This window comes from Perca fluviatilis, chromosome 14 (assembly GCF_010015445.1).
Source record: "Perca fluviatilis chromosome 14, GENO_Pfluv_1.0, whole genome shotgun sequence".
Taxonomy (NCBI): domain Eukaryota; kingdom Metazoa; phylum Chordata; class Actinopteri; order Perciformes; family Percidae; genus Perca; species Perca fluviatilis.
In genome coordinates, this window is record NC_053125.1 from 36,805,699 (window position 1) to 36,877,787 (window position 72,089).

The window sequence follows — 72,089 nt, forward strand, 5'->3', positions numbered from 1 at the left end:
TAGTTACTTTAGTTACTCCACTACATTTATTCTTTACATCTTTAGTTACTAGTTACTTTAGTTACTCCACTACATTTATTCTTTACATCTTTAGTTACTAGTTACTTTAGTTACTCCACTACATTTATTCTTTACATCTTTAGTTACTAGTTACTTTAGTTACTCCACTACATTTATCTGACAGCTTTAGTACTAGTATTTAGTTACTCCACTACATGTATCTGACAGCTTTAGTTACTAGTTACTTTAGTTACTCCACTACATTTATCTGACAGCTTTAGTTACTAGTTACTTTAGTTACTCCACTACATTTATCTGACAGCTTTAGTTACTAGTTACTTTAGTTACTCCACTACATTTATCTGACAGCTTTAGTTACTAGTTACTTTAGTTACTCCACTACATTTATCTGACAGCTTTAGTTACTAGTTACTTTAGTTACTCCACTACATTTATCTGTTACAGCTTTAGTTACTAGTTACTTTAGTTACTCCACTACATTTATCTGACAGCTTTAGTTACTAGTTACTTTAGTTACTCCACTACATTTATCTGACAGCTTTAGTTACTAGTTACTTTAGTTACTCCACTACATTTATCTGACAGCTTTAGTTACTAGTTACTTTAGTTACTCCACTACATTTATCTGTTACAGCTTTAGTTACTAGTTACTTTAGTTACTCCACTACATTTATCTGTTACAGCTTTAGTTACTAGTTACTTTAGTTACTCCACTACATTTATCTGACAGCTTTAGTTACTAGTTACTGTTCTAGATTATAAAAGGTTTTATTACATCAAGTGTTCAGCATCATCCAATCTACTGCAGTGCTCTGAGAGGCCCCAAACCCAGATGCATTCTGGGACATGGGGTATATCTGGACTGTTTTCTGGTGAGACATGAGGTATATCTGGACAGTTTTCTGGTGAGACATGAGGTATATCTGGACAGTTTTCTAGTGAGACATGAGGTATATCTGGACTGTTTTCTGGTGAGACATGAGGTATATCTGGACTGTTTTCTGGTGAGACATGAGGTATATCTGGACTGTTTTCTGGTGAGACATGAGGTATATCTGGACAGTTTTCTAGTGAGACATGAGGTATATCTGGACTGTTTTCTGGTGAGACATGAGGTATATCTGGATTTCTGTTTAGTGAGGTATATCTGGACTGTTTTCTTGAGACATGAGGTATATCTGGACGTTTTCTAGTGAGACATGAGGTATATCTGGGCTGTTTTCTGGTGAGACATGAGGTATATCTAGGGCTGTTTTCTAGTGAGACATGAGGTATATCTGGACTGTTTTCTGGTGAGACATGAGGTATATCTGGACTGTTTTCTGGTGAGACATGAGGTATATCTGGACTGTTTTCTGGTGAGACATGAGGTATATACTGGACGGTTTTCTAGTGAGACATGAGGTATATCTGAACTGTTTTCTGGTGAGACATGAGGTATATATGGACTGTTTTCTGGTGAGACATGAGGTATATCTGGACTGTTTTCTGGTGAGACATGAGGTATATCTGGACTGTTTTCTGGTGAGACATGAGGTATACTGGACTGTTTTCTGGTGAGACATGAGGTATATCTGGACTGTTTTCTGTGTGAGACATGAGGTATATCTGGACTGTTTCTAGTGAGACATGAGGTATATCTGGACTGTTTTCTGGTGAGACAGGGTATATCTGGACTGTTTGTGGACATGGTTGGTGAGACATGAGGTATATATGGACTGTTTTCTGGTGAGACATGAGGTATATCTGGACTGTTTTCTGGTGAGACATGAGGTATATATGGACTGTTTTCTGGTGAGACATGAGGTATATATGGACTGTTTTCTGGTGAGACATGAGGTATATCTGGACTGGTTTTCTGGTGAGACATGAGGTTATTGGACTGTTTTCTGGTGAGACATGAGGGTATATCTGGACTGTTTTCTGGTGAGACATGAGGTATATATGGACTGTTTTCTAGTGAGACATGAGGTATATCTGGACTGTTTTCTGGTGAGACATGAGGTATATATGGACTGTTTTCTAGTGAGACATGAGGTATATCTGAACTGTTTTCTGGTGAGACATGAGGTATATCTGGGCTGTTTTCTAGTGAGACATGAGGTATATCTGGACTGTTTTCTGGTGAGACATGAGGTATATCTGGACTGTTTTCTGGTGAGACATGAGGTATATCTGGGCTGTTTTCTAGTGAGACATGAGGTATATCTGGACTGTTTTCTGGTGAGACATGAGGTATATCTGGGCTGTTTTCTGGTGAGACATGAGGTATATCTGGACTGTTTTCTGGTGAGACATGAGGTATATCTGGACTGTTTTCTGGTGAGACATGAGGTATATCTGGACTGTTTTCTGGTGAGACATGAGGTATATCTGGGCTGTTTTCTGGTGAGACATGAGGTATATCTGGACTGTTTTCTGGTGAGACATGAGGTATATCTGGACTGTTTTCTGGTGAGACATGAGGTATATCTGGACTGTTTTCTGGTGAGACATGAGGTATATCTGGACTGTTTTCTAGTGAGACATGAGGTATATCTGGACTGTTTTCTGGTGAGACATGAGGTATATCTGGACTGTTTTCTGGTGAGACATGAGGTATATCTGGACTGTTTTCTGGTGAGACATGAGGTATATCTGGGCTGTTTTCTGGTGAGACATGAGGTATATCTGGACTGTTTTCTGGTGAGACATGAGGTATATCTGGGCTGTTTTCTGGTGAGACATGAGGTATATCTGGGCTGTTTTCTAGTGAGACATGAGGTATATCTGGACTGTTTTCTGGTGAGACATGAGGTATATCTGAACTGTTTTCTAGTGAGACATGAGGTATATATGGACTGTTTTCTAGTGAGACATGAGGTATATCTGGACTGTTTTCTAGTGAGACATGAGGTATATCTGGACTGTTTTCTGGTGAGACATGAGGTATATATGGACTGTTTTCTAGTGAGACATGAGGTATATATGGACTGTTTTCTAGTGAGACATGAGGTATATCTGGACTGTTTTCTAGTGAGACATGAGGTATATCTGGGCTGTTTTCTAGTGAGACATGAGGTATATCTGGACTGTTTTCTAGTGAGACATGAGGTATATCTGGGCTGTTTTCTGGTGAGACATGAGGTATATCTGGGCTGTTTTCTAGTGAGACATGAGGTATATCTGGGCTGTTTTCTAGTGAGACATGAGGTATATCTGGGCTGTTTTCTAGTGAGACATGAGGTATATCTGGACTGTTTTCTGGTGAGACATGAGGTATATCTGAACTGTTTTCTAGTGAGACATGAGGTATATATGGACTGTTTTCTAGTGAGACATGAGGTATATCTGGACTGTTTTCTAGTGAGACATGAGGTATATCTGGACTGTTTTCTGGTGAGACATGAGGTATATATGGACTGTTTTCTAGTGAGACATGAGGTATATATGGACTGTTTTCTAGTGAGACATGAGGTATATCTGGACTGTTTTCTAGTGAGACATGAGGTATATCTGGACTGTTTTCTGGTGAGACATGAGGTATATATGGACTGTTTTCTAGTGAGACATGAGGTATATATGGACTGTTTTCTAGTGAGACATGAGGTATATCTGGACTGTTTTCTAGTGAGACATGAGGTATATATGGACTGTTTTCTGGTGAGACATGAGGTATATCTGGACTGTTTTCTGGTGAGACATGAGGTATATCTGGACTGTTTTCTAGTGAGACATGAGGTATATCTGGACTGTTTTCTGGTGAGACATGAGGTATATCTGGACTGTTTTCTGGTGAGACATGAGGTATATCTGGACTGTTTTCTGGTGAGACATGAGGTATATCTGGGCTGTTTTCTGGTGAGACATGAGGTATATCTGGACTGTTTTCTGGTGAGACATTAGGTATATCTGGGCTGTTTTCTGGTGAGACATAGAGGTATATCTGGGCTGTTTTCTAGTGAGACATGAGGTTTATCTGGACTGTTTTCTGGTGAGACATGAGGTATATCTGAACTGTTTTCTAGTGAGACATGAGGTATATATGGACTGTTTTCTAGTGAGACAATAGGTATATCTGGACTGTTTTCTAGTGAACATGAGGTATATCTGGACTGTTTTCTGGTGAGACATGAGGTATATATGGACTGTTTTCTAGTGAGTACATATGTGGACTGTTTTCTAGTGAGACATGAGGGTATATCTGGACTGTTTTCTAGTGAGACATGAGGTATATCTGGGCTGTTTTCTAGTGAGACATGAGGTATATCTGGACTGTTTTCTAGTGAGACATGAGGTATATCTTGGGGTTTTTGGTGAGCACATGAGGTATATCTGGGCTGTTTTCTAGTGAGACATGTAGGTATATCTGGACTGTTTTCTAGTGAGACATGAGGTATATGGGGCTGTTTTCTAGTGAGAAGAGGTATATCTATGTTTTTGAATGAGTATATTTTAGAACATGAGGTATATATGGACTGTTTTCTAGTGAGACAGAGGTATATTGGACTGTTTTCTAGTGAGACATGAGGTATATCTGGACTGTTTTCTGGTGAGACATGGATATATGACTGTTTTCTAGTGAGACATGAGGTATATATGGACTGTTTTCGATATGAGGCATATAAGTGAAATGAGGTATATCTGGACTGTTTTCTGGTAGACATGAGGTATATGTGGACTGTTTTCGGTGAGACATGAGGTATATATGTGGACTGTTTTCTAGTGAGACATGAGGTATATGTGGACTGTTTTCTATGAGACATGAGGTATATGGACTGTTTTGTAGAGACATGAGGTATATTGGACTGTTTTCTAGTGAGAGATGAGGTAGGTATATTGGACTGTTTTCTAGTGAGACATAATATGTGGTGTTTTCTGGTGAGACATGAGGTATATGTGGCTGTTTTCTGGTGAGACATGAGGTATATGTGGACGTTTTCTAGTGAGACATAGGACATGTGGGCTGTTTTCTGGTGAGACATGAGGTATATGTGGGTCTGTTTTCTGTGTGAGACATGAGGTATATGTGGGCTGTTTTCTGGTGAGACATGAGGTATATGCGGACTGTTTTCTGGTGAGACGAGGTATATATGTGGGCTGTTTTGTGAACATGGGTATATGTGGTGTTTCTAGTGAGACATGAGGTATATTGGCTGTTTCCAGACATGAGGTATATGTGGGCTGTTTTTCTAGTGAGACATGAGGTATATATTGGTTTTTCTAGTGAGACATGAGGTATATGTGGGCTGTTTTCTGGTTGAGACATGAGGTATATGTGGGCTGTTTTCTAGTGAGACATGAGGTATATGTGGGCTGTTTTCTAGTGAGACAAGGAGGTATATGTGGACTGTTTTCTGGTGAGACAGAGGCATGGGTGGGCTGTTTTCTAGTGAGACATGAGGTATATGTGGGCTGTTTTCTGGTGAGACATGAGGTATATCTGGGCTGTTTTCTAGTGAGACATGAGGTATATGTGGGCTGTTTTCTAGTGAGACATGAGGTATATGTGGGCTGTTTTCTGGTGAGACATGAGGTATATGTGGGCTGTTTTCTAGTGAGACATGAGGTATATCTGGACTGTTTTCTAGTGAGACATGAGGTATATGTGGGCTGTTTTCTAGTGAGACATGAGGTATATGTGGGCTGTTTTCTGGTGAGACATGAGGTATATGTGGGCTGTTTTCTGGTGAGACATGAGGTATATATGGACTGTTTTCTAGTGAGACATGAGGTATATCTGGACTGTTTTCTGGTGAGACATGAGGTATATCTGGGCTGTTTTCTGGTGAGACATGAGGTATATCTGGGCTGTTTTCTGGTGAGACATGAGGTATATCTGGACTGTTTTCTAGTGAGACATGAGGTATATCTGGACTGTTTTCTGGTGAGACATGAGGTATATCTGGACTGTTTTCTGGTGAGACATGAGGTATATCTGGATTGTTTTCTGGTGAGACATGAGGTATATCTGGACTGTTTTCTGGTGAGACATGAGGTATATCTGGGCTGTTTGTAACATAAACCATTTTCCTGTGGGGTGCTATGTGCTTCCTGGGGCCTCTGTGGAATGTGGCCCTCTGACCTGATGCCTCAGCTAAGTGGAACCATGTGTATTAGAACAAAGACTTAACGTCAAAGCTATATGGCTTTTCACATACTACATGTGTGTGTTTGTGTTTGTGTCTGTGTCTGTGCGTGTGTGTGTAAATTCTATTTGTACTTTTTGAAAATATTAAATATATATTCATTCAAAATAAAGCCGACAATTCAGTTTAGGCTTTTACAGAAACCTTCATACAATATTATTATTGTTCATCTTTTAAAAGACATTCTTATTAATTAGAATCTTTTCCACTTTTGCACATTTTTCAACAACTTGACACATTGAAGCATGTAGTTCAGCTTCTCAGAAAACCCTCAAATATTCCACTTGTGTATCATACATTTTTGGTGTAATTTAACATTTTAATACATTTTAAACCAATTTAACCTTCCTGTTGTCCTCTGGTCAAATTTGACCCATTTTCAAAAAGTTTCTATATCATAAATTTGGTTTTCAACCACATTGTCCAAAAAAAACAAATACCGTGGATGGTTCCATACAACCATTACTCTTCACAGGCAAAATAAATGATCAGTTTACTAATTTCATTGAATTTTGGGTGTTTTATTCAATTATATAGCATGTAATAAAAGAACCGATACAAGAACGTTTGTTTCTTCAGAACCGAAGAAACAAAGAATAGCAAGTGAGTGCAGGAGATTTCAGACACAGTGGGAAAATTAATATTTCTTCAGTGAAGTCAAGGTGAAGTGTGCCTGTTTGATTTGTAATGAAACAGTTGCAGTGATGAAAGACTATCATGTAGGACCACACTATGAAACCAAGCATCCAGACTACCACTGGTGCTGAGAGAGAACAGAAAGTTAAGCAAATGGCAGCGAGCTTTGTTTTTGGGAACCAGAATGACCGACAGCTATCTCTGATGTCCTTCTCTTCTCAAACACCAAACTGACTCCTGACTTGCCAGCCATCCTTCAGTCCAAAGCTCAGCATCACTGCTCCCACTGAGTGCAATGCTGCTCCCATTATAGGTAAGTTACAAATATAATACACAGTAATCATGTGTTAATAGGCACAATTACTTCATTAATTCACTCAATTAAAGTTGATAATATATTTTAACAAACTATAGTTGGTGTGTTAACAAGCCTAATAACTTATTTGCATAGCAAGCCTAAAATATACCGATCCCCTTATGTTGCCCCCTTTATACAGGGCTGTGAAGGGGATCACCACCCTGACTGAAGAATCAATCTGAGGCTGTTTTGAGAATCTCCCCCCTACTGAGTGGCCCAGCCCTTCCTATATTTTTCTGTATGTGGCCATTGGTGAAAAAAGTTTGGACATCCCTGCTTTAATAGATTTTTCTAAAAGAAACCTCACAGTCCCTGTTTACAACAGCTCTGGTGATCTGAGTCTGTCTGTAATTTGACACAATGTTCCAACATTCAGCAATTTCAGTTGCTTACATTTCAATTTGGGTTATAATCTAATAAAGATAAAATGACCACCTTCTTCTCTGGGGACTACCAACCTTAAACTACCCAACAGTCTCCTGCTCTCCCTCTAACAGATCAGATAGAGACTCAGCCAAAGGCGGGAGTCTGACACCATAACCTCCTCTGATTGGCCAACACTATGTTTCTTGAGCCCCCCTAAAAAGGGTCTAAAATTGCCAATGGTCTAGAAATACATTACCGTTCATACCCACAGGCAGGGCTCATATTGGGAAAACAGTCAGGACCAGTAGAACCCTAACCCTTGTAGTTAGTCACCCATATATTTTAATAAACAGATATAATTCATGCATTCCCACGTAGTCACATTTCACAAACGACCCATTGGGAAACCACGGACCACGGGAGATTTCAAGTGACAGTTCAGCTCCCGCTGCACGGCGTTCACCGTTCGACTGGTCTTGACTGTTTTTCCAAGATGGCGCCTGCCTGTATACATGAACGGTAATGTCTTTCTATACTATCTTTTTAATAAACTGTCTGTGCACTTACAAAGATCTCAATGCTGGGGTTAACATGTAGGGAACCTCATTATGCTACCATGGTGATATTTTGAGCCTTGTTAGTGGTGAAGAAATAGAGATTTCTGTTTACTTTACCCTCTACTACCCTCACTACATATGTGTTATTATCCCTTAGGTTCATTTTGTGCCGTATTTGTCCTTTAAAGCAACACTATGTAACTTCTTCTCTTTGGTCCCCCTACAGGTTGGAAGAGGAATCGTCCCATTATGATTATGTCTCATTGGAACTACAGATCAGCTACCCAATCTGGCAGACTTGCATAGTGCGGTTGTCGTGGAAGTTTCCTTTGCAGCAGGGGGGGAAATTTCAAAGTTTAGTAAATTGAAACAAATAAGACAGACTGAGACTAAAAACCAAGTTGGGTTTTTGTATTTTATTAAAAAAGATATATTTGCAAATATAGGAGCAACATGATTACACAAAAGGCCGCAGCCCAGTGTGGAGTCAGTTTCTCAAATGAGTGAACAGAACACCAGGCTTATATGCATCTTCAGAGTGACAGCACACACGCACTTGGATTATTATGACGCTACAATTTTGACAGGCAATCTGATACACATGAAGACAATCAGAGAAATACAAGAGACATCTTGGAGTCATCTCACCTCCTCCTCCCTGTACGACTTTCACCCCCCAGTTACATCTTAACTGGCATGGGAAAAGATGAGATAGTTTTAGGGTGACCTCGTCCCTTTATCTGTTCAGACAAACAGCTCACATTATGTTCCAGACCGGACACCTCAGCAATTTAAGCAGAAATTAAAGTAGAAATAATACATAAAAATACAAGGAATTATGCTTAAAGGTAATTTTTGCAATTACACGGTTATAGCCGGTAGAGAGCAGCAAAGCAAGGGCAGAAGTGCCGTTCACCCTGTTACGAGTTGATGAACCACTGAAACGATTTTGGAAACATTATTTTAAGTCCCAAGATGGTGGTGGCACAAACGCAGTTTAAACACATTAACTGTTCAAGTTATTTTTAAAGCAGCAGACATGTTCTGATTAAAGCTTCCCAGTTATGAAGATTTGCTTCTTTTCTTTGTCTTAAGGGACAATAGACTAAATATTTCAGCAACATGACATTACCTTAGTAAACAGTGTTGGGATTGTTCTAATTAAGAACAAATACTCCGTTGCATTAGTTAAATAGTGCTAGCCATTGAACCCTGAACTCAACATATTTTATTACAGGAATGAAAGCTAATTTTGAGTGGAATAAAGCCATTCAAAGGGAGGGAGTGTAATATGTAATGGTAGCCAGAATAACATCCATGCTGTTCAGAAGATAAAGTTACTGCTGGTCAGCCTTCAATGTGGAGAGAAAAACAGAATATAACAACTCCGCTATCAGGGCATGAGGAGGAGGCAGGAGGAAACAGCTTGGCTCTGAAACATGTTCACTACGAGGCAGTGTGAAGGCGCTGGGGTTTTTTAAGGCTATTACTATGAGAAAACATTTTACCACATTGATCACAGCTGTACGGCTTCTCTCCAGTGTGAATGCGCTGGTGAGAGTAAAGGCTACCACTACGAGCAAAAGTTTTACCACATTGATCACACCGGCGGCTTCTCTCCGGTGTGAATACGTCGGTGGATTTCTACTTCACTACTCCTAGAAAAGGTTTTACCACATTGATCACAGCTGTAAGGTTTATCTCCAGTGTGAATGCGTTGATGGTTTTTTAGGGTACTCTGTTGTATGAAAACTGCCCCACATTGATCACAGCTGTAAGGTTTATCTCCAGTGTGAATGCGTTGATGGTTTTTTAGGGTACTCTGTTGTATGAAAACTGCCCCACATTGATCACAGCTGTAAGGTTTATCTCCAGTGTGAATGCGTTGATGTCTGTTTAGGGTATTCTGTCGTGTGAAAGCTGCCCCACATAGATCACATCTGTAAGGCTTCTCTCCAGTGTGAATGCATTGATGGCTTTTTAGTGTACTCTGTTGTATGAAAGCTGCCCCACATTGATCACAGCTGTAAGGTTTATCTCCAGCGTGAATGCGCTGATGTGTTTTTAGGTTACTCTGTTGTGTGAAAGCTGCCCCACATTGGTCACAGCTGTACGGCTTGTCTCCAGTGTGAACTCTCTGATGAATCTTTAAATATTCAGATGTTTTGAAGGATTTGTCACAGTGTTGACAGTGGTGACGTTTGGGTCCCTTTCCTCCTCTCCGTTTCTATAGCAACAGACAAACAGAGAGAGTTAGTGAGCAACCTTTAAACCCTAGACTTGCTCTCACAATTTTAATTCTTCATACAATAATTTATGAAAAAAAGGAAGGAATATATCTGCCAGATGCAGACATGTTAAAGGGGTGATAGAATGCAGAAACCGATTTTACCTTGTCATAGTTGAATAGTGACAGTTTAGTGGGTAACTAGGACATACATAGAACCTCTAAATCCCATTGACACCTCTTTTCTCTGCAAATCTCACAATTTTAAACTGCCTCTGAAAACGGGAAAATCTCAACAAGCCTCCACCTCATTTGGATCTAGTCTCTCTCTTTGTCACGCCCCAACATTTGCATAGGCTACACAACTGACCTGAGATCAGTTAGTCTTCTGAATCTAGGTCGTGCAGATCTCAGAAATTGTGTACATTGTTCATCTGCTATTTTACCATTCAATTCACTTCTGAGACTTTTTTATGTGAGAAATCAACAATGTAGAGGTCAAATATGGGCCATTTTACAAAAATATATGTCGAAAGTTCAGCCACCGGTGCTGCCTGCGTTGCTGCCTCGCCGCCCGGCCTGCCTTCCTTCACAGACCCCGGCCTGCTGTGAGCTCGATTGAGCTCCGTCACGGCTGGCAGCCCACGGAACTTCATACCCGCGCAAAGTCACTGTTTTGTGGGTGAATGACTACTAAACGCCGCTGCCCTGACAGAGCTCCAGGGCCTGCAGTTCCCCTCTTCCTAATGCCAGGTGTGTGTGAGTGAGAGCGCGGTCAGAGAGCTTGTTACGCCAGCAATCTCTTACCACAGGTTCCAGTTACTCTTTTAATGTGTATAATTATAATGTTAGTTTATAATTAAGTTATTTAAACAAACGATTGGGGAAATAAACGCCGCTTGTCCGCGAGTCTCATTGATAGAGCCTGCGGCTGGATGGAGCTAGCTAGCCTCCTCTTAGACTTCCTCTGGAATTCACAAAAATTCATTAACTTAAAATCGGACACCGTTGTTAGCTTTATAAGACCTTTAGGTAGATGTTGTATACGTGGCGTGGCGAAATTCAAACTGTAAATATACTCGAATTACGACCAAAAATGAAGCTAACTATCCGTGATTTGTAGCTACACATAGTTAGGATTGAAGGGACAGTCGCAGCTAACGAAACACCTAGTCTTCACAAATATTCATTAACTTGAAATTGGACACCGTTGTTAGCTTTATAAGACATTTAGTTAGATGTTGTATAAGTTGCGTGACATGTGTGTAACATGTGGTTAGAGATTGCTGGTGTAACAAGCTCGCTGACCGCGCTCTCACTCTCACACAACGGGCCATTTAGCTAGCAGGAAGAGGGGAGCTGCAGGCCCTGGAGCTCTGTCAGGGCAGCGGTGTTGGTAGTCCCTGCTGTGGGCTGCCAGCCGTGACGGAGCTCCGAACACCCACAAGGGGGGTCTGTGCGGAGAAGGCAGGCCGGGCGGGCGGAGGGCAGCACCAGAGGGGGGCGAGGCGCGCCCCAGCGGGGCGGCGAGGCAGCACCGGCCGGCTGAACTCCGACAAACAGTCTTACCAAATTTGCAATTAGCCACCAATGTTCGTAAAACGGCCCATATTTGAGGTTTATATAGTTGATTTCGCGGGCTCCGAAAAAGTCTCAGAAAGGAATTATAAAAACGAAATAGCCCGACAAACAATGTATAACTTTGCAGTGTCTGAAATATGAGACCTGCTGTCGAGTCTCCCATGTGATTCTATGTAGTTTGCTCAAACCAATCAGTGCGTAGCTCATTCTAAATATTCATGAGCATACCATATTTGGAAGAAAAGCTCTTGTTCCAAATAGAGCCATATTCACAGGGTAGTTAAGGGCCTAATAAAATAGCATTCGGGCAATTTTCAGCCCAACCAATGTTACATACCATTAGGAGACCTTTAGGAACAGTGTAAAATACCCTATATAATCATTCTATCACCCCTTTAACAGTGTTCACAAACTGTTCCAAACATCTCTATTGTAGTACAGCCTTTACTTTAGAGACAAATGTGTGTCACTTTGTAACACACAAAAGTTATTGCCAAGCTGTTAGCGTGGCAATTCTTCTGACTGGCTAGTAGTCCTTACCTAGGTACTGTCAGTAGTACCTAGGTACTACTAACAGTCAAGTCAACTGTCAAATTTTTCTTTTAATAACTTTTCATCTTTTTTTAAGTTGATCGGAGTTTGTTAAAGTACGACATGTAGGCTAGAAATGGCCAAAATCTGACTAATTTTGAACTTTCAGTTCAAAATGGCGGACTTCCTGTTGGGTTTAGGGTATGGCTCTGATGACGTTTTTTGTACATCTTGGCATGTTACATATGTGTACCAAGTTTTGATAGTCTACGTTAAACATACTGCAGGGGCTCAAGTTTTTTAATTTTGTAGGGGGCGCTAGCGAGCCATTTTTGTGCGCCTATTCCCAAAACCCTTAAAATACGTAGATTTTCACCAGACTTGATGTAACCACCAGTTTTGTTGAGTTTTTGAGTATGTTAAGCCCCTCAAAAAGGCAAGTCATTTGCCGGACAAAGGAAAAAGAATAATAATTCCTTCAGTTTCAATAGAGACTTCGCCGCTGTTGGCGCTCAGGCCCTAATAAATCATCTAAAAAGATGTATTGTGTCTGTCGTTGTTAGAACCATTATAGAAACACGTGTATAGAACTTTATATATTATCCTTCTTTATAGACTTCATCTTTATCAGCCTTTTCTAATTATCTCAACTGTCATACTATATTCACCAAACCTAATAAAAATATGAACAGAAGTTTATTAGTCTTCATAAAGACAATATAAAAGTACCAATGACGGTCACATAAATATTTTATATTATAGATCCTATATTACACCCCAGTGGTCAGAATTGACAGTATATTGCAGACATTTAATCAATAACTTCAATGGGCTCCTACAACTTCCTTTCTCCACATTTGATCTCTAATAACAGAATGATCCACGGAGCATCGACTCTCTTCCTGGTTTCTTTAGAGTGGTTGTTGTGTCCTGAACACTGACCTTAACATGGCTGCTATTAGAGTCCCAGTCTGCTGCTGGTCTCCTGGGGACCTCGTTGGTATCAGAGACCCAGTCTGCTGCTGATCTCCTGGGGACCTCGTTGGTATCAGAGTCCCAGTCTGCTGCTGGTCTCCTGGGGACCTCGTTGGTATCAGAGTCCCAGTCTGCTGCTTGTCTTCTGCGGACCTTGTTGCTCCGCTGCTCCTGGTTCTGGTTGTCCTCCTCCATTCCTCTCTTGTCCTGAAATCCAGCAATGATCACAATGTTAAAATAATAACAGGAATTATACCATGGTCTGGGTGAATACTCAATTCTGATTGGCTGCAGGGTGTCCATTAAAAAGTGATATAGGACACCTACTAAAGGAGTCCGGTGAAACTGACTGTTTACTGTTCTATATGAATGCGCTACATTAAATCAAAAAGGAAATGTGGATTTTTTATTTCCATCTCGTCCTCTGAACGCCACAGGATGGCGCTAAAACACACAGGCTAGCTACACACACATAATATAGTATATATATATATATATATATATATATATATATATATATACACACACACACACACTATATTATGTCTATCAGTTCTACTGGCTCTCTGGACTGACTTTGTTTCACAGAGAATAACGTTATCTCACATATCTCAGCTCGCTGCTTCAGGCTGCTCCGCTGCAGCCGACAGTAACGTTACACATCGCGGATCAAATTCTTCGTAAAAGTCGTTATATTGTTTTGGGGACAATGACATGGTTGGATAGCTAGCTTGTCTTGTTGTTCAACATACTGTCAAATAATTTTTACTGATTGCCAACTGTACACAATGTGATTGACTTTGGATCTTGCTATCATGTCCAAACAATGGACAAAAGCATGCTAACACACGGCTAACTAGCACCAGCAAGACCACAAAGAAACAAGAGGGCTGTGGAACGGATAATAAATCAACAAGTGGCAGTCCTCCCTGGAACTCTTTTGGTGCAAAGCCTAAGAGTAAATCATTTTCCTGGGAAATGGGAGGACGACTAACGGGCAGAGCACAGCGCCCTGAGATTTGTGATACGACCGGCTGCCCAGTATTACCACCCAGGCAGAGCGCCTCTTCAACCCCTGTACTTAGCAGGACACAGCCGTGGACAGCTGCAAAAGGGAAAATCAGCAACAAAATGCCTCCCCAACAACTGAGTGTGCAGGTGAAGAACAGATTTGCTCCTCTGCTGCAGGACCCTGGGCATGACCTGGATTACGTCTCATCGTCACACAGCAGGGTAAGGACTGAGAGCAATTCTAAAAGTAAAAGCTAGTACAGGGGAAAGCTAACAACTGGGCCCGGGCAAACACTGATTGTGGGTGACTCTGCTGTGAAAGATATAAAAAGCAGTAAAAACACCAAAATACTCTGTTTTCCCAAAGACATGGTGTCTGACTTGGCCCAAAGAATCCAGGATATCATAGCAGCACACCCAACTGTGAAGAACATTATACTGCATATAGGGTCAAATGATGTTGTAAAGCAAGAGTCTGAAGTGCTGAATCGTGACTTTATGAATCTGCTGAACACAGTCAGCTCTCTAAATGCGAAGGTGTTTATCAGTGGCCTACTACGCCAGTCAGAGGAGGAGCTGAGAGATTCGGCAGACTGTTGGCACTGAACAGATGGCTTTCAAATGCATATACCAACCATTCTCTGCAGTTCATTGACAATTTTAACATTTTCTGCAGACATCTTTTAAAGCAGATGGACTATTCCTTAACAAGCCAGGAGTAAAGCTGTTCACCTCTAGCCTACTTTACTTTCTGCGCCACACATCTGCTCCCTTGGCCAAGGACACGAGACAAGATGAACCAAAACAAGAGGAAGACACAACAAAGTGCGGCAGTGAGCCACTACAGCCCCCACCTGAGCAAAGATTTGACCATGGGAGACCAAAGAGCCGAGATGAGAAATCTCAACACCCCTTCTCACCCGTCCAACACTCCTCAAACCCCTTGGACAACCACCACGGCTTTGAGGACCTCTTTAAGGATACGTGCCTCCCCCCTCCTTTCCCCCATCCCCATGTTGGAGTTCACTGACCAGATGAAGCAGCTGGTGAATGCTGGAACCAAGTATGCCCCTTTCCTTCTCCCATCGGAAAACGCCAGGCACCTCTTGCCCCTCACAGGCACGGCACCGCTAACTCCTTCTCCCCCAAACTGATAAGGATGCTTGTGTGCAAAATGCAGCAAGCATTAACTGATATGGGCGGGGTCCAGGCTGCATGCCTAGTAGCACTCATGACTCTTTCCAAGACAAGCCTGGGCCCTGCGTATAGATTCTTCCACAATTTATGTTGTGATAGGTAATAGAAAAGAATGGAGAATAAGCACATGACTGCAAACTTTGCAAATTTAGTATCCATTCCCGTCAGCCACAGTCTGTCCCAAAAATGAAAACGCCACTAACACTAGCCCTACTAAAGCGTTAGGTCTTTGGGGGGCGGGTAAATCATTTTTAATCAATGATTTTATTATCAAGCACAATCTTGATTTTATGTTTTTAACTGAAACCTGGTTGGACCATAATAACAGTGCTGCTGTTCTCATTGAGTCAGCCCCTAACTTTATTTTTGGTAGTGAGAATAGAGTGAATAAGAAAGGAGGTGGAGTCGCCCATTTTGTTTAATGACTCATTTCAATGTACGCATTATCTTACGGAAATTTTGCTTCTTTTGAATATGTGGCTCTTCAGCTAAGATCTCCTCCCCTCAAGCTCTACTTCTAAATATCTACAGGCCACCTAAATACTGTGCAAACTTCTTTGACGACTTTACTGAACTGCTGTCTATAATTTGTATTAACTTTGACCGTGTAATTATTGCTGGTGATTTTAACATTCATGTTGACAACCCCCAGGACCGAGGGACCAAAGAACTGTGTTGTGTTTTTGAGAGCTATGGACTGACTCAGCATGTGACACAGCCCACGCACAATAAGGGGCACACTCTGGACTTGATTATCTCCAAGGGTCTGAACATTCCCAAGGTTGTGGTGACTGATGTTGCTCTCTCTGATCATTCCTGTGTTTTCTTTAACGGCACTATCTCTGTGCCAAAAAGTGTTCAAACAAAGTTAATCAGAAAACGGTATATCACTGAAAACACCAGTGAAAAATTCATTCAGCTTTTCTCCTCTACACCCGCCCTTACTGGGGCCTCAGTCACTGAGCTTGTAGATAATTTCAACTGTAAAATTACGAATGTTATTGATGCTATTGCTCCCACTAAGATCAAAGCTGTCTCTGGTAAGAAAAGATCTCCATGGAGAAATTTTATAGGTGTGAGAACAGAAAAAAGAGAGTGTCGAAAAGCTAAACGCAGTTGGCGCAAAATTCTAATCGCTCAGGTCCATTATAACACCTAAAAGAGAGACTTCGCATTTATAATCTGGAACTAAGAAATGCAAGGCAGTCCTTCTTCTCTGACATTATCGCCAGAAAAATAAAAATTTAAGTATTCCGTGCTTTTGTTTGTTACTGTCGATAGACTAACTAACCCTCCAGTACCGGTAGCATCTGAACTGTTGTCTACCAAGGCTTGCAATGACTTTGCCTCTTCTACAGCACAGCAAAATTCAGAAAATTAGACAAACAGTAAGTGCTTCCATATCAAGTACAGGATATGTGTTGTCACAGTATGCACGCAAAACAAATTCCAACATGACACAATTTCATACGATCAACTTAAAAACCTGGAGGACATTATACAACATCTGAAACCCTCCTCCTGTTGCCTTGATATTCTACTGAACGGTGTTTTCAAAAATGTTTTGAATTGTTTGGCTTCTGATCTTCTACAGATTGTAAACACATCTCTGCTCTCAGGTATCTTCCCCAGGCCCTGAAAACTGCAGTCATCAAGCCACTCCTAAAAAGAACAATCTAGACACGACACTATTGAGCAACTATAGGCCAATATCAAACCTTCCATTTTTAAGTAAAATCATAGAAAAAGTGGTTTGTCAACAACTCAACCTTTTCTTGTCACTAAACAACAGTTTTGATGCCTTCCAGTCAGGTTTTCGACCACACCACAGCACTGAGACGGCTCTTGTTAAAGTCTTTAATGACATCCACTTAACCCTCAGGAACCTAAGGCCATTTTTACAATTCCTTTTCCGTCTGGTTTTATTTTCTAAAAAAGCTTGTAAAACATCAACCCTGTTGTCCACAGTCAATCAATGTACATCATTTTTTTCAGGAAAAACTGGGCTTTTAGAATATTTGTGCTGTAGTGAGGTCAAATTAATAAAAAGGTTGTATGACCTTAAAAACAAATAAATAAATAAAACGGAAAATGAATCTCACAGATATTTATTGATATCACACACAGAACAATAAAAGCTAAGCCAATCTCCTGTCTAAATCAGTTCCCATATGTCTTGGGTGTCAAACTGTGAAGAAATAAACATTATAACTTATAAAGTTGACAAAATATATACATTTTTTCAAAAAGTCCAGACGCTTTTCGCCAATAATCAAAATAATAATGTTCAAATGTATTGATATCACAAACAGAGAAATGGTACACAAGAATTTGTGTTGTCTAAAACAGTTCTCCTATATATTTGGAGTCATCCAGTGCAAAAATAAACATAATAAACGTTATAACTCATATAACTGACAAACTATTTACATTTCTTCAAAAACCAAATGTATCCCAAATATCTAAACAGTGATGCCATTATCTCTTTTTTCACTTTACTGTTTTTATCGCTCGGTTTTCGGATTTCCATCGGTCAGTGAACCCACCTTTCCACTGTGGACGGACCTGGATTCTCATTTGTTGAAAACGTAAACACACTTGCAAAGCATCATGGGAGATTTATACTGGACGGCAGCTACACAGATGTAGCTGAACAAATGACCGGAAAAAGTGATAAATTATGGACATCGAGTGGATAAATCTTGGATGTAAGCCGTTTGGATTTATTGCTGAACAACTCCGTAAAGACGCACGAGCTCCAGGCTGGATAGAAAGCCTCTGCTGTAAAGGCCCGAAGATAAAACAGACATCACTGTGATCAGTAGCTTATTGGCTATTAGCTGTTGAAGTCGGCTAGCCGCAGCGCCGAAACTGACCGAAAACGAGATAAATTACGGACATCAAGTGGATAAATCTTGGATGTAAGAGTGTGGATTTATTGCTGAATAACTCCGTAAAGAGGCACAACTTCCAGGCTGGATATAAAACCTTCTGTAAAGGCTACAAAGACACCAAAGACAGGGCCGTGATGGCTAACTCGTTAGCTTTCCGCTGAAAAAAACGGTAAGAAAATCGATTAAACTTTCATTAAATAATATAAATATTTATCGGAGGTGCCGTGTCGGATCGTGGAAGATCTGGTCGGTTTCTGATTAAACACAGATAGTGGCAAAATTTCAGTCTTAGTATTACTTGATCTCAGTGCTGCATTTGATACGGTAGACCATGACATATTGCTTGACCGATTGGAAAACTGGGTTGGTCTTTCTGGCTCAGTACTAAAGTGGTTTGAATCCTATTTAAAGAATAGGGACTACTTTGTGTCTATAGGTAATTATACATCTGAGCATACAAATATGACGTGCGGAGTTTCCCCAGAGCTCAGTTCTGGGGCCTCTTCTGTTCAACATCTACATGCTTCCACTGGCTAAGATTATGGAAAACAACAAAATAAGTTACCATAGTTGGCGGATGACACCCAAATTTACATAACCTTATCACCAGGGAACTATAGCCCAATACAACAATTAAATATGTGCATTGAACAGATTAATGACTGGATGCGCCAGAACTTTCTTAAATTAAATGAAAAAAACAGAGGTGGTTGTTTTGGAGCTAAAGAGGAACGATTGAAAGTCAGCTCAGCTTCAAACGACAATGTTAAAAACAACAGACAAAGCCAGAAATCTTGGTGTAGTCATGGACTCAGACCTGATTTTTAAAAAGCCACATTAACATAATTAAAAAATCAGCATATTATCACCTTAAAAATATATCAAGGGTTAAAGGACTTATGTCTCAGCAGGATCTGGAAGACTGTAAGTTGTCCATGCTTTTATCTTCAGTAGACTTGACTACTGTAACGGTGTCTTTACAGGTCTCCCTAAAAAATCAATCAGACAGCTGCAGCTGATTCAGAACGCTGCTGCTCGAGTCCTCACTAAGACCAGGAAAGTGGATCACATCACTCCAGGTCTGAAGTCTCTACACTGGCTTCCAGTGCCTCAAAGAATTGATTTCAAAATACTTTTACTGGTTTATAAATCACTAAACGGTTTAGGGCCAAAATACATTTCTGATCTGCTACTACATTATGACCCACCCAGACCTCTCAGGTTGTCTGGGACAGGTCTACTTGTTGTCCCCAGAGTCAGAACTAAACAGGGGGAAGCAGCGTTCAGTTTTTATGCTCCACATATCTGGAACAAACTCCCAGAAACCTGCAGGTCCGCTGCAACTCTCAGTTCTTTTAAATCTAAGCTAAAGACCTATCTTTTTGATGTTGCTTTTCTTTAAATAATCTATTAACTTTAATTTCTTATACTGCACTATCAATTTTATTCTTGTCTTTTAATGTTTTTAATTTGTTTATTAATGTTTTTAAATTGTTTTCAATTGTTTTTAACTGCTCTTTAATGTTTTATGTAAAGCACTTTGAATTGCCCTGTTGCTGAAATGTGCTCTACAAATAAAGCTGCCTTGCCTGCCTTGCCTATCATAGCGTTAGCTTTCTGGCTCGTAGCTAAACTGAAGGGTTCTATCAGCTGAGCGGACTATATAAATATCTCCGGTTGCTAAGGGAGGCAAGTCGTATCTAAGGTCCTTCCTAACTCCTGGTGGAGTGAACAACGTTTGCATTGCATAAGAACCTAATGGATGGGAATGATTGTTCCAGGTATTAGTCAAACCGTCAGGCGTAACCAGGGAAACGGAGTTATTGTTTGGATAAACTTTAGATTTCGATTGTAAAACTAATTAAATTATGAACAAATGTTTTAAAAATATGTTATTTGGCGAGTGACCATGGTATAAGAGGGTTAATGCCCTTCGAGGTGTCCATTGTCAGGTAGAAATGGACTTCACGCCTCGCCGTCGTCCATTAATACCTGACAATGGACACCTTGTCGGGCATTACTTAACTGAACAGCAATATGTACCTGTTGTATTTTAATGCAGGCTAATAATAATAATAATAATAAGGTTAGGGATGCACCGAATCCGGATTTTTGGGGTTCGGCTGAATACCGATTCCACTGGTTGAGATTCTGCTGAATCCTCCTCCCATCCTCAGTCCATTAACACAGTAAACACTAGGGCTGGTCCAAATTCCATTTTTTGAGCTTCGAAGCTTCGGTAGTAATGAGCATCGAAAATTGGAAGCTTCGGAAAGAGGGGGCTGAACATATTATTATCTCTAATAAAGGCAGGAATCTCTATGTGTCTGTCTGTTTGCATTTTGATTATTTTAAGAACCTTTCATCCAAACGACTTCACAAGGGAGTGCAGTGTCGTATTTGGTGCAATATAGATAGACAGGCCAGACGCGTTCAGAATTAATAAACGTTTAACCTCTCAAGGATCACCCTCCCGTCAACGGGACACTTTGTGTAACCTCGATAAAACTTCCACTCATGAGCGTTTTTATAACTTTAAAGCATTAAATCTTATACTAATATATATCTAATATACAGCCATGTACGCAACCGTTACAAAGTAACAGAAAATAAAACAACTCAGCCGTAATCTGTGCAGCCGAGAGTGCATGCATACCTGTTGTCGTTGTCCTTTCAGCAACAAAGTGGTATTTTGACCAAAACTTGATTTTCATAAATCCCCAAAAGTCCAAGGAAATGTAATATCCAAGCTTTATATTCCAAAACGATCTCTTCGCCTCACAATGTTGAAGTTTCTGGCCGAATCACAACGGAAAAACGTGTTTTCCATTTCCGCACTTGTTATCGCCGCCCAGCTTGCTAAATGCTCGAAGTGGGCGTCATCGTGTACCGTATGGAGCTAAATCAGGGCCAAATGTTTTGTTCATTTGAAAAAAATATATATAGTTGATAAAAATAAAGCTTGAAATTGAAAATTTAAGTCTTGGTCAAAACTTGGAAAAAATAAAACCATGTATTCAAACTTAAAATAAGTGTACCAATTTTTCTTTCAGTTTGAATAAAATATAGATTAAATTCTGGAATTATTTTGAATAAATTATAAATTTTCATTTTTCACTTTTATATTTGTTTTCAGTTCCACATTTCATGTTTTCAGATTCAAAACTTATTTTATTTACGCCTTCAAATCTTTTTTTCGGTTTCAAATCTTTTTTTTTCGTTTTCAGATCTGTTTTTCACTTTCAGATCATTTTTTTCGGTTTCAGACTTTTGGCCCTGATTTTGCGTGGGGGGCGTGGCTTCAACTAAGAGGGGCGTGGCATTATGAGTGACAGCCTAACAAAGAAGGCAGAAGACTCCTCTGTCATGTTGCCTTCAGGAAATGGTGTTACTGTGAGAACTATGACTGAATGCTTTCTATCCACTATATATACATGTGCTTTTTACTTAACAAACTGATACCAGTGACAAAGTTCCATTTAAAAAATTGTTTTGGACAACACATGGTACCAATTACACTATAATAGCAATAAACTGTGCCAGATTGTGCAGTTCAGCAGGAACAATGACTTCTCCCACTTCCATGTATGACATTGAATGTGGCACCACAGTATTCACTCGGCAGTCAGCATAGCGTCCGCTCCGCCAAGGCAACATGCTGGCGCAGCCCACAGGTAAGACATGTGAACGATATTAGCCTTTTTGAATAGATACTTTGGGACATTATCCCCGCAGTGGCATTTTTTTGTCATTAACACATAAAGGGAAAATAGGTGGACAGCTGGAACTGAAGGATCACTAGCACAAAAGTTAGCATTAACTAACGTTAGCTTCACACTAGCTGGTGTTTTTACACAAATTTTAGTGTCCAGCTCAATTTTTTTGACTTTTACGTGTAGTGGTCTTTGTTAACCTCTGTTTGTCAGAATGACCATAACTCGACAGTGGCTGCCTGCAGCCGTACAGAGCCTTATAAATAAATAACTTGTCCTGGTCCGCTTTATTCAATCAATCAAAGCTTTTATTACGGACACACACGGTCCAGAAAACAGACCGTAGACCTACAAATACAAAAAGACAAGTTAGTGTATTCTGATACAGTTAGGCTGTGGTAGAAGCCTTCAAAGTTTGCCCACTTGGCATATTTTGTAAGGCATAACTGTCGTGCTGTTACATGTAACGTTATGTGTGTAAAACGTACTTTATCAGGCCAGAGCATTAATGTAAAGTTTTATTTGTCTACTCTATAAAAAGAGACCTTCTTCACTGCAGCCACTGTCGAGTTATGGTCATTCTGACAAACAGAGGTTAACAAAGACCAATACACGTTAAAGTAAAAAAAACACTGACACGGACACTGAAATTAGTGTAAAAACCCCAGCTAGTGTGAAGCTAACGTTAGTTAATGCTAACTTTAGTGCTAGCGATGCTTGATTGCCAGCTTTTCCCAGCTGTCCACGTATTTTCCCTTTATGTGTTAATCACAAAACAATGCCACTGCAGGGATAATGTCGCAAAGTATCTATTCAAAAATGCTAATATCTTTCACATGTCTTACCTGTGGGCTGGTGCTAGTGAATACTGTGGTGCTATAAGTCATACATGGAAGTGGGAGAAGTCATTGTTCCTGCTGAACTGCACAATCTGGCACAGTTTATTGCTCTTATAGTGTAATTGGTACCATGTGTTGTCCAAAAATTTTTTTAAATGGAACTTTGTCACTGGTACCAGTTTGTTAAAGTGATGGTTCGGAGTAATTCACCCTAGGGTCCTTTGCACCATGACCTCGAGCCAAACACCCCCCCCAGAAGCTTTTTTCACCTGGGTCTAACATTGGGCGAATTAGCGTAGAGTAGCGTTAGCCGCTGAATAGCTTAGCGCGGGGCTAATGGATCTACGTTTGTATCTCTTAAATGACTAATAATGCCCGAAATGATGCCAAAGGTCTACACTAGTACAAATAGGTTACGCTCTCATAAAACGATGGATTGGAAAGTTTGTAAGTACACCAGAAGTTTATGAACACTTGCCTGCTCTCTACTGCTCTCTGCTGCTGCTAATAAACCATCTGACGAAAAACTGTTACGGTTAAATATAAAGTCTACTTGTGCTACATGGGGGGGTTTACAGAATACAACCCACAACAGGACGTCGCGGCGATTGGTTTATTCTTATCTGAACGCAGCTTCACGTAGTAGCTACAAATGGTAGCTACAGAGCTCATTTAAGACGATGCTCTGACGTCCCATTTCCATGAAGGCAGCACGGAGCTGCGCCAAACAAAGCTGACAGAAGCACAGAGAAGTTAGGATACCCGTCTGGTCCAGTCGCAGTGCTGTAAACTGGCAGCTTTTAATGTTGCAGACTACTTATTCTTTAGTAGTTTAAGTGTAAACATGTGTTGTTATTGTGAATCTTTGGTTTAATCTAGCTTTCAAACAAACGCCCCCCAAGGGCACCTCAACGCCAAAATATTGCTTCCAACGCCCCCCATCATCTTCTGAACGCCCCCGTTGAGAAACACTGGTCTAGACGCTCTGAACACACATGCAATCCTACAGAGAAAATCTGCACGCTTCAATATGATGAGGCCAAGAAAAGAGAGAAAAGGCTTGTGGAAGCTCCACACTCGCAAGGCCAGAGATCAACTAAAGACTTATATGCCACAGAGCCAGCTCTGGCCTCTTATTGAAGAACTTAAGAAAGATAAACAAGACATAATGAATATCTATTATGAAATTCAAAATCTCCCTCGACCAACATAAGAAGAAGAGTTGATACGAGTGAATCGGTGACCACAGAAATCACCAACATTGCCTACAACAGAGCGATAGACGATGAAGGCGAGTTTAATGAGCAGGAGGAAGGACACTGCCTTCATGAACTGCTCCACCATGACCATGCAAAGTCTGTCTCTGGATCCGCTGCCTCTTTGATTAGCCACAGCCAGTCCGACCACTACTCCATATCTTCGGCCATGACAGCAAAACGCTGAACTAGTAAAAGAAGCCAGTTATCAGATGCTGCTAGAGGAAGAGAGGAACTGATAAGAGAGTTAGAGGAACAGCAACGTAAGGCTCTAGAGCAGAGGTCTTCAACGGTTTTAAGCCAACGACTCCTTAACTGAAATGAGGGTTAGACCCAGAAGAGAGACAGAGAAAGAGGAAGCAGACGTGTTGTAGATGCAACCGCAGCAGAGTTGGTGGTTATTCATGTTCTAGCGTGGGCCCTGGAGGTAACCAGTCTCTCCTGGTGTTCTGATCACGGTCAGAAACGAAGGATCAGGAGAGGTTAACACATTGAACATGTTAACAGCTGATTAACGTGCGCTTGTTGTTGCCCCGTGTGCGCTGATGCTCTCATCTGTTGACATTTCCAAATGCCTTCCTACAGTTGCTTAACAAAAGTGGGCTTTCCACACAAACAAACGTAGGCTACGTCATTTTCTTTCCTCATAGTATAGGCTATACTATGAGGAAAGAAAATGAGATTTTAACTGTGTCGGGCTCGGACACCGCTCTGTCGGACGCGGGCCGGCCTCGAACAGAAAAATTCAGCCCGATCCGGACTCTACCCCCTACTAGGGCTGGGCGATATGGACCAAAAGTCATATCCCGATTTTGGCTGAATATCGATATACGATATATATCCCGATATTTTTTTTCCACAAAGTGAGAGCAGTTCAGTCAAAGCCAAAGCCAAATATGACATGTCACAAGTAGTTTCATAGAAACTGGCTATTTCAGTGAACAGTTGCAAAATCAAATGAATAAATAATAAACAGGTTATATATATCTATACAAAATAGCTTCACACTTAGATTTTTGATAAATAATCATCAGTAATTTGGATATAATGACTAAGTGGGTAAAGGCAAATAATAGAACAGTTACAACAGTCTGATAAGTTCAGAAAATGACTTCACTTTACTGTAATGCAGCCTTTAAAACCAGGAAAAGACACTTATGGTCATATCACGATATTACGATATCCAAAATCTAAGACGATATCTAGTCATATCACGATATCGAAATAATATCGATATATCGCCCAGCCCTACCCCCTACTACACACATTGTATAAAATGAAGTTGCATATTAATCTGGTCCTACAATAACTGTTAGGGCAGCCTAAAGCATTCATAGATACATTTTTTTTGCATGCATAGAATACAAAGCTATTCAAATAGCTTTAAAATTGTTGGCATGATTTTATAAATCATGTTTTAATGAGTGACTACATTATTGGCCAGTAAGCCTATCATCAGTGGGAATTTATATTTGCTAATAATCTGTTGGAATCATGTTAAGATGTTTACATTTTGAGCCCCCCCTGCAGTGACTCTGAGGACCCCCTAAGGGTCCCGGACCCCCTGTTGAAGATCCCTGCTCTAGAGGCCCAAAGGCGTGAGATGGAGCGACTGCAGGCAGAGGAAGAGATACAGGTTGAAGATCTACGATAAGGAGACAGAACCCAGAGATGCTGATCATGTCACAAAGGAAAGGAGGATGGAAACAAAGAAGGTGGCTGTAAGTACAGAGCCCCCCTCTCAAATTCATACAGACATTCCTTCTCTCGCTCACATCTTTCAACACAACATGGCCTTAAACAGGCTTCCTGGGGCCTATTGCACAAAAGTAGAATAAAGAAATCCAGGATAAATGAAAAAGCGCAGCTTGACTTAGTGTGATCTGCTCATCGCGGTTTAATCAATTGCACGTTTGCCGAGCCAGGATGAGTAGGTGAAGCTATGTCAGCCAGGAGGAGATAGCTGGGATAAGTGCACGTTCACGGCTTTCTTAAATAGACCACGGTATCGGTCACAGATTTACTGATGCAGAAATGGAAAAGACGTGAGCAGCATATGTTTCACCCGCTGAGCAGCCGCTTCTAATGGAGATTTACGAGGAGGTTAAACATATAATATGCAAAAAGGGAAATACAGCTGTTATCAAACGGAAAAAAGCCCGACAGACAATAGCGGACCGACTGAATACGTATGGATTTAAAAAAAAAATCTACTTAGTCACTCCACGTTTTAATTGCGTTAATATGCTTGTTTTATGTGTTGGTTTTATTGCTGTAGGCTTATTTTTTTTTATGCGCCAAATGTGCTGGTTTTAGTGTAAAGTGTCTTTGAGTAGCCTGTAAAGCACTATAATAATAATTCATGTTCCTGGGAAATTTATAAGGACTATGCTTAATTTCAAAGCTTATTCATAATGCGAGAATATGTTTTACAACCATATGCACAGATCTCCATAAGCTATGTCTAATTCTAAATATCTTTCTACAATTAATGTTCATACAGAACAAGCATGACTGGACAAAAACTAGAAAAAAGAAGTGACTTCAATACACACTGTAAGCATATCTGTAAAACAATGTAGCCTGTTATTATTCATGTTTTTATTCTCACTCCCAAGCTCCAAGATGACAGTGACACCCCCAAAATAAAATGATTAAGAAGGACGTTTGATCAGGTGCCATTGTCGTCGTTATTGATGCTAAAAGTCTCTTTTAGAGTCCGCTGCACGGTGTGGGAGGACCCCCCTGCCTCCCCCTGCCTCCCCCCGCCTCCCCGCGTTACACGGGCACATTTCACGGGGACAGCAGCGGAGGAAAAGCCCATTTCCTCCGTATCGTCCTACTTTTTACCATTACCATCTCAACAACTGCAGTAGTAGGATTTAAATCAAACTTGTGACAGCAATAGTGACAAGTAATGCATGTTAATAAAATGAAGCAGAACATATTCAGAAGACAACGGAATAGGCTAAATGTTAAACACGTTTATTTCGGATCAGAGCGTCAGCTGATTTAACACATCAGACTCCAGGATTAATCTTAGCCTGGCTGTTAGCCTGCTCTGGACCAGGCTAGCTGCAAAGAATAAATCGCCATGGTTACTTGGCTGGGTTTAATTCAACCTGCTTTTGTGCAACCAAGTCAAAGCTAAATTCATCCAGGATAACCTGAATATCCCGGGTTAATCCCTTATCCTGGTTTTGTGCAATACCCCTCTGTACCTGAGCCATTTGTCTTCAATGGCCATCCCATAATATTCACTGAATGGAAGGCAGCATTTACCTCACTCACTGACCAAAGGCTAATCACACCAGCTGGAAAATATAACAGCTGTGCACTTTAATAACTCAGATAACTCACTTAGATGAAGAAAGTGAAAATACCTCTGCAGCATATATATATATATATATATATATATATATATATAGAGAGAGAGAGAGAGAGAGAGAGAGAGAGAGTAGCAGATTCATGTTCTGTGACACTGATTGATAAACAATAGTTAGGCTGTAGTGTAATAATAATATACTTATTGACTTAAGATAAAACAAAATAAGCAGCTTGTATTTGGTCCCATTTGAAGATAAAGCCCTGTTCTGACTGTATTCAGACACACAGAGAGGTGTTGTAGTGAGATCAGTAAGCAGTAGAATGTAGTAGAGGAAGCTCCGTTTCTATCAGCTATGTTCAGGACACACACACACACACACACACACACACACACACACACACACACACACACACACACACACACACACACACACACACACACACACACACACACACACACACCTGGAATGCTGCTAATGCAGTCAGAAGAGCAACACACGGAGCACACCAGAAATCATTGAGTGTCGGCGCATGCGCAGCTCAGCCTTCTCCTCGCTTTGATCTCCGTGATAAAGAGCAGTCATTAGAGGCTTTACCTGAGTGTGTGTGTCTTTACCTCGAGCTCTGTCTCCTAAAACGGTCCAATAAGATCAGCAGCTAACACTAGTGATGGGACGTTTGACACCGAGGCACCGAAGCTTGTATCACTCCCGCAAAGCACACTGGTTCGAAACCCAGTGTTGGAGCTCGTATCGAATTGAAATAAGCACGTGACTGATGACGTCCGAAGCTTCGAACGTCACTGAGACTCCGGATGGGTTTGCTGGATTCATGTCGCTGCGTGCGTACCAATTGCCCGTTAGAATTCACTGGAACATCGCGGGTTTATGAGTGTGGCTTGCAATTTATTTGATTAGCCTATTAATAGAAATTAGCCTATACTTCCATACACCTGTACGTAATTCTACATAGCGGTAGAACGTGGCATTGTTGCTGCAGTTTATTGAATCCATATTTAGCCTAATTAAACATAGGCCTACTTACATTCAAATCCTGATCACAGTAGTTTATATATAGTTTATATATTATAATGTTATATCCAAACATTCAAACATAGGTTTTATATTTTTAATTCCGTCATGTCATGTTCATGTCATTTAACCCTTGTGTTGACTCCGGGTCACATTGAACAGTTTTCAATTTTTGGTTTATATCAGAAAATATGGGGCATAGAAAGCGCTGAAAATGTGTAGAAGAAAAATTTAACAATTTAAAACGTTGGAAAAAGCTTAAACAAACTGTGAAAAAAAGGCATCAAAAACATCGGGAAAAAGGGTTTCTTTCAAGGTTGACGGGAAGAAAACACAAGGGTTAATTCAAGTTCAGTCATGTCGTGCCATATGCATGTGTCCATTCTGTCTCTCCTACGTTCGTGTTGAAGGCTTCATTCGGCTGTGTCGAGTTATAGCCGCTGTCATTTCTGCTGCCTGACCACTAGATGTCACTGTGTTGTCTTCGATGCTTTGATGCTGCGGATCATTTTGCAATACAATCAGGAAGAAGCTTCAGAGGCTTCACAAGGCTTCGTTCGCCCATCACTAGCTAACACACTACACAGCTATTCTACCGCCAGCACCGGATATCACAGGGGAACAACGGCACTTCCGTTTCCTCCTACTCAGGGCTTTTCACAATAAAAGTTTCAAATGAAAGAAGGCCACCTGGAGCTCAGGAGGGGAACTACACATACTGTTAATTATATATATATATATATATACATATATATATATTAGGGCTGTCAATCGATTAAAAAATGTAATCGAATTAATTACATACTCGAAATTAATCGCATAAATAATTAACGGTGCCTGAACGGATACTTTTTAAGAAAGTAAAAAAAGAAAAGAAAAAAGAAGGGTACTAAAAAACAGTCAATGACATTAAAGAAGGGCTTGTTTATTGCTAAGGCCATATGGTCAAAATTAAATGATTTGATAATAATCTATAACAATAACAATAACTTATTTCACTAGTAAATTGCTGTTGAACGACAAAAACAACCACCAGATGGGAAAAGGACATTTACAATAACTTCAAATGCACCACGAGGCTGTAGTTTACCAGTTTCATTGAACGCACCGTCTGTGTTGTTTTTCCGACGGCAGCTGCAGAATGTTAGCCTAGAAATCTAGACGCACCCTAGTGGCAGCTGGCTGGTCAGGCTAGCAGACTGTTACATACCGGTGTTGAATCCTCTACAGTAAAACACAGTCAAACTTTACACCGTTTAGCGTTAGCTGTCAGCATTTTATGAGTGTTTAATCCAGCTACTGGCTAGCGGTAGGCTAACGTTAGCTGCTGTCGAGTATAGTCTTAACTAGCGTCATGTGCAGCGGTGTTTGTGTTGCCTGTATCGTCCGTTTCAGAGCATCAGAGAGAAGAGCAGACATATCAGGGGCACCAGATTTCGGTAGCCAGGGTTGGCAGGAAGAAGTAACAAGTAGCTAAATGTTCCAATCAATGATCCAGGCAGCACGTTCTCGTCTCCCTCCTTCATTTTACAGTCGAATAGTGGCTCAAACGTCAATATGGAATGGATTAATCTGCGTTATTTTTTTAACGCGTTATTTTTTCGTTATTTTGACAGCCCTAATATATATATATATATATATATATATATATATATATGGACCCCTCTAACTTCTGCATACTTTCAGATACAGAAACATTTTTTATATAATTTTATATAATTTTCTGTGGGTCATCATCTTTAGGTACCAGGAAGTACAGCAAATAAAGGTGAAACAATAAAAACAAAAAAAGAAAATTTCGTCAGAATTTCATTTCTATTTTGATATGTTATACTTCCATCGTTACTTATTATTGATTATATTATATTATTATTATATTATCCCCATTTACCCGCCTACCCATTGCTGGTCCTCGTTCAAGACAGGTCGCACTTTCTCACACACATGAAAACAACAAATTTTACAGAGCCACAGTGGAAGGGTGCTTGTCTTCTCCATCACTGTCTGGTATGGTAACTCCTCCTCCTCAGAGAGGAAGCAGTTGGAGAAGGTGGTGCGCATCGCATCCAAAATTATAGGTCATGCCATCCCATCTGTAGCCTCTATGTACGCCACGCGGACCAGCCATAAAGCGCAGAAAAGGGTTGATGACCCCTCCCACCCTGCTAAGGTCCCTCTTCCAACTACAGCCCTTTGGAATGAGAGTTCAAGGTCTCAGAGGCAAAACATCCCGCTTTTGCAACAGTACTTACCCTGGTACTATAAGGCTCCTTAATGCTCAGTAACAGTACTTACCCTGGTACTATTAGACTCCTTAATGCTCAGTAACAGTACTTACCCTGGTACTACATGGCTCCTTAATGCTCAGTAACAGTACTTACCCTGGTACTACATGGCTCCTTAATGCTCAGTAACAGTACTTACCCTGGTACTATTAAACTCCTTAATGCTCAGTAACAGTACTTACCCTGGTACTATTAGGGTCCTTAATGCTCAGTAACAGTACTGCTGCTGTTACTACCGGGCAGTAAGAGTGCTTAGGGCCTAAGCACTCGTCTTACAGCAGCAACAACAACAGCAGAGAGCAGAAGCCAGCAGGCAGGTGTTATTTACATAAACTTTTGGTTTCATTACAAACTTTACAATCCATCGTTTTATGAGAGCATAACCTATTTGTACTACTGTAGACGTTTGGTATCATTTCGGGCATTATTAGTTGGGTAATGTTAAGAGACACTTCGGATCCATTAGCCCCTGCGCTAAGCTATTCAGCTGATAACGCTACGCTAACTCGTCCAATGTTCGACCCAGGTGAAAAAAGCTTCTGGGGGGGTGTTTGGCTCGAGGTCATGGTGCAAAGGACCCTAGGGTGAATTACTCCGAACCATCACTTTAATGCTCAGTAACAGTACTTACCCTGGTACTATTAGACTCCTTAATGCTCAGTAACAGTACTTACCCTGGTACTATTAGACTCCTTAATGCTCAGTAACAGTACTTACCCTGGTACTATTAGGCTCCTTAATGCTCAGTAACAGTACTTACCCTGGTACTATTAGGCTCCTTAATGCTCAGTAACAGTACTTACCCTGGTACTATTAGACTCCTTATTCTCAGTAACAGTACTTACCCTGGTACTATTAGACTCCTTAATGCTCAGTAACAGTACTTACCCTGGTACTATTAGACTCCTTATTCTCAGTAACAGTACTTACCCTGGTACTATTAGGCTCCTTAATGCTCAGTAACAGTACTTACCCTGGTACTATTAGACTCCTTAATGCTCAGTAACAGTACTTACCCTGGTACTATTAGACTCCTTATTCTCAGTAACAGTACTTACCCTGGTACTATTAGACTCCTTAATGCTCAGTAACAGTACTTACCCTGGTACTATTAGACTCCTTAATGCTCAGTAACAGTACTTACCCTGGTACTATTAGGCTCCTTAATGCTCAGTAACAGTACTTACCCTGGTACTATTAGGCTCCTTAATGCTCAGTAACAGTACTTACCCTGGTACTATTAGGCTCCTTAATGCTCAGTAACAGTACTTACCCTGGTACTATTAGACTCCTTAATGCTCAGTAACAGTACTTACCCTGGTACTATTAGACTCCTTAATGCTCAGTAACAGTACTTACCCTGGTACTATTAGACTCCTTAATGCTCAGTAACAGTACTTACCCTGGTACTATTAGACTCCTTAATGCTCAGTAACAGTACTTACCCTGGTACTATTAGACTCCTTAATGCTCAGTAACAGTACTTACCCTGGTACTATTAGGCTCCTTAATGCTCAGTAACAGTACTTACCCTGGTACTATTAGACTCCTTAATGCCCAGGCACCTTGCAGAGTAAACCTGTACTAAATGCACCTTATTCAAATGCACTTTATAGATTGCACCAGACACTTTATGGGAAGTTGCAATAGCACAAGCTCTTTACATCTTTTTACTGTTCTGAATGATTGTCTATGTGATTGCCTTGTATGTATTATATGATCCTGTGTATGTCTTGTCTTTTTAATCTGATTAGCACCAAGACAAATTCCAATCAACTATGTTGACATGGCAATAAAGTTTTGAATTGAATTGATATTTAATTTATTAATTTAATCAAGCGCCTGAGGGCATAATCTGGTACATTTGAACAACAGGCTTATTTCCATAGCAATGGAGTATTCCATCTGTACAGTAATTTAAATGTTAGTATATCAATATACATATTCTTAATTTTTATGGGAATTTCCTGGTAAAATGAAGGTTATCAAACTATTATTTTATATTTTATTTAGCTTTTCCGCGGACCACTTGCAGTACCCTCACAGACCACTGGTGGTTTGGGAATGACTGCTCTAGAGGGTTTTATAAATTTGGCTTCATTTGCTATCAAATTGTTTATTTTTATTTTTGTTCTCTGACATTGATCTTTCAATACACAGGTAGTAATTCATTAGGGCCAGTTCTCTAATGAAGGTGCTTCCTTATTTTTCCAGTTTTGCAATATTAGTTTTTTGAAGACAATAGAGGAAAAATGTATCTGCCAGCTAGTTGGATATCTCATTCCCTCTATATTTTTGAAAAATACACATTTTTGGAGAGAATATGATTTTCTATCAGCCCAGTCTCATGGCAGTTCGTGAAATGGTCACGTTATTGAATCTATTGATTCTTGAACAGGACACGAATATGTCGTTTTTTTCGTGTGGTGATTACGAATTTTAATTTAATGTATTTAAATGGGAAGCATATTTGATGCTAACAGCATGACAACGGTAGGGAGTTGTATGAAAAGCAGAACATCTGCAAAAGGAGGTTGGTCAGGGGGTGGATGGGTCAAACAACACAGGACTTTCACCACAGAGACCGGGGATGGCGTCCTGCGTGTTGCAGTTACTTTCAGCGTTATTCTTTTCCTAACCTCAACCGTCCTGTTGTTGTCGGCGTGTCTGGCGTGTGACGGTTTCTTTCCCAGTTCTTTTTTTTCATAAGCTCAACTGTCTCGTTGTTGTGGCGTTTCATGTCCCCGTTGGTGCGTGCCACAGAGACCGTGGATCATGTCTCTGCGCCCGCAACGCAGATGATAAAAATACTTTAAGAAATTTTATTGAATAAATTACGAGTTAAATTAAGTCCCCTGACCTTTCATGAGCACCATGAAAGAGCAGCAGCAGCATTAGGGGACGCTCTCACAGTTTAAGACTCGGAGAGCTAACTACTCCCCGAATAAAACAGAGCAGCAACCATGAAATAGAAGCAAATACACAACAAGGTGGACCTGGGGAGGAGGGGGGTAGCATAGATGTGAGCAATAAGCAGTTAGGAGCAAACTAAGGCAGCTTTAAGGTGGGCGCCCTGTTTGAGTGTAGCCATTTAGCAGCAAGGGGAGTTGACCAGCTGTTGCAGCTCAGCTGATACAACTGTGTTGATGGCCAATAGTGGTTAGCAGCAGGACAAGTCTGTCATGAAGACGTTTGAGAGACTTGTCCTTCTCTACATCAGGACTAGTGTGTCAACTCGAATGGACCCTTTACAGTTTGCATATCAGCCCAACATCAGTGTTGATGGTTCCCTCATTTATATGCTGCAGAGGGCATGTACACACCTGGACAGCCCTGATGCATCTTATCAGAGCAGACGATGAGGAGGAGCACAGAGGAACACTCAACAACTTTGTGAAATGGAGTGCGGACAATCACCTCCATCTCAATACCACAAAAACCAAGGAGATGGTTGTGGACCTCAGGAGGGGGGGGAGGAGGATCCAACCAACACCAGTCACCATCAGGGGCACTGAGGTGGAGCTGGTGGCCAACCACAGGTACCTCAGTGGGACTGGAAGAGCCATATGGAGGCGGTGTACCGTAAGGATCAAAGCCGACTCTATTTTTTAAAGAGGCTAAGGTCATTTAATATCTGCCAACCTTTGCTCTGCATTGTCTACCCAGCCCGGTCTCATGGCAGTTCGTTATATAGTTACGTTTTGTAATCTATTAAGTCGTGGACAGGACACGATTACGAAATTGAAAGCAATGCATTTTAATGGGAAGGATATTTCATGATCCCAGAACGCTGACAGTAGCGAGTAGTATTGATAAGGCGAAAGGCAGCGCAGGGAGGTTGGTCGGGGTGGTGGATGGGTCAGAAAACACAGGACTTTCACCCCGGAGAGTTGCAGTACCTTTGTCGGTGTGTCCCGCGTGTTGCAGTACCTTTGTCGGTGTGTCCCGCGTGTTGCAGTACCTTTGTCGGTGTGTCCCGCGTGTTGCAGTACCTTTGTCGGTGTGTCCCGCGTGTTGCAGTACCTTTGTCCCGCGTGTTGCAGTACCTTTGTCGGTGTGTCCCGCGTGTTGCAGTACCTTTGTCCCGCGTGTTGCAGTACCTTTGTCCCGCGTGTTGCAGTACCTTTGTCCCGCGTGTTGCAGTACCTTTGTCGGTGTGTCCCGCGTGTTGCAGTACCTTTGTCGGTGTGTCCCGCGTGTTGCAGTACCTTTGTCGGTGTGTCCCGCGTGTTGCAGTACCTTTGTCGGTGTGTCCCGTGTGTGACGGTTCCTTTCCCCGTTCTACTTTTTTCCTAACCATAACCGTCCCGTTATTGTGGCGTTTTATTTCCCCGTTGTGGCGTTTCATTTCCCCCGTTGTTGTGTGCCCCTGCGCCCGGGGATCACGTCCCGCGATTGGCGGCCTGGTCCCGTTGTTGTGGCCGGCGAGTGGCGCCTCATTTCCCTGTTGTTGCATCCCCCAAGCAGGTTCGAAAAGCGTGACCTGAACACGTTCAAAAATCGTTATCAAATCAAAATCAAAATAACCTAACTATATAACGACCTGGCGTGAGACCGGGTTGGTCTACCACACAGTGGTGGCCAGTGCTCTGTTTTTTTGCTGCGGCCTGTTGGGGAGATGGTGTCCGAACAGCAGACAGAAACAGAGAGGACAAGCTCATCAAGAAGGCCGGCTCGGTGGTCGGGGCTGAACTAGAGACAGTCCAGCAGGTGGCAGGGGCCAGAACATTAAATAAACTAGGATCAGTACTGACCAACCCTGCACACCCACTCCACCTCCTGAAGGTGATAAACAGCAGCACCTTCAGTCAAGGACTTTTAACCCTTGTGTGGTCCTTCGGGTCCCAGTGACCCGAAGGACAACACAAGGATTATGTACCTCCCTTTACTTTGTTGAGAATTGCTCTCTAAACCCTGTTTCTTGTTAAGTAAGTAAAGTTTATTTCTAGAACACATTTAAACACAGTTTAAGCTGACCAAAATGCTGTACAAACAAGAACTAAGGTGCTGTATTAACCCTTGTTTAGAGAGCAATTCTCAACAAAGTAAACGGAAGTACATAATCCTTGTGTTGTCCTTTGGGTCACTGGGACCCGAAGGACAACACAAGGGTTAACTTATTGTTATGGATACATCCGAGTAAATGTGTAGCGTTATGTCTGTCTTGAAGCTGCTGTGACACGGTAAGTTCCATGTTTCTTTGCATAATGTGTGAGGGAAATATGTGTTCTGGTATTAGTTCTTAACCTGTTTGGTTGTAATGAAATAGTGATGTGTTTTTAGCCTTCACCGGAAGATGCGTAGGCTTTCGGCCATCCTGATCTCGAGAAAATAAATAATAAATTAAGTACGTACATGTGAGCAAGACAAAGGAATCTTGACCTAAATGTGAATTCCAAAGCCTGTTTCACCAAACTCCTACAGGTCGCCACTTGGAAACAGGTCGCATGGGGAATCTACCTTCAACACGAGGAGAACAAGGCAGACTGGTGGCGAGACAAAGAACTACAACACATTAGCGTCACACCTGTGACAAAGGTGCATTTTTCCCATTGGCTGTCGTTCCTTTGAATGCACCACCCCGCCACTAAGAGGCGGAGAAAGGATAAAAGCTTTCGGCGATCGTCTTTCAATGCTCTTCACGGTGATGCATTTACCGACAGAAGACGCAGCTGTTCGGACTAACTAGCCAGTCTCACCTCGCTGGTCGAGATTGAGCTGGGACATTTAATATCTTTCTGATATAAAAGGGATCCGAGGGGATACTGACCCAGTATCTCCTCACATCTGCAGCAGGTTTAATCAGCCCAGATTCAAGGAAAAGAGGACACCGTTCCCGTTTTCTTGCTGTCGACTAGGACCGCGTGTCGTCCACTGCTCTGGACGAAACCGATCGTTAACCTCTGGCGAGAGATTAACTGACAAACAACCACAGTAAGAGGCTTTACACAGTTCTGGGCAGACATTAGAACTAGTGTGTTTGGTTTGTTTATTAATGAGCAAAGGGTTCACTACCACTTGTTGCCATTAATGTGATCTGATTTTAATCATGTACTGGTCCATATGTGATTATTAATCTGTTTCTGTGTATGTATCATTGATCACGATACTGTTGATATGTTGTGTTGAGTAGCTGGGAAAAACTGTAATTGCTACCTGCTAACTCCTCCTTTCACAGAGTTTAGTTACTGTCCGCGAGATAATCGCGGAAAATCAGCTGTTAGCCACTGGAGTGGTTATAGTGACCGTTTCCCTCAGTACGATAAAAGTCTCAGTCTGTCCTAACTGCACGTTTGGTCCAGACCTGAGTGGCTGAGGGGGGCTGGTCATTATAAATAACTAAGATCAGTGTGACTCTTTCTTTACCCTTTCTTGTTTTACTAACTACACACACACAGACAGACACAAGCTAGTCACGTAGCTCCCGAGCTAACGCTGCTAGCTTAACCACGTGGAGTCGGCATAGCGTGTGTACAGAGCACACATGGCCTAGCATACAAGCTACGGGCTAAGTGTGCGCGTTGCCTAGCAACCCCCTCTGCCTCTTCAACCCCTCCTTGTGCACCCAGCACCACTACCGCCCTCTTGAGGCTAAATAGTTTTGTGCAGCTCACAGGAGTAGCCATTTTGGTAGTCTTTGTGTTAGAACTACATTTCGTCACTCATAAAAACACACACACACACACACACACACACACACACACACACACACACACACACTACAGGTTTTGTTTTTTCTTTTGGTTGTGATATTGTAAAAGGTATATACGTTTATTAGTGAAGGATTATTGATTGGCTAATGATAATTGTGATGTTAATAAATTCTATTATACTTAAATAGCAGTTGCCTGTGATTATTTGTGTTGTATTTGTGTGATTAATTGTTGTAATAATTGCTGGTTGAACACAGGTCCGTGCTCGAATTCACCCCTTCCCTTGTTTCCTTTTAAAGGATTACCACACAGGGCTCGACATTAAGGCTTGTCCGCTTGTCCAGGACAAGTGGATTTTCTGTAGGGCAAGTGGAAGAGAAATTTACTTGTCCCACTGGACAAGTTAAAACTCAAACAAACTAAAATGCCATGTTAGTTCACGTCATGTGACACTCATTACGTCTATGTTACTGATTTGAAACGATAATTTCTTTCCCCCGCAATCCCGGTCAGCAGACCGCTAACGTTAGACCCAGCCCTCTAACGTTAGACCCAGCCCTCTAACGTTAGACCCAGCCCTCTAACGTTAGACCCAGCCCTCTAACGTTAGACCCAGCCCTCTAACGTTAGACCCAGCCCCCATGTTCAGCTCGTTCTCTGTAAGCAATGCAGCATGAAAGCACGGTGAACCTGCCGGTGTTAGTTAGCTAACGTTAGCTTGCTAACTCCGCCTTAACGTTACCTCCTCGCCACATCGTTGACAGAAAAGGAGAGACTCGGTGCCTTAACGACCGTTATCTACCGGACCGAATTGCAACGCGGTGCCACTGAAATGCCTGCGCTTCTCTCGGATGCTCCGAAAACGGACGTTAGGGGCAACCTAAACATCGCCGCATGTTACGCTAGTTAACACTACACTCAACAGCAAGTAACGTTAGCCTAGCGTTAGCTAGCAGCTGGACTAGCTAAACAGTTAAAATGCTGACAGCTAAACGGTGTAAAAGTGTTCGTATTTCACTGGAGAGGAACATATGACAGTGTGCCGCTGCTGTTGTCGGGAAAAACACAGATGTTGCGTTCACTTGAAATTCGCGCCACCGCGTCGTGGCTGCATTCAAAGTTGTTGTAAAATACCCTTTTCCTATCCAGTGGTTGTTTTTGTCGTTTAACAGGAACTTACTGGTGAAATAAGTTATTGTTGTTACATTTTTAATAAATCATTTAATTTTGCCTTAGCAATAAACAAGCCGTAGTCACCACTACCTCTGGTCAAAATATTGACTTAGTATCTCAGAATATAAACTAAGAATCTCAATATATTAATTTATCTCAAAATATTGACTTAGTATCTCAATATTGACTTAATATCTCACTATATTGTTCAGTATCTCAATATATTGATTTATCTCAAAATATTGACTTAGTATCTCAATATATTGACTTAGTAACTCTGAATATTGACAAAGAATCTCAAACCTAAAAAACATTTAAAATATTGACTTACAATCTCAATATAGTGACTCAATATCTCAAAGTATCGACTTAGTATCTCAATATATTGACTAAGTAACTTAGAATATTGACTAGGAATCTGAAAGTAATGACAAACTTTAAAATATTGACTTAGAATCTCAATATATTAACTTCTGCACACCGGCGTGCAACATATTACTTTGTATTATGGAGTCTGGAGATCCTTTTTTCTTGTTGAATGGGAAATCTATTGTTGGGGCACGTTTGTTTCTACAGTTTCAACAGAATTGTATTAATGCTGATAGTGTTTGGATGCTTTCAACGGTTTGTTCAAATTCTGCATTAGCAAAACACAATTTTTTTTATGAAATGATGAATCTTTACCCGGACAAGTGACTTTTATGCATGGACAAGTGAAACGTAAATGTACTTGTCCGAAGGACAAGTGCCTCAAAAAGTTAATGTCAAGCCCTGCCACAGAAATGAGACTGTTGCACAGTTTGATTATTGGTCCCTGACTTGCACGGTGCTACCATGTTTTGATTGTTTGTCGATTTGATAAAGTTATTAATAACCATATTCATAACTATTAATATTGATTGAACATCTTTCATAATTTGCCAATGATTAAATCATTACCCGACAAATTCCAACAACATCCTGATTATTTACATGGAGTCTGGTGGAGATATGCTGGCTCTATACACGCTAAAAGTCCTGATTATTTACATGGAGTCTGGTGGAGATATGCTGGCTCTATACACGCTAAAAGTCCTGATTATTAACATGGAGTCTGGTGGAGATATGCTGGCTCTATACACGCTAAAAGTCCTGATTATTTACATGGAGTCTGGTGGAGATATGCTGGCTCTATACACGCTAAAAGTCCTGATTATTTACATGGAGTCTGGTGGAGATATGCTGGCTCTATACACGCTAAAAGTCCTGATTATTTACATGGAGTCTGGTGGAGATATGCTGGCTCTATAACGCTAAAAGTCCTGATTATTTACATGGAGTCTGGTGGAGATATGCTGGCTCTATACCGTTAAAAGTCCTGATTATTTACATGGAGTCTGGTGGAGATATGCTGGCCGCTATATACCGCTAAAAGTCCTGATTATTAACATGGAGTCTGGTGGAGATATGCTGGCTCTATACACGCTAAAAGTCCTGATTATTTACATGGAGTCTGGTGGAGATATGCTGGCTCTATACACGCTAAAAGTCCTGATTATTTACATGGAGTCTGGTGGAGATATGCTGGCTCTATACACGCTAAATGTCCTGATTATTTACATGGAGTCTGGTGGAGATATGCTGGCTCTATACATGCTAAATGTCCTGATTATTTACATGGAGTCTGGTGGAGATATGCTGGCTCTATACACACTAAAAGTCCTGATTATTTACATGGAGTCTGGTGGAGATATGCTGGCTCTATACACACTAAAAGTCCTGATTATTTACATGGAGTCTGGTGGGTTTGGTGATGCTGATTTCGGGGTTGTTACTCTTTAAATAAAAAGGTCCATCTCTGTAGGGATCCATCCCATAATGTTGGGACACTTAGAATAATAATCAGTCTGTCAGCAGCAACAACACAACTTTTAGTAACGTAAACGTTACCTTTTAATTAGGAGTTTAAACACAGACACAACAGGAAGAATAAATCCACCAAATCAAGTCTCTAATAATCAGCATGTGGCCTCGTTTTATTTCATTGATAAATATTCAGATGAATAAATCAGTGGTTTGCTTTTGAATGTCTGTGTGTGTCTGTGTATGTGTGTGTCTCTGTGATGTCAGAGGACGTATGACATCATCAGTGTCTTTACTTTCAGTCTGAACAAACAAACTCAAACTCAGCTATCAGGGCATGAGGAGGAGGCAGGAGGGAACAGCTTGGCTCTGAAACATGTTCACTACGAGGCAGTGTGAAGGCGCTGGAGGTGTTTTTTAAGGCTACCACTCTCAGAAAACATTTTCCCACATTGATCACACCAGTACGGCTTCTCTCCAGTGTGAATGCGCTGGTGAGATTTAAGAGTATTACTCTGAGCAAAAGCTGCCCCACATTGATCACAGCTGTAAGGCTTCTCTCCAGTGTGGATGTGCTGGTGAGTTTTAAGGCCACCACTATGAGAAAAGGTTTTCCCACATTGTTCACACCTGTAGGGCTTCTCTCCGGTGTGAACACGGCGGTGGCTTTCAGCATGTTGTAGAGTTTTGAACGATTTCTCACACAGACCACAGCTGTACGACTTCTCTCCAGTGTGTATGCGCTGGTGACTTTTAAGGTTGCTACTCTGAGAAAACCTTTTCCCACATTGATCACAGCGGTATGGCTTCTCTCCAGTGTGGATGCGCTGGTGACTTTTAAGGTTGCTACTCTGAGAAAACGTTTTCCCACATTGATCACAGCTGCAAGGCTTGTCTCCAGTGTGAATTCTCTGATGAATCTTTAAATATGCAGATGTTTTGAAGGATTTGTCACAGTGTTGACAGTGGTGACGTTTGGGTCCCTTTCTTCCTCTCCGTTTCTATAGCAACAGACAAACAGGAAGAAAAAAAAAAAAAAAAAAAAAAAAAAAAAAAAAAAAAAAAAAAAAAAAAAAAAAAAAAAAAGAGAGAGAGAGAGAGAGAGAGAGAGAGCTCTCACAATTTTAATTCTTCATACAATTATTCATGACAAAATGAAGGTATATATGTGCCAGTTGAAGACATGTTAACAATGTTCACAAACTGCTCCAAACAGCTCTATTGTAGTCCAGCCTTTACTACAGAGACAAATGTGGGTCATTTTGTAACACATATAATAATGCTCGCCAAGCTTCTAGTGTGGCACACCTTCATACTCTGCTTCTGACTGGCTAGTAGTCCTTACCTAGGTACTGTCAGGGCACGCCCTCATACTCTGCTTCTGACTGGCTAGTAGTCCTTACCTAGGTACTGTCAGGGCACGCCCTCATACTCTGCTTCTGACTGGCTAGTAGTCCTTACCTAGGTACTGTCAGGGCACACCCTCATACTCTGCTTCTGACTGGCTAGTAGTCCTTACCTAGGTACTGTCAGGGCGGCCCTCATACTCTGCTTCTGACTGGCTAGTAGTCCTTACCTAGGTACTGTCAGGCGCGCCCTCATACTCTGCTTCTGACTGGCTATTCTCTTTTTCGTAGTCCTTACCTAGGTACTGTCAGGGCGCCCTCATACTCTGCTTCTGACTGGCTAGTAGTCCTTACCATAGGTACTGTCAGGGCACGCCCTCATACTCTCTGCTTCTGACTGGCTAGTAGTCCTTACCTAGGTACTGTCAGGGCACGCCCTCATACTCTGCTTCTGACTGGCTAGTAGTCCTTACCTAGGTACTGTCAGGGCACGCCCTCATACTCTGCTTCTGACTGGCTAGTAGTCCTTACCTAGGTACTGTCAGGGCACGCCCTCATACTCTGCTTCTGACTGGCTAGTAGTCCTTACCTAGGTACTGTCAGGGCACGCCCTCATACTCTGCTTCTGACTTGCAGAATCAACAGAGCCTTGACTCTCTTCCTGGTTTCTTTAGAGTGGTTGTTGTGTCCTGAACACTGACCTGAACATGGTTGGTATCAGAGTCCCAGTCTGCTGCTGGTCTTCTGGGGACCTCATTGGTATCAGAGTCCGAGTCTGCTGCTGGTCTTCTGGGGAGCTTGATGGTATCAGAGTCCCATTCCCAGTCCCAGCTCTGGTTGTCGTCCTCCATTTCTCTCTTGTCCTGAAATCCAGCAATGGTCACAATGTTAAAATAATAACAGGACTTAACTGAACAGCAATATGTACCTGTTGTATTTTAATGCAGGCTAATAATAATAATAATAATAATAAGGTTAGGGATGCACTGAACCCAGATATTTGGGGTTTGGCTGAATCCTGAATCCACTGGTTAAGATTGTGCTGACTCCTCCTCCCATCCTCAGTCCATGAACCCAGTAAACACATGAATGAAGTAAACAGGGACTGTCCTTCCTTTGCTGTACCTGAAGTTGCTGCATTCTGACTGCTGTCTGGAGATTCCTTCATTCAAAACTCATATTCTTTCACGTTTCATACCAGATGTTGTAACAGCGGCCATGTTGTGTATAGTTTAGGGTCCTCGTCACCACCAGACCAATCAGCATTGAACAGATTGAACATGGAGCTGGACTTGAATGGCCTTCTTTTGACTGTAAGTACTGCCAAACAACAACTTGTTCTGCTCACCAGTTCCATTTTTTCCCACCTACGTAAAGACCTTACCATAATCAACAGCAGCATCATTACGTCGACGAGCGTAGGGTTCGGTTCAGTGGGAAGAAAATTCTAGGGTTCGGCAGAAACCCAACCCCGTCAAAAAGCCCAATATTCATCCGAATCAGGATTCGGGGCATCCCTGAATAAGTAACAAACCCTATGGAGCGTACCACGGGGCCACTATGTGACAAACCCTATGGAGCGTACCACGGGGCCACTATGTGACAAACCCTATGGAGCGTACCACGGGGCCACTATGTGACAAACCCTATGGAGCGTACCACGGGGCCACTATGTGACAAACCCTATGGAGCGTACCACGGGGCCACTATGTGACAAACCCTATGGAGGTAACCACGGGGCCACTATGTGACAAACCCTATGGAGCGTACCACGGGGCCACTGTGTGACAAACCCTATGGAGCGTACCACGGGTAAGTGATGCTTTTGAAAGGAAAGTAATGTTAACTAAGTCATTTTAAATAACATTACCGATGTACCCTAGCCTGAATTAATAATAGAGCTATAGCTAACAATATATAAGATTCAAAGCTAACAACATTAGAGCAAACTAAAATGTACTTCACACCATAATAAAACGAAAAATAAAATTACTCTTGGCATGTTTATCACACATTCCATCATAAAACTCCACATTGTGGAACATTAACCAAGCATACAGTGCCTTGCGAAAGTATTCGGCCCCCTTGAACTTTTCGACCTTTTGTCACATTTCAGGCCTCAAACATAAAGATATAAAACTGTAATTTTTTGTGAAGAATCAACAACAAGTGGGTCCCAATTATGAAGTGGAACGAAATTTATTGGATATTTAAAACCTTTTAAACAAATAAAAAACTGAAATATTGAGCGCGAAAATTATTCAGCCCCTTAAGTTAATACTTTGTAGCGCCACCTTTTTTCGCGTACGATACAGCGTAAGTGGCTTGGGGTATGTCTCTATCAGTTTTGCACATCGAGAGACTGACATTTTTGCCCATTCCTCCTTGCAAAACAGCTCGAGCTCAGTGAGGTTGGATGGAGACGTTTGTGAACAGCAGTTTTCAGTTCTTTCCACAGATTCTCGATTGGATTCAGGTCTGGACTTTGACTTGGCCATTCTAACACCTGGATATGTTTATTTGTGAACCATTCCATTGTAGATTTTGCTTTATGTTTTGGATCATTGTCTTGTTGGAAGACAAATCTCCGTCCCAGTCTCAGGTCTTTTGCAGACTCCATCAGGTTTTCTTCCAGAATGGTCCTGTATTTGGCTCCATCCATCTTCCCATCAATTTTAACCATCTTCCCTGTCCCTGCTGAAGAAAAGCAGGCCCAAACCATGATGCTGCCACCACCATGTTTGACAGTGGGGATGGTGTGTTCAGGGTGATGAGCTGTGTTGCTTTTACACCAAACATAACGTTTTGCATTGTTGCCAAAAAGTTCGATTTTGGTTTCATCTGACCACAGCACCTTCTTCCACATTGTTTGGTGGGTTCCCAGGTGGCTTTTGGCAAACTAAACGACACTTTTTATGGATATCTTTAAGAAATGGCTTTCTTCTTGCCACTCTTCCATAAAGGCCAGATTTGTGCAGTATACGACTGATTGTTGTCCTATGGACAGAGTCTCCCACCTCAGCTGTAGGTCTCTGCAGTTCATCCAGAGTGATCATGGGCCTCTTGGCTGCATCTCTGATCAGTCTTCTCATTGTATGAGCTGAAAGTTTAGAGGGATGGCCGGGTCTTCGTAGATTTGTAGTGGTCCGATACTCCTTCCATTTCAATATTATCGCTTGCACAGTGCTCCTTGGGATGTTTAAAGCTTGGGAAATCTTTTTGTATCCAAATCCGGCTTTAAACTTCTCCACAACAGTATCTCGGACCTGCCTGGTGTGTTCCTTGTTCTTCATGATGCTCTCTGCGCTTTACACGGACCTCTGAGACTATCACAGAGCAGGTGCATTTATACGGAGACTTGATTACACACAGCTGGATTCTATTTATCATCATTAGTCATTTAGGTCAACATTGGATCATTCAAAGATCCTCACTGAACTTCTGGAGAGAGTTTGCTGCACTGAAAGTAAAGGGGCTGAATAATTTTGCACGCCCACTTTTCCAGTTTTTTATTTGTTAAAAAAGTTTGAAATAGCCAATAAATTTCGTTCCACTTCATAATTGGGACCCACTTGTTGTTGATTCTTCACAAAAAATTACAGTTTTATATCTTTATGTTTGAGGCCTGAAATGTGGCAAAAGGTCGAAACGTTCAAGGGGGCCGAATACTTTCGCAAGGCACTGTATGTACGTTAACGTTCTGAGTGGTTGTTGTGTCCTGAACACTGACCTGAACATCCTTGGTATCAGAGTCCCAGTCTGCTGCTGGTCTCCTGGGGACCTGGTTGCTCTGCTGCTCCTGGTTCTGGTTGTCCTCCTCCATTCCTCTCAGATCTCCACTGGGGCTGCTGGACTCGCTCTGGATTCTGTTCAGAACAAATCAAAGCATGCAGAGATATTCAGGAGCTGCTGTCTCCTCTTGTTCTCCTCACATCCATACACAACAACAATAGAAGCGGTTAGGATGAATATCAAAGACTTGACAAAGTCCCTTGAGTCTTCTTCAAAGCTAGTTTACTTGCAGCAAGGAATCTATTACATGCACCTCATGAGATGGAGTGGCGATCACTCAGAGCAGCTGATTATTAAAAGCAGGTTACACCCATGGTTACATAAAACACAAAGGCAGCAAATATATTCTTATATCGGTTCGTCTTGCTCTTCTCCATCATACGCTTCGCCCTCAGACATCACTCAGTCCTTTATCTGGTATGCACAGACTAGGGCTGCACGATATGAGGAAAATATCTAACTGATTATTTTGACTGATATTGCGATTGCGATATGATTCACGATATTGGAGGGAATGATTGCTTTTGTATAATTATACTCATTTTTAGTGAAAAATATTAAAATGATTTTAAATAATAATTATAGTGTGATTGTTGCGAGGATCTTTACATACAAGGATGTTTTCTGTAGTCTTTAGGATAGGATTTGTAGGATAAGATTTGTAGGCCGGGACGTCTCCACAGTACCTCAATACTTCATTCCGAATGGTTAGACATATTTTGCCTTTAACAAATATTGCACCCCCTCTGCGATTTGGATATTGCACTAGTCCATATTGTGATTTCGATAAAAATGTGATTGAAATGTGCAGCCCTAGCACGGATATAGTAAAATAGTAAAAACACACACGCATCATTTTTCTAACAAAAGTCTCTTTTTTTGTCATGTAACTGCTTTTACTCAAACGGCCTGGACCCGGACTATTTGTCTGAAATTTTAATTTTGCGGGAGCACAACTGGTCATTGCATTCTTCAAATCAGCGACTTTTAGAAGTGCCAAGGTCTAGGGTAAACGTACCCATTAAGCCCACCAAAATCTGAGTTCAGTTATTTTTCCTTCATACGGACAAGGTTTATTAACATAATCATTTGTTAAAATGTAAGATTAATTTCTCATTTGAAAATAAATTTATTTATTTGTGTATGTTTTATCATGTAAAATAAAGATATTTTATGAATAAAGTCAAAAGTCTGGCATGGGCTTAATTGGTACAGTGGCACCATTTAAGCCCACGTGTTCAAAATAAGCCCACAACAAAAATGATTGACAAAATAGAAGTAATTATTATTTTACAGTTAGTGAAAACACCAAATATTTATTCAATAATATGTCTTACATTAACTAAAAAAAACCATTTCATTTTGTTTGGCTTGCTTTAGCCAATTTGTCACTTGAACCAATAACGACCATCATCAAACCACAAACATGACTTGAAGAGCAGCTTGTGAAAAAAGATAAGACTACAATTATTATTCTGATAAGCTACATTCATAGGTTTTATTTTTCAATATTGATAATATAACAATTTTTAAAGTAGTAAAAACACTGACACTGAGTCATTAACCTGTCTTATGTTAACATTTACTTAAGAATTTAAAAAAAAGTTTGTTGGCATGCTTTTGCCAACTTATCATCACCTACATTTTAACATCAGGTATCAAACATGACTTGCAAAACAGCTCATAAAGTACAGCATCTTGATTTCTTGGTGGTTTGCCAGGTGAAAAGGGTCAGCACCCTGCCGGTTAGCCCGGCAAAGGATGAACCTCCGACATGCCTTGATGATTTTAGATGCTATAATTCTTCCTTTTTGTCATTTTTCTCACTGTAAACAAATGATTATGCAAATTAGGTTACAAAACAATACTTCTGGCCAGTGTGTGATTTGTGATGTACTCTTGTTAATGATGTCAGTAAGGTAAAAGAACATCAAAGTCACAGGATTACAGTAAAAATGACAAAATTACAAATCTTTACATCAAAAATTCCTATCAAACTCATCATTTCAGGAATTTCCTATTGAAACACATGAGATGGGCTTAAATGGAACATACTGGGCTTAAATGGTTCAACAGTGACTACCGGGGAAATACAGATGATATGTTAACACCAAAATGAAATAAATTTATAAAGATATGGCTGGAGCCTAAATATGCTGTAAACTTATCATAGTTGTCCCTCTGTTGCCAAACTTTCAGAATCATCAAGGTATTTTCATTCAAAGTTGGCTTGCGCTACCTGCATTTTAGCTCACTGTACCATTTAAGCCCACCTTGGGAAAAAAAGGCATTTAAAAAAATATTTAGCCCACCCAAATTTGTAGATCGATGTAAAATGAATCAGAAAACATTAAGTGTACATACTAAAAAAAAAGTTGCAAGAGGGCATGGTGTCTGGGCTTAATGGGTACGTTTACCCTAGATATAAACGGTGGGGTGATCAGGCTTTTGCAGTTGCTGCCCCGAGTCTCTGGAACAAGTTACCCCCTGATATTTGCGCTATTACAGATGAAGCTCTTTTTATCTCCAAACTTAAAATGTACCTGTTTATTCTGACCTTTAATACGTAGCAGTGGTGGGACAAGTTCATTCTTCTGTTTCTTTGTAACCTTTTCTGATTTTACCGTTTTCTTTTTTCATTCTTTCTATTGTATGATATGTGTCTTTACTCTTGGTTTCTGATGTTAAGCACTTTGGATACCTGCTAGTTGCTGTAAAGTGCTATAGAAATACATTTTTATTGATTGATTGATTTACTATAAAGCGGCAAAATCAGGCAAATCGTCATTAGCAGTGTAGAATATTAAAAATCTAGTTAAGACTTACAAGCAGTAGTCTCAGGAATATATTGTGCAGTAGTCTCAGGAGTAGGTACATTGTTCAGTAGTCTCAGAAGTATAATGTGCAGTTGCATGCATTCATTGAGGAAGTGGTTAAAAGTACTCTGGGCGAGGTACAAGTAAGTAATGGCCAGGATGTACTTTATTTTCTTTATTCATTGAAGCCTCTGTGTTTATGTGGAATTGGTACTGCAAATGTATTTTCTTTTGTCACGGTTCATGTGTGCAACAAACATTACACTTTGTGAGGAAAGAATTGTGGCAGGGAATCGTGATATCAATTCTAAGCTAAAAAATCATGATTCATATATTTCACTGAATCATGCAGGACTTGTACAGTTGGCTAGAAAAAAAGGAAATGTGTATAAGAAAAGGAGGCTGTGCAACCCTGGCATGACTTGTCTATCCCTAGAGACCAGGGCCCGTATCCCTAAAGAATTTTTGTGCAAAAAGTGGCTCCTAGCGGCCAAATTCTAAGAAAATTCTCAGAGGCATGACGTTTTCTTAGAATTTCCCCTAAAAGCGACACGAAAATCCCAGTTAATATAAAAGCTATTCCTCAAGAGTCCTAGCGCTTAAAAGGGCTCCTAAGGCGAGATCGGCTAAGAGCAGGGAAGAGGACTTTTAGTGGCTTAGGAGTTCCCCTAAGCAGCTGCACAAAATGGCCAACAGAGGAGGCAGGAGAGATGTCCTGCAAACACTGGATGACAGGGAATTATTGAGACGCTACAGATTGGATCGTGCAGGAATCATGTTTGTGGTGGATCTCCTTAGAGATGCAATTACTTCACCAACTCGACGCCACAACGCTATTACACCGGAGAAGAAAGTAATCACAGACATTGATAAAAGCTGAGCCGCGTTACCCTCGTTAAGACCACACTGAGTTGTAACGTTGCAATTTCTACTTCATTAAGGACAGCCCCTTGAGATAGGCCATCTTGTTTTCAATGGGGTCCATATGGGAGTGAAAGTACAAAATATGCCAGCTAGGATATTAATATGAGCAAATAAGACACAAATCATTATTTGAACAGGGTGTAATGAGCTTAAGTTTTCACATATTTTAGATTCTAATGTTAGGCTATAACCGCAACAGCTTACTATTCATTTTCCAGATATTTTCTTGAATGTGAAATATTATTTACAATTACAGTCTGCATAAGATTAGAGTGTATAATTATGTTTATTGATTTGAGGGTACATCCTTTGCTCATTATCACCATCATCAAACTTTTAGGATCAACCAATCACGGCTTTTGAAATGATGACTCATACCTAGCAACGGGGTCAACCACACCTCCTCACTAAGATAGGATTTTCCATCCATTCCTTGCTCAGAGTTCACTGAAAATGTTCTGGAATCACTTCTAAGCTAAAACTCCTGGCAAAGAATTTTTAGGTTAAGTTAGGAGCTCTCTGAGAGGATTCTCAGAATCTTAAGGGATACGGGCCCTGATCTGTGTTGTACAACTCTTATAAAAGATATGGTTACCTGTACCTATCGTCTCTGATTCATTGTTGTGTAGGGTGAATGTAAATCCATGCAAAAAAAAAAACGCAGGAATTATAAAATAGGAGTCAGATTTGATGCAGTAACATAACATGACTCCTAGAAGCCAACATACCATGACTCCTAGAAGCCAACCTACCATGACTCCTAGAAGCTAACATACCGTGAATCCTAGAAGCTAACATACCATGACTCCTATAAGCTAACATGACTGCTAGAAGCCAACATACCATGACTCCTAGAAGCCAACCTACCATGACTCCTAGAAGCTAACGTACCGTGAATCCCAGAAGCTAACATACCATGACTCCTAGAAGCTAACATGACTCCTAGAAGCTAACATACCATGACTCCTAGAAGCCAACATACCATGACTCCTAGAAGCTAACATACCATGACTCCTAGAAGCTAACATACCGTGACTCCTAGAAGCTAACATACCATGACTCCTAGAAGCTAACATGACTCCTAGAAGCTAACATACCATGACTCCTAGAAGCTAACATACCATGACTCCTAGAAGCCAACATACCATGACTCCTAGAAGCCAACCTACCATGACTCCTAGAAGCTAACATACCGTGACTCCTAGAAGCTAACATACCATGACTCCTAGAAGCTAACATGACTCCTAGAAGCTAACATACCATGACTCCTAGAAGCTAACATGACTCCTTGAAGCTAACATGACTCCTAGAAGGTAACATACCATGACTCCTAGAAGCTACCATGACTCCTAGAAGCTAACATACCATGACTCCTAGATAACTCTGAAAGGAGCCACTTAAAGTGATGGTTGGGAGTAATTTAACTTTTTAAATTTAATTTTTTGATTCAGGGGGTCTATGATGTCCTTCCAAGTTCATCCAACCTGTGCATATGGGGAAAAATAGAGACACCTGCATGTCCCCTTTGTTCCAAAATAGGAACATTAGAATACATCCTGAGCAGGTGCTCCAAGGCGCTGGTTGAGGGCCGGTATCGATGGAGGCATGACCAGGTCCTTAAATCCATCGCTGAGGCAATCAGCAAGGGGATCAAGGACAGCCGATACACCCAAGCTACAGCCAATGCCATTCACTTCATCAGGGAAGGACAAAAGCCAGGGAAGACACAGAGGTTTGCTCTCCACGGCCCGAGACTGGGCGATGACAGTCAACCTGGAAAGGCAGCTGAAAATCCCAACACACATCGCCCAGTCCAAATTGAGACCTGACATCATCTTGGTCTCTGAGGCCACAAAACAACTAATCCTGTTAGAGCTGAAAGTGCCCTGGGAGGACAGGATGGAGGAGGCACAAGAGAGAAAGAGGGAGAAAAATCAAGAACTGGTGGAGAATTGTCGGAGGAATGGATGGAGGACCAGGTGTACGCCAGTAGAGGTGGGCAGTAGGGGGTTTGCCAGTCACTCCCTGAGCAAGGCATACGGCATGCTGGGCATAACAGGTGCTAGCCGAAGAAGAGCTATAGGCAACAACATGGAGGCAGTAGAAAAAGCATCCAGATGGCTCTGGTTAAAGAGGGGAGAGCAGTGGGGGCAGAAGAATGCCACTTGGACACAGGCCGGGGTCTGATCAGCCTTGGTCGGGTCGCCAGGACTAGGGTGTCTGTTGCAAGACCCGAAATACCCATTGACTCTTGGAAACCACACTGATGATGTGTCCAAGGTTGTGCATCAGAAGATGTTTTTGTAACTTTCACCCTACGGTCCTTTGCACCATGACCTCGAGCCAAACAACCCCCCAGAAGCTTTTTTCACTTGGGTCTAACATTGGGAGAGTTAGCGTTATAAGCTAAATAGCTTAGTGCAGGTGCTAACTGTACGTACACACACTCCTAGAAGCTAACCTACCATGACTCCTAGAAGCTAACATGACATGACTACTAGAAACTAACATACCATGACTCCTAGAAGCTAACATGACATGACTCCTAGAAGCTAACATGACATGACTCCTAGAAGCTAACATGACATGACTCCTAGAAGCTAACATGATAGGACTCCTAGAAGCTAACATGATAGGACTCCTAGAAGCTAACATGACATGACTCCTAGAAGCTAACATACCATGACTCCTAGACGCTAACATAACATGACTCCTAGAAGGTAACATACCATGACTCCTAGAAGCTAACATGACTACTAGAAGCTAACATGACATGACTCCTAGAAGCTAGCGTTATGAGCTAAATAGCTTAGTGCAGGCGCTAACTGTACGTACACACCACCGCCGACTTGAGCTGCAAAGAAGCTCTAGCCGCCCTGTCAAGGACGCTTGTCAAAAAAAGTACGGGGAAGCTGTTTGACGCTTTGGCCGCTCTGATGTAGCAGCATTCTTCGATCATGTTCAACACACGATTGAAGAAAAAGCTCAAGCAGCTGCTGCAAGGCCAGTACGCTGACATTAGAAACCTTTTATAAAATTACATATAATGACAGAATTTGTATCAAACAAACAATACAAATTCTGCGGCAGCGGTGTCTGTTAGCAGTTAGCTCGCTAGCCGCTGAACCGCAGCAGAATGCAGGCAGAGCGAGCAGCCGCTAGCTGTTGAGCTGTGCAGGACTTCACCGTGAGCGGCCTGTTTAGAGACCATGTGACCGGCAGGTAACGTTAACTGGTTGTTATACCATGGTACCACAATTAATCAAATTTTAATCACAAATCACGAATTTGGCTTCCCACGATCAAATTTGCGTGATCGAGCGATATTTAAAATGCATCATAGAACGCTCATTATCAAAGTTTTTGCAAAGCCACTCTAGCGCTCCATAAACCACTCTCTGATCACGTGCTTCCGTGAGCCAATCAGAGTTTTTCCCTGCACCGCGCAGCTTAGTTTCTAGATGTAGACCGTCACAAAGGACAGAGGAGTAACGGGAGGAAAATTCCACAACAGGTAGCAGTCGGTCATCATAAGCCGGTCACGTTTACCAGTTTACCAGTTTACCAGTAAACGCAACATTATGTCCCGTATGTTTTGTTTTTCAGACAACAGCAGTGACTATAGTGCCAGTTTGTGTCTGTTAGCTCATAGCTTTAGCAGCACACTGTTTTGACGTCCCGTTGTTGGAAATACATTCACACTACACCCATTAGCTGTCAGCTTTTTAGCTGTGTTTAATCCAGTTACTACTGTGGCTAACAGTAGGCTAACGTTACCTGCTGTGTAACATGTTATTAGGGTTTACTAGCGTGACATGCAATGTTTATGTTGCCTCTAACTTGGGTTTCAGAGCATCAGAGCGCAACGCAGTCATGTAAGTAGCAGTGTAATGAGCCAATGAAATCCGCGTTGCTATTTCGTCAGGTAGGGTAAACGTACCCATTAAGCCCAGGCACCATTTAAGCCCACTTGCAACTTTGAAGTAAATAAAAAAAAAAGAGGGGGCTGTCTTATGCTACTCATTTTATCCAATCTAACAAGTTCTTAGTTACACATCAGTTTTTGTTGAGAACCAATCACATTTGTCAATGCTGAGATATGCCAGCCTACATCAGTGCAGTCTCAAGGAAGCTCACATAAAGTCGCCTCAAAACTTTGGTGTTTTGGGACCCCTCAGAAGGAAACTATTTTCAACAATTTACATCCACTAACTTGGTAAGTACATTCATATTATGTAAATTGAGAGATTAATGATTTGATTGCTGTGTATTATCAAGTAGTTTTTTGCCAATTTGTACTATTTGATTTCATTTGGAAAGATGGGTTTTGCTAGTTAGCGTAGCGAGCTAATCACTAGGTCAAAATATAGCCATACTGATAGATACACTGCCGAAGGATTAAAAATGTTAAGTATGTACACTAAATGTTTTCGGATTCATTTTACATCGATCTACAAATTAAGACTCAATAAATGGTTTGGGTGGGCTAAATATTTTTTTAAATGCCTTTTTTTTCCAAGGTGGGCTTAAATGGTACAGTGAGCTAAAATGCAGGTAGCGCAAGCCAACTTTGAATGAAAATACCTTGATAATTTCGTGTTAACATCATCTTTATTTCCCTGGTAGTCACTGTAGAACCATTTAAGCCCATCTCATGTGTTTCAATAGGAAATTCCTGAAATGATGAGTTTGATAGGAATTTTTGATGTAAAGATTTGTAATTGTCATTTTTATTGTAATCCTGTGACTTTGATGTTCTTTTACCTTACTGACATCATTAACAAGGGTACATCACAAATCACTGTATGTAACCTCATTTGCATAATCATTTGTTTACAGTGAGAAAAATGACAAAAAGGAAGAATTACAGCATCTAAAATCATCAAGGCATGTCGGAGGTTCATCCTTTGCCGGGCTAACCGGCAGGGTGCTGACCCTTTTCACCTGGCAAACCACCAAGAAATCAAGATGCTGTACTTTATGAGCTGTTTTGCAAGTCATGTTTGATACCTGATGTTAAAATGTAGGTGATAAGTTGGCAAAAGCATGCCAACAAACTTTTTTTTTTAATTCTTAAGTAAATGTTAACATAAGACAGGTTAATGACTCAGTGTCAGTGTTTTTACTACTTTAAAAATTGTTATATTATCAATATTGAAAAATAAAACCTATGAATGTAGCTTATCAGAATAATAATTGTAGTCTTATCTTTTTTCACAAGCTGCTCTTCAAGTCACGTTTGTGGTTTGATGATGGTCGTTATTGGTTCAAGTGACAAATTGGCTAAAGCAAGCCAAACATAAAATGAAATGGTTTTTTTGGATACTTGTTAATGTAAGACATATTATTGAATAAATATTTGGTGTTTTCACTAACTGTAAAATAATAATTACTTATACATGGGTATCAATGACGTCACCTTTTTGTTGTGGCCGCCATCTTTAGGACCGAGCGCCACCAACCGTCGATTCCAGGCTTAATTTTACTGTCTATGATGCCAGGGAAAATGGCAAACGTTAACGCCAAAGAAACGGGTTCTGCTAACGTTACTCAGACGAAAATCGCTCATCTCTGATAAATAAAAGCAACGCTATTACAATAAAATTGATATTTGGGGTTTTGATCCGTATTTACTTCCGAATCAACTACTGACCCCGCTGAAATCTGTCGTTAGCTTGCCAAACATGTCTTTTGGCGACATTTACATCTACCTCGTCCACAATCCTTCTCCTTACACCCGGGAGTCCCTTAAAAAGGGGAACACCGGGCAATTTTTCCGTTAATCTTGATTGCTATATGTATAGGAGTACTGTCGATAGCAAAACAAACGGTGCTAGCAACACGGAGCTGATGCAGCTAATGCATTTAGCATGAGCTCCCACTCAGCTAAAACGGCAGGGGGCATAGCTAAGATAAAGAGTGCCTTTGTGCCTCTTAACAGACACAAAATGCCATTAAAATGTCTGTTCAACATGAACAGGGACCTTACATGACAACAAGAAGCATTTAGCAACTTAGCCATTGTTTAAATTCACCTACCCTGTTAGCTGCTAGCTGCCGTCTGGGATGAGTGAGTGTGTTCAGCCAGGCTCCGGTAATAATCATCACGCAGCAGTTCCATGTGTATTTGTAGCATATATATATATATATATATATATATATATATATATATATATCCATTTTGTGTGCTGTCGTTGGTGAATATGAGTCTCTGCAGTGGCGAATTGTGTGGTAGTTTCCTTAGCCAGGCTAGCAGCCCGGACCGGCATCCTTCAACTTCCTCCCCGCATTCCTCGCCTGCTGAGCCCGATAACAATCCTACAAGCGCCCGCTGGTCTGGTGGAGGTCTTCCAGAAGACCGTTCAAGCCTTCACGGCGAACATTTTTATTTTATTTCACCCTCACAAATAGGTAATTGAGCACTGTAGTGGTTATGACCATAACTAAAAACTCAAAAGCCTCTTCGATGTGTTCAATATCTGTATTCTCCATAGTTACGTTACTCTAAGCTTCTTCCCTTGTGAACACCTCCGATCGTCACTTTTCACACACTACGCTCCTCCAACCTGCAGTGTGCTATTTACCCTTTTTCACGCTACAGCTGAATTCACAAGGGAACTTCAGTGCGAGACTACAGCTAGCAGTCTAAAACACTATTTTACTGTACAGGGCATAAACATAATTTGGTCCGTTTCCATGTAGTTACGTAGCTAGCTAACGTCAGTTAAGGAGTGTCTGAAGTGTTCTGTGGGAGTCCACTGATCCCTTTTAATGGCAGCTAACCATTTATGTCTCCTTTCAGTATTTTTAGGAATATTATAAAACGTATATCCCGATTTTTTTTGACTTGCTGTTATCACAGCCCACGGCACAGCAGATAGAAGGCATATTTTACCTGTTTACTTCCGGTCCCTGGGTGGTCCTAAAGATGGCGCCGTCTTTAATGTGTGACATCACGGGATACCCGTGTATATTTTGTCAATCATTTTTGTTGTGGGCTTATTTGGAACACATGTGGTCTTAAAATGGTGCCACTGTACCAATTAAGCCCATGCCAGACTTTTGACTTTATTCATAAAATATCTTTATTTTATATGATAAAGCATACACAAATAAATTAATTTATTTTCAAATGAGAGATTAATCTTACATTTTAACAAATTATTATGTTAATAAACTATGTCAGTATGTAGGAAAAATAACTGAACTCAGATTTTGGTGGGCTTAATGGGTACGTTTACCCTAGATACCTTACGGCAAACGTGCATGTATGGAAAGCGGTCGCACAACAGCTGAAATGGCATTACTCCTTCACAGTATCCTTCAATAAAAGGAGGAATGTAGCACAAAATGGATGTAAAAGCAGTTATAATTGGCCTATGTGACAATAAAATTTGTTTTGGTTAAATCAACAAATAATCGTGATAATTAATCGTGATCTCAATATTGATCAAGATAATCGTGATTATCATTTTGGCCATAATCGTGCAGCCCTAGTGTGTACATACAGTAATGGATCCACGTTTGTATCTCGTATATGACCCCACTAATAATGCCCGAAATGATACCAAACTTCTAGGGGTGTGACGAGACGTGACGCATCACGAGACTGGGTTCACGAGATCGAGACGAGTTGAGATTGTAATACTATTTTACAGAAAACTTCAATGAAGAAATAAAACTTGGGAAATAGTCCTTTATTCAATATAGGGGTGTGACGAGACGCTTACTACACGAGACGAGACACATCACGGGATCGGGTTCACGAGAACGAGATGAGATTTCTCGTCGAGGTGAAAAGTTGTCTCGTGAGGCGATGTGATGTCAGCGTGATGGAGCGTGGAATTACTATTGAAGATCCCCCTGCCACTTTTAAATCATTTGTGTGGCAACATTTGGGTTTTCAGCGGAAATAATAGGCGAAGAGTGACAGACAAGACGAACACAATATGTAAACGTAAGAAAAAATGCCGTATACCGCGGCTAACACGAGCACTATGCAGAAACACTCACAGCACCACCACAGCTCTCTACTAACTACTGCACCCGCGACTTAGGGTGCAGTAGTTAGTAGTACGGCATTCTTTTCTTACAATATTGTGTTCGTCTTGTCTGTCACTCTTTCGCCGTTTATTATTTCCGCAGGAAGTTCTCGTTGTACGAGATCTCGTCACACCCCTACAAACCTCTACACTAGTACAAATAGGTTATTATGTACTCCTAAAACAATGAATTGGAAAGTTTGGAAGTACACCAGAAGTTTATTTAAATAACACTTGCCTGCTGGCTTCTGCTCTCTGTTGTTGTTTCTGCGGGTGGGGGGGGGTTTTTTTTACACAGTAAGTGCTGTAGTATAACTAGCAGGAGGTCATAATTGAGGTAAGTTTGGAGAAATTACCTTATTTAAAAAGGTGCAATATGCAATACTGACAGCTAGTGTTTCCACAGCATTCACAACAATGTTGCTAGACGCTAGTCTCACATAGCCAGACATTACTCCACAGCACAGCGGAGTAGCTAACGTTAGATGCTAGTCTCACATAGCCAGACATTACTCCACAGCACAGCGGAGTAGCTAACGGTAGATGCTAGTCTCACATAGCCAGACATTACTTCACAGCACAGCAGAGTAGCTAACGTTAGATGTAAGTCTCACATAGCCAGACATTACTTCACAGCACAGCGGAACCGTTAACGCAGCTCTACATAGCCAGACATTACTCCACAGCACAGCGGAGTAGCTAACGGTAGATGCTAGTCTCACATAGCCAGACATTACTTCACAGCACAGCAGAGTAGCTAACGTTAGATGTAAGTCTCACATAGCCAGACATTACTTCACAGCACAGAAGAGTAGCTAACGTTAGATGTAAGTCTCACATAGCCAGACATTACTTCACAGCACAGCGGAGTAGCTAACGTTAGATGCTAGTCTCACATAGCCAGACATTACTTCACAGCAAAGAAGAGTAGCTATCGTTAGATGCTAGTCTCACATAGCCAGGCATTACTCACACGCAGCCGAGCTATCGTTAGATGTGTCACATAGCCAGACATTACTTCACAGCAAAGTAGAGTAGCTAACGTTAGATGTAAGTCTCACATAGCCAGGCATTACTCCACAGCACAGGAGAGTAGCTAACGGTAGATGCTAGTCTCACATAGCCAGATTACTCCACAGCACAGCGGAGTAGCTAACGTTAGATGCTAGTTCATATAACCATTACTTCACAGCACAGCAGAGTAGCTAACAGTAGATGCTAGTCTCACATAGCCAGACATTACTTCACAGCACAGCGGAGTAGCTAACGTTAGATGCTAGTCTCACATAGCCAGACATTACTTCACAGCACAGAAGAGTAGCTAACGTTAGATGCTAGTCTCACATAGCCAGACATTACTCCACAGCACAGCGGAGTAGCTAACGTTAGATGCTAGTCTCACATAGCCAGACATTACTTCACAGCACAGCGGAGTAGCTATCGTTAGATGTAAGTCTCACATAGCCAGACATTACTTCACAGCAAAGAAGAGTAGCTAACGTTAGATGTAAGTCTCACATAGCCAGGCATTACCCACAGCGCGGGACGACAATGACATACCCAGCCGGGGTCGGTAGATGAGTCTACATAGCCAGACATTACTCCACAGCACAGGGGTAGCTAACGTAGATGCTAGTCTCAAGCCAAATACTCACAGCACAGAAGAGTAGCTAACGTTAGATGCTAGTCTCACATAGCCAGACATTACTCCACAGCACAGCGGAGTAGCTAACGTTAGATGCTAGTCTCACATAGCCAGACATTACTTCACAGCACAGCGGAGTAGCTAACGGTAGATGCCGACTATATTGACAGTCATAAAAGCCGGTGCTCACGTGGAGCTCTGTAACCTAACTGACATCTATCTAACTATCTAACAGACAGACACATTTTTTCAGCTTAGATTTACAGTAGGAAACGCTAAAAACACAACAACATCACCGGGGATCTAAGCTGTCTCCATCTTTCAAATACATCTCCAATATTTACCAGGGGTTTATTACATCTCTGGTCACGCAACTGTTAGAAACATGCTGGGTTTTTTTTTAGGTCGGGAAGAATCTATCTCCGTTGATCCTGTTCGTTTGTTTGCAGCTTTCATGGCTGTACTACCGTTACAGCTGTAGCGCGCTGGGTTTACCTGTTTCCAGGTATATCTGGCAACCTGGCCTGGCTGTTAAACCGGGCCGTTGAAACCAACACACACAGATCAAAACATAAACATAAATTCTGTCACGGAACGTAAATTTCTAAAAGAAAAAATACTGACATTAGCATTGTTGTCAGAAAAGATAGTATTTCAGCTTAACATGTTTCCTTAATATCTGATGAGGCACTGATGCCATTTTTTTATTTATTACAGTACATATATTACATATTGGACCTTTAATCATTAAATAAATAAATATTTACTGAAAAAGTTGGATCGGTGCATAGTCCTCGGGTCAAATTTGTCAAATTTAAAAAATCTTTCTATATATAAAAAACATCAAAAACATCGCCAAAGGTGACAAAAACTTCTTAAAGGGGTGATAGAATGATTATATAGAGTATTTCACACTGTTCCTTATGGTCTCCTAATGGGGTATGTAACATTGGTTGGGCTGAAAATGGCCTGGTTGATATTTTATTGGCCCTTATGCATCCCTGTGTTTCGGCTCTATTTGTAACAAGAGCTTTTCTTCCAAATATGGTATGCTCGTGAATATTTAGATGAGCTGCGGGTTGATTGGTTGAGCGAATTGCCATAAGCAGACATTAGAGATGCACGCTGATTGGTTGAGCAAATCCCCAATACACAACCATTAGAGAAGCGACAGAATCTTATATTCCAGACACTGCAATGTTTCATTACTAAATTCACTTTTGAGACTTTTTTATGTGAGAAATCAACTATATAAAGCTGAAATATGGGCCGTTTTACAAAAATTGATGGCTAATTGCAAATATGGTAAGACTGTGTGTCGGACTTCAGCGGGGGTGCTGCTGCCTCGCCGCCCGGCCTGCCTTCCTCCACAGACCCCGGCCTGCTGTGAGCTCCGTTAGGCTGGCAGCCCTGACAGAGCTCCAGGGCCTGCAGCTCCCCTCTTCCTGCTAGCTAAACGGCCCGTTGTGTGAGAGTGAGAGCGCCGTCAGCGAGCTTGTTACACCAGCAATCTCTTACCACATGTTACACACATATTCAACGCAAAAATAAATTTATAACTAAAATGTCTTATAAAGCTTACAACGGTGTCCGATTTCAAGTTAATTAATATTTGTGAAGATTAGCTAGGTGTTTCGTTAGCTGCGACTGTCCCTTCAATCCTATCTATGTGTAGCTACAAATCACAGATAGTTAGCTTCATTTTTGGTCGTAATTCGAGTATATTTACAGTTTGAATTTCGTCACGCCACTTACACATCTAACTAAATGTCTTATAAAGCTAACAACGGTGTCCGATTTCAAGTTAATGAATATTTGTGAGCTGTAATCGTTTCGTTAGCTGCGACTGTCCCTTCAATCCTAGCTATGTGTAGCTAGCTACAAATCAGGGATAGTTAGCTTCATTTTGGGGTAATTTCTTTACATTTACAGTTTGAATTTCATCACGCAACTTATATAACATCTCCCTAAAGGTCTTATAAAGCTAACAACGGTGTCCGATTTCAAGTTAATGAATATTTGTGAATTTCAGAGGAATTCTAGGAGGAGCTAGCTCTCATTAATAGAGCTCCATCCAGCCGCAGGCACTATCAATGAGACTCGCGGACAAGCGGCGTTTATTTCCCCAATCGTTTGTTTAAATAACTCAACACATTATAATTACACACATTAAAAGAGTAACTGGAATCTGTGGTAACAGATTGCTGGTGCAACAAGCTCGCTGACCACGCTCTCACTCACACACACCGGGCATTTAGCTAGCAGGAAGAGGGGAGCTGCAGGCCCTGGAGCTCTGTCAGAGCACCAGCGTGTAGTAGTCCATTTGCCAAAAACCGGTGACATTGCGCGGGTATGGAGTGCTGTGGGAGCTCAATCGAGCGCAGAGCAGGCCGGGCTGAGTGAAGGAAGGCAGGCCAGGCGGCGAGGCAGCAACCCAGGCAGCACCGGCGCCTGGGTTGCTGACGACCAAAACCCACAGAGACTCTACTAGAACGAACACGAACAGACAGACAGACAGACAGACAGACAGACAGACAGACAGACACAGACACACACACACACACACACACACACACACACACACACACACACACACACACACACACACACACACACACACACACACACACACACACACACACACACACACACACACACACACACACACACACCTGGAATGCTGCTAATGCAGTCAAAGGAGCAACACACGGAGCACACCTGAAATCATTGAGTGTCGGCGCATGCGCAGCTCAGCCTTCTCCTCGCTTTGATCTCCGTGATAAAGAGCAGTCATTAGAGGCTTTACCTGAGTGTGTGTGTGTCTTTACCTCGAGCTCTGTCTCCTAAAACGGTCCAATAAGATCAGCAGCTAACACACTACACAGCTATTCTACCGCCAGCACCGGATATCACAGGGGAACAACGGCACTTCCGCTTTCCTCCTACTCAGGGCTTTTCACAATAAAAGTTTCAAATGAAAGAAGGCCAGTGGCGCCGCCTGGAGCTCAGGAGGGGAACTACACATACTGTTAATTTTACTATATATATATATATATATATATATATATATATATATATATATATATATATATATATATATATATACAGTACAGGCCAAAAGTTTGTTAAACTAGTTACTTTAGTTACTCCACTACACTTATCTGACAGCTTTAGTTACTAGTTACTTTAGTTACTCCGCTACATTTATCTGACAGCTTTAGTTACTAGTTACTTTAGTTACTCCGCTACATTTATCTGACAGCTTTAGTTCAACTGATTCAGGAGCATTCACTGTCTGTGTGTGTGTGTGTGTGTGTGTGTGTGTGTGTGTGTGTGTGTGTGTGTGTGTGTGTGTGTGTGTGTGTGGGTGTGTGTCTCTGCACTGTAAAATATTACAGACCCATTTAGTTATGTCCACTTATTTCTTATTTTTTACTGAACGAGCTTATACACGTTGTGCTGGTTTACACCAGCACAACAATGTAACCATGTAACGATGAGTTAAGTGACTGTTACGTTTGATAAGAAGAGCTGGAGTATTACGGTGTTAGATGTTGAGCAGTAATAGGCTTCTTTCAGCCATTAATCTGCGGTGTGTCACTTCACTACTGGCCATTTTGTGCCAAGTGATGCAAGATCAGCAGAGGGGCTTCTATTTTGCACGGGGCCCTGGGGTGGCCCCACCCAAGCACCCACGCTATCTCTGCTATAAATGTGTTTATTGTTTTAACTTTAAACTGTGAGTTGAAATAAAGAAGAAAGGTATGTCTGTTATACTAGGCAAGGAAGGTTTCTTGCATTATTAAAGAAAATAAATGATTTGTTTTAACTTAAAGTATGAAGTTAAACCAAGCAATACAAAGTTAAATCAACTAAAAGAACAACTTTAACAAAACTAGAACACTGTAGTTACATCAACTTCATTAACTTTAATTTCTAAGTTGAAACAAAGGCAGTCTTCAAGTTGAGTGAACTTCGATTTTCAAGTTAAACTAACATGAAATTTATTACAGTGTGTGTGATCATTTAATTTACTTGTGAAGAGCGTTATAAGGAACCATCCACGTTATTTCTTTTAACAATTTGGTTGAAAGAAACCCACATTTTTTATACAGAAACCTTTAGAAAATGACCGAGAACAACAGGAATGTTAAAGTCCAGAATAAGACTTATGAAGAGCTCTCTACAGCAGCCTCTAGTAATACAAAGTCCAGAATAAGACTTATGAAGAGCTCTCTACAGCAGCCTCTAGTAATACAAAGTCCAGAATAAGACTTATGAAGAGCTCTCTACAGCAGCCTCTAGTAATACAAAGTCCAGAATAAGACTCATGAAGAGCTCTCTACAGCAGCCTCTAGTAATACAAAGTCCAGAATAAGACTTATGAAGAGCTCTCTACAGCAGCCTCTAGTAATACAAAGTCCAGAATAAGACTTATGAAGAGCTCTCTACAGCAGCCTCTAGTAATACAAAGTCCAGAATAAGACTTATGAAGAGCTCTCTACAGCAGCCTCTAGTAATACAAAGTCCAGAATAAGACTTATGAAGAGCTCTCTACAGCAGCCTCTAGTAATACAAAGTCCAGAATAAGACTTATGAAGAGCTCTCTACAGCAGCCTCTAGTAATACAAAGTCCAGAATAAGACTTATGAAGAGCTCTCTACAGCAGCCTCTAGTAATACAAAAGACCAGAATAAGACTTATGAAGAGCTCTCTACAGCAGCCTCTAGTAATGTACAAAGTCCAGAATAAGACTTATGAAGAGCTCTCTACAGCAGCCTCTAGTAATACAAAGTCCAGAATAAGACTTATGAAGAGCTCTCTACAGCAGCCTCTAGTTATACAAAGTCCAGAATAAGACTTATGAAGAGCTCTCTACAGCAGCCTCTAGTAATACAAAGACCAGAATAAGACTTATGAAGAGCTCTCTACAGCAGCCTCTAGTAATACAAAGTCCAGAATAAGAATCATGAAGAGCTCTCTACAGCAGCCTCTAGTAATACAAAGTCCAGAATAAGACTCATGAAGAGCTCTCTACAGCAGCCTCTAGTAATACAAAGTCCAGAATAAGACTTATGAAGAGCTCTCTACAGCAGCCTCTAGTAATACAAAGTCCAGAATAAGACTTATGAAGAGCTCTCTACGCAGCCTCTAGTAATACAAAGTCCAGAATAAGACTTATGAAGAGCTCTCTACAGCAGCCTCTAGTAATACAAAGTCCAGAATAAGACTTATGAAGAGCTCTCTACAGCAGCCTCTAGTAATACAAAGTCCAGAATAAGACTTATGAAGAGCTCTCTACCGAGCCTCTAGTAATACAAAGTCCAGAATAAGACTTATGAAGAGCTCTCTACAGCAGCCCTAGTAATACAAAGTCCAGAATAAGACTTATGAAGAGCTCTCTACAGCAGCCTTTGGTAATACAAAGTCCAGAATAAGACTTATGAAGAGCTCTCTACAGCAGCCTCTAGTTATACAAAGTCCAGAATAAGACTTATGAAGAGCTCTCTACAGCAGCCTCTAGTAATACAAAGTCCAGAATAAGACTTATGAAAGGAGCTCTCTACAGCAGCCTCTAGTATACAAAGTCCAGAATAAGACTTATGAAAAGCGCTCTACGCAGCCTCTAGTAATACAAAGTCCAGAAATAAGACTTATGAAGAGCTCTCTACAGCAGCCTCTAGTAATACAAAGTCCAGAATAAGACTTATGAAGAGCTCTCTACAGCAGCCTCTAGGTAATACAAAGTCCAGAATAAGACTTATGAAGAGCTCTCGAGCAGCCTCTAGTAATACAAAGTCCAGAATAAGACTTATGAAGAGCTCTCTACAGCAGCCTCTAGTAATACAAAGTCCAGAATAAGACTTATGAAGAGCTCTCTACAGCAGCCTCTAGTAATACAAAATCCAGAATAAGACTTGTGAAGAGCTCTCTACAGCAGCCTCTAGTTATACAAAGTCCAGAATAAGACTTATGAAGAGCTCTCTACAGCAGCCTCTAGTAATACAAAGTCCAGAATAAGACTTATGAAGAGCTCTCTACAGCAGCCTCTAGTAATACAAAGTCAGAATAAGACTTATGAAGAGCTCTCTACAGCAGCCTCTAGTAATACAAAGTCCAGAATAAGACTCATGAAGAGCTCTCTACAGCAGCCTCTAGTAATACAAAGTCCAGAATAAGACTCATGAAGAGCTCTCTACAGCAGCCTCTAGTAATACAAAGTCCAGAATAAGACTTATGAAGAGCTCTCTACAGCAGCCTCTAGTAATACAAAGTCCAGAATAAGACTTATGAAGAGCTCTCTACAGCAGCCTCTAGTAATACAAAGTCCAGAATAAGACTTATGAAGAGCTCTCTACAGCAGCCTCTAGTAATACAAAGTCCAGAATAAGACTTATGAAGAGCTCTCTACAGCAGCCTCTAGTTATACAAAGTCCAGAATAAGACTTATGAAGAGCTCTCTACAGCAGCCTCTAGTAATACAAAGTCCAGAATAAGACTTATGAAGAGCTCTCTACAGCAGCCTCTAGTAATACAAAGTCCAGAATAAGACTTATGAAGAGCTCTCTACAGCAGCCTCTAGTACTACAAAGTCCAGAATAAGACTTATGAAGAGCTCTCTACAGCAACCTCTAGTAATACAAAGTCCAGAATAAGACTCATGAAGAGCTCTCTACAGCAGCCTCTAGTAATACAAAGTCCAGAATAAGACTTATGAAGAGCTCTCTACAGCAGCCTCTAGTAATACAAAGTCCAGAATAAGACTTATGAAGAGCTCTCTACAGCAGCCTCTAGTAATAAAAAGTGGAATATCCATGTAGTCACAATGAAGTGGATGTTACCTTCTTTATCTCAGTCTGGGAGGACATGTTCTCCCCTCAGCATCACCCCGCAGTCATTCCCAAACTGTGGTCCGCGGACCTCTAGTGGTCCGTGAGGGTACTGCAGGTCGTCCGCGGACCTCCAGTGGTCCGTGAGGATACTGCAGGTGGTCCGCGGACCTCTAGTGGTCCGTGAGGGTACTGCAGGTGGTCCGCGGACCTCTAGTGGTCCGTGAGGGTACTGCAGGTGGTCCGCGGACCTCTAGTGGTCCGTGAGGGTACTGCAGGTGGTCCCGCGGACCACAAAGTGGTCCCGTGAGGGTATTGCAGGTGGTCCACGAACCTCTTGTGGTCCGTGAGGAGTTACTGCAGGTCCTCCACGGACCTCTAGTGGTCCGGTGAAGGTACTAGGTGCCCCGTGGACCTCCTAGTGGTCCGTGAGGGTGCACAGGTGGTCCGCCGGACCTCTGAGTGGTCCGTGAGGATACTGCAGGTGGTCTGCGGACCTATAGTGGTCCCTCAGCATCCCCCCTGGTCTAGACAAGGACGGCTGTGGCTCCATGTTATCTTGCCAGAGTTCAATCAGTGTAATAATAATATATAATATTACGCAGACTGTTTTAACCCTTGTGTTGGCTTCCCGTCGACCGTGTAACTTTTAGTTTTTCTTGGTCAAAATTTAAACATGTTTTTGGTCGTCTTTTTCAAAAGTTTTGGTGCTTTTATCGATGTTTTATTCAATTTTTTCTGCGGCTTTTGACGTTTTTGTGGGGTTTTTTGCCCCACGTTTTTGAAGCTTTTGCTGACATTTTTGTCACTCATTTCAACGTTATTTCTTTAATTTTTTTTTTTGCAAATGCTATAAAATTGAATACAACATCAAGATTTAAAGAAAGTAGTGTGCTGATCATTTATTTTACTTGTGAAGTGCGTTGTGTGCAGTGTTGGGGAATAACGGAATACATGTACCCGTTATGTATTCAGAATACAAATTATGAGTAACTGTTTTTCCGTTCAGTTACAATTTAAATCGTTGGTATTTAGAATACAGTTACATTGTTGAAATCTTTGGATTACATGACGATACTTCTCTGTTTCACTAGTTTATTCACTCTGAGTGAATTAAGTCAACTCTATGCATTTTCCAGAAGCCCCGATATGAAATCGATAAAAATAGCTATTTGCGTGATCAGTCACAATGGACTCGGAACCGAAACGACAGAGCCAGGACAGGAATAAGTTTCTATCTTGGAAATTCAAACAGCATTTCATAGTAAAGAACGAACAAAGAGAATGAAATATAACTTGCCAGCAACCAACCTCCTTTCAGTGTCCAATTTACTCCACCTCCAACCTGAAGAAGCATCTTAAAGTAAGCTATTTTTTAATTAGCCAAGGGTAGTCGTCTGCTGTAGTTTTACTGGTCACCTTGCTATTTTAACGGCGGCGTGCGACTTTACATTCTCCCTACGTGCTGATTTACTAGCTCCAGGAGCTGACTAAAGGCGACTAGCCCCTTTGACATGCTGGCTAATGTTAGCTAAAATTAGCTCATGGTAGCAAGACTGTGGTTAGATTTTTGTAGTATGCAGTTCGGGACTACCAATACAATAATCTATCTGCTTGTTCAGGTACACATTCAGCTAGTTGGAATAAAAAGAACACACCATAATATGCCTGTTTAGTAAGCTGGATGTGATAGCTGCATTCCTACACTTATAAAACGCAATTCAATGTGGAAGTAATCCTGAAGTAATCCAAGTATTCAGAATACGTTACTCCGATTGAGTAACGTAACAGAATACGGTACAAATTATTCTGTAATGAAATACGTTAAAGTATCCTTCCCAACACTGGTTGTGTGGAACTATCCGCATTATTTTTCTGAAAATTTGGTTGAAAAAAACTAACTTTTCTGATAACGATTTTTTTTTTTTTTTAATGTCTCAGATTTGTCCTGAGGACAACACGTTATTAACGGTTAATATAAACGAGACAGTTGAATGTAAATCACCACTTCTGTGAATAAGGAATCAATTTTAGCCCAGAATGTGGTGTAAAACTCTGTAGGAAAGCCATCCATTCCTGTAGCTTTTTTGAGGGGAAAGCTGTTAATAGCAGATTGTATTTCTATGTTGGTTATATCCTAGCTAATATCTTCAGTTTACTCAGGAGCACTGATGGGCAGTAACGCGTTAGAAGTAACGCGTTACTGTAATCCGATTACTTTTGTCAAGTAACGAGTAAAGTAAGGGATTACAATTGCAAAAACAGTAATTAGATTACTGTTACTTCCCCGTAAGCAGGCAGCTTTACTGCATACTTAACCGTGATTTTGTTTCGTGAGACTGTCTCGTGAGTGACAATGACGTATGAGTGCTGCGACGTCAGTGGTAAACACCGACATGGTTGCTAGTGTTGAACCGTTCTCTTAATACACCCATGTGTTGAACAAGAGACAACATGGGGCGCGGGACAGAGCAGGACCGTGCAGCGTTTAATGCTTGAAAGTACCGACAGTACTTTGAGTTTGACTCGGTTAAATGTGACAAAAACATCAGCGTCCGCTCTACACTCGCGTGGGAAGAAAACTTTATCTACTAGGAAAAATTCCACTTCAAATCAGAAGCGCGAACGCGTAGCCGGACGGAATGTGAAACTCACTGGAAAAAAACCTGAACCCCAACTGACATGACTGCGCGGCTACATCCAGCTCTACCACGCGAACCTCCGTGGGCCCCCCTCCTGCTAAACAGGTGAAAATAGCCTTAAAAGCAACAGGACTTAGTGCCGCTGAACTGAAGAAGCTCGTCGATGGCTGTATTGTCGAGGACATGCTGCCAATTTCCACTGTTGACTCTGAATCATTCCACGCATGTTTTTGAAAAGTAGCAGTAAAGTAACTAGTACAGTAACTAATTACTTTTGAAAATAAGTAATCAGTAAAGTAACTGGATTACTTTCTTGGAGAAGTAATCAGTAACTAATTACTATTTCAAGTAACTAAGACCAACACTGCTCAGGAGAAAGATGTTTGAATAAATAAATAAAATATACTTCAGCATATGATATATAGCTAAAATTAGTTATAGTGAATGCATGTTGCACAATGCTTGCACACAGAGGCAGTTCTATCTATTGTTTTATTTAAGCAGTCATCATAGGTCACATGAAATCCGAAATGTTCCCACACACCAGATTAAGCTAACGACGCTGGCACATCCTCCAGCTCGGGGCCTTTAGCCTTATCTCTCCCACCTGACATTTCTGCGCATGACGGCGTGACCTGCATCACGCCACACTCCAGTTGAGGAAGCGGCGGGTTGGCGTTCGCCACCTCTCAAAGTCTTTTAAACTGACCTTTGTTGATCTGAAATGAAGACAGATTCAGCAACTGTACGGCCTATTTCTCTCTTCAAATGTTTTCAGAAACCACGTTTTAGTGAACTATTTTAGTACAATATGAGATCGTATTCAGAGCCGAGGCGCCATTAGAGTCTGTTTTGAAATTCAGAACCGAGCCCCCCAGACCCCCCCGCCCCGTTCAAGCTGCCATGTGATGACCTCATGCGCTTAGTCACACACACCACCCTTCCGGTAAGTGTTTTTACCATAGATGTATAAAGTGGGGCTACAGCAGTAAGTGGTTAGTGCACATTAACAGTGTATTGACGAACCGTAGCGGCTACCCGCTCGAACCGAGACTAACGAACCGGCGGTTCCAGATGTTTTTGGTGAACCGTACCAATCTATGTTCGGTATATACTTACTAAGATCTTCAATTTATTCCAGGAGAAAAGACATTTAAGGTTGATTGATTTTAAGAAAGGGGAAATGGTACTGGTCTTTTATGTCTGAAGTATATCAGTTTTTCATAAAATGATCTAAATTGATTATTTATGGCCTGGTTAATTGTGTGGGCTTTGTTTCATCTCTTAAAACTAAGGGTTTCCTTTTTCCAAAACTGTTTTATTAAAAGAGGTCAGATGCTTGCCTAATTGATGTTTCACATCTCTCACCTGGTTTTGGTATAAGAGATATAGTCCCTTTGGTACATTGATTCAGGAGAACTATGTCAGGGTTGCAGCAGGTGGACCCAAATGCAAGACTCCACAGCAAATGTGTGCAGAACAAACTCTTTATTACAAGCTCACACAACTAACAAACTTACGAAACTATAAAGCGACCAGGTACTCACACAGGACTGACAGCAGAGCAACGAACCGACAAGAGACCAAAGGGAAACAGAGGACTAAATACAGGGAGTAGCGAGGACTAACAAAGGAACAGGAGGCACAACAGGTGAAACAAATCAGACAATCACAAGGGAGGGAGGAAAACCAAGGACAGGAAGTAAACTAGACAAGACAAAGGGGAGACAAGGAAATATAAAACAGGAAACAGAACATAACAGACAATCGTGACAGACTATTGCGTTTTGAGTTCATGTTAGAATGATTTGATTATCAAATAATAGACAGGAACCACTGAATGATATCAAAGTTTGTTTTACTTGCAAGAAGAGGCCAATTCTAGCACTTAACTCTTGTGTTTGTCTTCCCGTCAGCCGTGCAACTTTACTTTTCGGTTTAAAATGTCATATTTTGAATATTAAGCTGACACTTTTATCCAAAGCCACTTACAATTAAGTCGCGTTCACCTTGAAGGTGCAAACCCAGACGACAAGTAGTAAGTGCGAAGTATATTGGCTATAAATAGGTAATGCTACAAAAAACAAACTTATAGAATGTATTCAAAGATAAAAGAATATATGTATATATATATATTATTCTTTTTTTCATTATCCAAGGTGTAGTCAGAAAAGATGCAGATGCAGAGCAGAGTGGGGGGGGGGTTGGGGTTAGGGTTGGACCATGTCCTGGATGTAAGCTGGGGCCAATCCGTTCGTACTAGTGTACTGTATGAGAGTACTAGTGTACTGTATGGGAGTACTAGTGTACTGTATGAGAGTACTAGTGTACTGTATGGGAGTACTAGTGTACTGTATGAGAGTACTAGTGTACTGTATGGGAGTACTAGTGTACTGTATGAGAATACTAGTGTACTGTATGAGGATTACTGTAGGAATTACTAGTGTCTTGGCGAAGTGGATGCGGGCAGCAACTGGTAACCAGTAAGAGAGAAGAGAGGGAGGAGGGAGTGGTAGTGTGAGATGGTACAGTGAAGAGAGGAGGAGGGGCGGTGTAGTGTGAGATGGTAACCAGTGAAGAGAGGAGGAGGAGGAGCGTGTATGTGAGATGGTAACCAGTGAAGAGAGGGAGGAGGGAGGAGGAGAGGTGTAGTGTGAGATGGTAATCAGTGAAAGAGGAGGAGGGAGGAGGAGGAGGAGGAGGTGTAGTGTGAGATGGTAACCAGTGAAGAGAGGGAGGAGGAGAGGAGGAGAGGTGTAGTGTGAGATGGTAACCAGTGAAAGAGAGGAGGAGGAGGAGGAGGAGAGGTGTAGTGTGAGATGGTAACCAGTGAAGAGAGGAGGAGGAGAGGTGTAGTGTGAGATGGTAACCAGTGAAGAGAGGAGGAGGAGAGGTGTGTGTGAGATAGTGTAACCAGTGAAGAGAGGAGGAGGAGGAGGAGGGTGTAGTGTGAGATGGGTAACCAGTGAAGAAGAGAGGGAGGAGGAGGTGTAGTGTGAGATGGTAACCAGGTGAGAAGGGAGGAGGAGAGGTGTAGTGTGAGATGGTGCCAGTGAAAGAGAAGGAGAGGAGGAGGAGAGGTGTAGTGTGAGATGGTAACCAGTGAGAGAGAGGAGGAGGAGAGGTGTAGTGTGAGATGGTAACCAGTGAAAGAGAGGAGGAGGAGGGCGGGTGTAGTGTGAGATGGTAACCAGTGAAGAGAGGAGGGAGGAGGAGAGGTGTAGTGTGAGATGGTAACCAGTGAAGAGAGGAGGGAGGAGGTGTGAGTGTGAGATGGTAACCAGTGAAGAGGGGAGAGGAGAGGTGTAGTGTGAGATGGTAACCAGTGAAGAGAGGGAGGAGGGAGGAGGTGTAGTGTGAGATGGTAATCAGTGAAGAGAGGGAGGAGGGAGGGAGGAGAGGTGTAGTGTGAGATGGTAACCAGTGAAGAGAGGGAGGAGGGAGGAGGAGA

At 41.4% G+C, this 72,089-nt stretch overlaps 1 protein-coding gene, 1 long non-coding RNA gene and 1 pseudogene across 2 annotated transcripts; all 3 read right to left on the reverse strand.

The window, feature by feature from the left end:
- Positions 1 to 8,747: 8,747 nt before the first annotated feature.
- Positions 8,748 to 13,648, reverse strand: LOC120572808 (annotated as a pseudogene).
- A 9,871-nt stretch (positions 13,649 to 23,519) lies between these two features.
- LOC120573046 lies at positions 23,520 to 28,858 on the reverse strand. The gene is made up of 3 exons (XR_005641620.1): positions 28,126 to 28,858; positions 27,413 to 27,415; positions 23,520 to 23,538 (listed from the first exon to the last, which is right to left on the reverse strand). It is a non-coding gene; the product is annotated as an uncharacterized LOC120573046 (long non-coding RNA).
- An 11,885-nt stretch (positions 28,859 to 40,743) lies between these two features.
- LOC120572832 (zinc finger protein 239-like) lies at positions 40,744 to 57,785 on the reverse strand. Its single transcript, XM_039822307.1, has 4 exons — positions 57,760 to 57,785; positions 45,678 to 45,813; positions 42,649 to 42,810; positions 40,744 to 41,602 (listed from the first exon to the last, which is right to left on the reverse strand). The coding sequence occupies exons 2-4, from the start codon at positions 45,768 to 45,770 to the stop codon at positions 40,985 to 40,987; spliced, it is 873 nt and encodes a 290-aa protein (XP_039678241.1). The 5' UTR covers positions 45,771 to 45,813; positions 57,760 to 57,785; the 3' UTR covers positions 40,744 to 40,984.
- Between the last annotated feature and the right edge of the window lie 14,304 nt (positions 57,786 to 72,089).

What these genes read in the sequence shown, in the direction of transcription:
- LOC120572832 (XM_039822307.1), bottom strand. Translation starts at nt 45,770, where the DNA reads ATGGAGGAGGACAACCAGAACCAGGAGCAGCAGAGCAACCAGGTCCCC. An exon ending in CTGATACCAAGGATGTTCAG is followed by an intron (nt 42,811 to 45,677) that starts GTCAGTGTTCAG and finishes GCTGGATTTCAG; the next exon opens with GACAAGAGAGAAATGGAGGA. An exon ending in CTGATACCAACCATGTTCAG is followed by an intron (nt 41,603 to 42,648) that starts GTCAGTGTTCAG and finishes CTGTTGCTATAG; the next exon opens with AAACGGAGAGGAAGAAAGGG.